The sequence below is a fragment of the Hibiscus syriacus genome, unplaced genomic scaffold, assembly GCF_006381635.1.
Source record: "Hibiscus syriacus cultivar Baekdansim isolate YM2019G1 unplaced genomic scaffold, ASM638163v2 tig00000132_pilon, whole genome shotgun sequence".
Lineage (NCBI taxonomy): Eukaryota > Viridiplantae > Streptophyta > Magnoliopsida > Malvales > Malvaceae > Hibiscus > Hibiscus syriacus.
The window spans coordinates 714,174-786,262 of record NW_024061764.1 but is presented as its reverse complement, the minus strand read 5'-3'; the positions used below and the strand labels follow the sequence as shown (position 1 = coordinate 786,262).

The following is a 72,089-nucleotide window of genomic DNA, read 5'->3' as shown; positions in this document are numbered from 1 at the left end:
ACACATTCCAACATATAAATACAAGTTCAAGACACTTGAAGAAAGGTTAGAACACCTATCCAAGAAATCAAACTGTAATGCCCCAAATATCGAGTTAGGGATTATATTGAAATGATTTAAAAATATGAGGATTTATTCTATTAAATAATGAAAAATGAGAATGATTAGGATTAATGGTTGAGATTAAATTGTGACAATAGATTATTAAGAGGGCATTCTAGTCCTTTAAGTGAAAAATAATTTAAAATGCCTTTTTAGATTGGTATTAAAGAAAGGGGAAAAGGGAATTAGGTTACATAAAAAGTCTTTATTCTCTTCTTCCTCTTTCCCTCGTAGAAAAGCTCCTCCTTAGCTTAAAGGTAAGTTTTCAATTTAATGCTTTATTCCTTCAATTTTTGTTGGTTAAAGGTAAGTTTTCAATTTAATGGTTTATTCTTTCAATTTTTATTGGTTATTGAAGCCTTGTATATGATGGAAGCATAAGGAAGGTTTAGATGAGATTAAAATAATGAGATAAGGGGAATAAAAGAGATTTTAGAAAATGGATGTTATAATGATATGTTAATATATGAGGTTTTATTAATGTTTATTGGTAGAATTGATTTGTCAAATGAAGTAAATAAAAGATTAGAAGCATAGAATGAGTTTAAAAACAAGTTTTAAATCTTGGTATGATTCTTATAATCAAATGAATTTGAGAGTTACTAGATATTTTAAGTATCCAAATGAAAGAGATTTGGTATGGATAAGTAGAGAAGGGTTACATAGTATTGTTAGGGGTAAATGTGAAAAACAATTTGCCAAATTTGGGTATGTCTCGGGTTGAAAACTGGAAAAACTAGGTATGGGTATCGGTACTGATAGAACAATACCGATACTATAGGCAAAAATTGGGTTGAATTAGATGAGAAGTATCGATACTGATTCAATCAGTCTCGGTACCGATAAGGTAGTATCGATACCATGGTAAGGGTATCGATACCAGGTAACATCGAACCTAATTTTGGTATCGATACCGGAGGGGGTATCGGTACCATAGTATAGTAGTATCGATACTATGGTGAGGGCATCGATACCAAGCCACATCAAATCTAATTTTGGTATTGATACCAGAAGGGGGTATCGATACCATAGCAGGGTAGTATCGATACCATGGTAGGGGTATCGATACTGAAGAACCATAAATTTTAAGTTATGCTGATATTGTTGTAGAAATGTTAATAATAAATATTTTTTATTAATGTTTAAGTTATATTTGTTAGGAAATATACTAACAATTGATATTTTGCATGTATTTAATGAATGTGGAATAGATCGAAATCAAGCTCCCTAGTCAAGTAAGGCGAAAGGAAAGGGCCAAGTTCCAGTGTAATCATCTTCCCATTTTGGATATTTAAGAAAATGATCTAGGTGAGTGCATTAAATTATGTATGTATATGATATAATTGTCATAGTGGTATAAATTATTGATGTATGTATGGTGATTACCAAATGGCACTAAGTGTGCTAAAATGATAAGAAATTCATACTAAGTGTATGAATTTCCGTATTGGGTATCTTGTGTGCTAAAATGATAATAAATTCATACTAAGTGTATGAATTTCCGTATGGGAAATATATGTGTATAAACATAAGAAATTTTTAATAAATAAGTGGATTTTTATATAGGGAATGGGTATGCAAACCACATAGATTTTAGTGATGGTTGATAAATGATGATATTAGCACCAGTGATGCAAATTATAGAATACTTATTGAAATGAAAGATCCCTTGAAATGTAAAGTGTAATAAAATAACTTGTGTTAAAATTTTACTTGTGATTAATTATGCCTCACTAAGTAATACTTAACTTGTGTTTATTTCACGCGTAGGTGGAATATTAGCTGAGTAAGGAGATCAGTAGACATCAAGTCAAAGTTGCCTCATCAGTAACAGTATAACATACTTGTCTGGTTTTGATATATTTTAGTTGGCATTTAATAGGTTTAGTGAAAATGTCTTGAAAAGCTTCTGAATTAAACTAATGTATAACGGTGAAATATGAATCATCTATTTTGTTGTATATGTAAGTTTAATGCATGTGTTCATTATGAGTAAGCTATAATGATATACAAAATGAAACAAAATTGTGCGTATTTTTAAATGGAAAATTGTTTTAAAAGTGATGTGACAACTATATCTCGTATACATAAAGGTATACGGGAGATGAGTGTTACATTTATTGGTATCAGAGCTATAGGTTTAGCCAATTCTCGGCCGAATCAAGTGTAATTTTTTATGTAAAAAGAGTTTACATGTGTAACGTCCCAATCTATGGGTTAGTGACTAAATTATAAAATTTCAGAAATTGGTGATTAAAGTAGGATAATTGAATAGTTCAATGATTTATTGCAAAAATATGATGAAGGTTATTTAGTAATTATGGAATGAATTAAAGGGTAAAATGGTCAATAGACAAGTAAGATTTTTATTCTTCCTTTATAAGAAAAGGGAACCACATGGAAAGAGAGAGATTTCTCCAGAGTTATCTTCTTCTCCTTTCTTCTTCTTCTTCACGTAGAAGCCAAGAGCAAAGGCAAGTTTGATTTAGCTATTGATTTCTAGAATATTTAAGTTGGATTTGAGTCTTTGGGGGTTATATAAGCTTAAGGAAAGCTTATATAAGTTTAAAACACTAAGAAGAGAGAATTAGAAAAGAATTTCTATTAAGAGTTTATAAATGAGCTTTTATGATAAAAAGGTTTTTGAAGTTCTAAGGATGAATTTGACTTGTCAAGGGTCTAATTAAGAAGTTAGAAGCAATAGAATTGAATTTGGAACATGTTGAAAATTTAGTGTAATTCTTGAATTACATATGGAGAATAGGATTTTGATGTTAAAGAGGTGATTAATGAATAGAAATGAGTTTGAATATGAGTATGTAAGTTAAGAATAAGAAATGGGATGATATAGGAAGTTATTAAGCTGAAAAGAGTAGATTTTTGGGCATAAAAATGAATTCTGGGCTATGTGCATCGATGCACATTAAATGTGTACTAATGCATCAAGGATATTTCCAGAAATTCTTCAGTGTGTATCGATGCACCCATTAAAAATGGAAACATCGAATGCAGTTAGTGCATCGATGCATAAGGAGTGCATCGTTGCACCTCCTTAAAATGAAAACATCGAAGGTGATTTGTGTATCGATGCATGGGTAGTGCATCGATGCACATGTTAAAGAATGCATCGATGCACTGTAGAATGTATCGATGCACTTCAAGGGGAAATTGAAATAGACATTTCTTTTGGTCTAAGAAATGATAGATTAGAGTATATCAATGGGATACTGATATGTATCAATGTATGATCATGTAGATATCGAACATGAACAAATTCTCGAACGATTATCAAGTTAAGATTCGATTGAAAGAAAGGAAATCATAAAAGCGGTAGTGACTAGTGAGGCCAGGTGAGTGCACATTATGTTATATATGATGTTTAATGGGAAATAAGACTTGCGACAAGTCTATTTTTTATAATGTTGTACATGAAGTATGAACATGAACATGTGTTTGTTATGAGTGTCTAAGTTATATGTTATGGTATGTGTGGACATGTTATTGTATATGTATTTAATGGTTGATGTGAATATATGCTATGTTATGATGATATAAAATATATGATATGATAAGAAATTATATGAATACAAAAGAGAAGTTATGTGATAAGATCTTTGAGATATATAGAAATGGAATATAAGACTACGCGAATACATGATATGGGATACATTAGGTAATAATATGAGAATATGCTAAAAAGCGAGTTTAAAAGAAATGATATGAATGAAGTAATCAAATGTAAAGGTTATATAAACAATAAGAATGTGAGTTGGGCAAGTACATAGTAGTATGATCATTTATGTGAAATAGTAAAATAGAATTATATCATTGAATGAGAATTGAAACAAGATAGATAATATTGACCTATATGATGATATGAAAATAATATATCGAATAGGAGACTTGAACATAAGTGATAATAGGAACATATAAGATGAGCTAAATGGGAATGATACATATACTTAAATAAAATTATAATATATGGGTTGTATGAAAGAAATCTACGGATTCATATTAAAAAGTTATAGGTACTATATGAATTGAATTAGGTAAATAGATTAGATTAGTATATAAATGAAATAATAGAAATGATATATGTTTATAAGTATGCCAGATGTGATATGATCTAGGTGAATATCATAGAAGGAGGTATAAGATATATGATATGATATAAGTTATTTTATACATATATGATATAAGTTATTAACCAGGACATATGAGATTATGAGAAGGAGAATATAAATGATGTGAATACAAGTATAGGAAAGATGATATATATATATATATAGGAAGATGAATTATATGAATACACATTTAGGTGAGGAAATGATGGATTATATGAAAATGTGAATATATATATATATATATATATATATATATATATATATATATATATATAAGACATATAAGATATAAGAAATGTGACAAGAAATGTGAAATAGCATGAAAAGTTGATATGAGCTACGTGATATGTGAAAGTGAACTACGTGTTTATGTGAAAATGTGAAATGGCATAAATAATAACGCCAATGTTATGTGTCATAAGAGCTAGGGTATAGTTGGCATGCCAAGAGTCGAGGGTCTATGCGGTCCTTCGGGACATAAATGTATTCTTTGGAACATGTGTGAGGTCTTTTGAGACACATACTTGATCCTTGGCATATGTATATGATTCTTAAGGAATTTTCTATGTGGTCCTTAGGGACAACCTTATATGGAAATTTGGTGCATTTCTACGTGGCACTACGGTGTAATTCTACGTGGCACTTTGGTGCATTTATATGAGCTGTAGTGACATCATTAGAGCAACACCTCTATAGACTCACATATCTATAGTTCTCACATGTGTACATGGGCTAATAAAGAAATAACAACAAACATATAGTACATGTGACTTGTATGCTTTTGTGCTATGAATGATATTATATGATTTATATGATGATATGTGGATTGTATGATTAAATGAGTCAAACGTTGGTTAAAAGGCTAGGTATAAGAGGATATGTATTAAGTGATATAAACGATAATAATATTGATAACGAAATAAGGCTAATGATGGAAATGATGGGTGATGAGTATATGTGTGTGTATATGTTCTTACATGTAATGATATATTGCATAGATGTTATAGGGATTTGTTACATGAATACGGGTATGAGTGATAGCAGTAATTGTTCATAGATGATTACAAGCTATAGTTTATATTATATGCTTATTTTCCTCACTAAGTCATAGAATTAGCGTGTGATTGTTTCACACGTAGGTTAAAGAAGCGAATGAGAGCAAGACATGTCAACATTTCCCTTACAAAATTTCAGATCAGAAAATAGATGATTTAAATGTGTTTGGTTAATGTGAATATAGTTGGCATGTACTAATTGATTGAGTTGAATATGCTATGATCGATTTTGATTATTTTGGGTCAATTTATGTAAATCAACCGCTTTTATTTTAATGAAAATTTTAAATTTTCTTTGAATATTGTCAAGAGTCAAAGTTTGAAAAGTCAATGTGACACCTCAGACTCATATTCGGGTCGGGTACGGGTTGGGGGTGTTACATTTAATGGTATTAGAGCTAAGGTTTAGCTGATTCTAGGCTTAAACCGAAGTCAAATGAGTTTTAAAAATGTGTACATGTCAACATAAAGTGAACATTTCTGATCTGATAGTGTAAGAAGTGTGTTGTCTTGCTAATAGAATTAGATTGCTAAGTTATAATAGAAGTATGATTATGATGATTCTGAAATAAAGTGAAAGGTGATATTCCTGATTGTTATAGCTATTCACTTGCCCTGGCCAGGCAGGATGAAGAGTGGACACATCAGGAAATACCTCGTAAGCTCAAATGATGATTTCAGGAATTTGAAATCATATCAGAATAGTGATATAAGTTATTCATTGTTTTAAACTGGAAAAGTGATATGGAGTAATTTTGTGGATAAGATATAATATGGTGAACCAATGTCATCATATGAGCGTTAAAAGATCAAGTGATGTGGTTATAATTTGTAGAAGAGTTTAAGAATAAGTGCATCAGTGATATGTTTATAAGATGAATGAAATCAGAGTTATGGATTTGAATAAAGGGTAAGTATTTAGTATAAGCAAGAGTGTGAATATGATAAGGGTTGGTACTTTAGAAGAAAGAGTTAGCGTTGGCTAACAAGATTACATGATGAAAATTGTGTTGATTATATGAATGTGATATAGTGAATGAAATAATGATTCTTATGTTTAAGGGAAAGTAAGGGAGTATGAAAGAAAAGACAAGATCTATGTTATAAGGATATTTTGATTTATGGAAAGTAATGGAATAAGTAAAGAAAAGGATAGAGTTTACAACATTAGATATTATAAGAGTTATACAAGAAGTATCGATTATAAGTTTGATATAAAAATGAGAAAAGTGCGTAAAGTAATATGAAAAGATCATGTGTATTGAAGTACAGACAAGGATTAAGAAATGATGAAAGATCGGATGTATATGATTGGTTAATTAGGGCTTGTGCCCTATATTGAATAGTTGTTATTAATTAGCTATAATATCAAAGGTGATGGAGTTATAAGATTTGGAAAAGATATAAGATTGAGTTAATCAAGTATAATGTGGATTTGGATTTGGTAAGGTATTCTGAGTATGTAAAAGAAGATAAGGATTTTGTATAAGAACAAGAATTTTGGGCAATTCATACAGATTATAAGAGTTACGAAGATACGATGAAGATCGATAATCAGAGATAAGTATAAACGATATGAAAAGAGTATGAGAGTCTGAAGAAAAGATATGATATATGTTACAAGAAGGTTTTGATTTGTGAATGAGTAAAGGGATAAGGAAATTAAATGAAAAAGGAAATTAAAGGGGTAAATATGATAAAGGTTATATAGAGGTGTAGTTGATAAGTTCGATATAGAAATACGACAAGTGTGCAAGGAGATGTGAGAAGATTGTTTGATTATATAAAGTATATGTTTATTCACATTTGAAGAATATTTAAAGTTTGGTATTGTTATAAGGTAATTTGAGGATAATGAAGAAATAGATGGATTAATGATATGGAGTGATGAAAATAGAGGTTATTGATTATATGATAAGTGACAGTGGATGAATATATAAGGGAAAAAGATAGTTGAAGAACTAAAGGAATGAAAGAGCAAATAATGGAGACAACATAAGAACATTAGAAGATATGTTCTTATCAATGTGTGCAATGAAAATTCGAGGACGAATTTTCTTAAAATGAGGGGAGATTTGTAATATCTCAATCTATGGGTTAGTGACTAAATTGTAAAATTTTAGAAATTAGTGATTAAAGTAGGATAATTGAATAGTTTAATGATTTATTGCAAATATATGATGAAGGTTATTTAGTAATTATGGAATGAATTAAAGGGTAAAATGGTCAATTGACAAGTAAGATTTTTATTCTTCCTTTATAAGAAAAGGGAACCACGTGGAAAGGGAGAGATTTCTCTAGAGTTCTCTTCTTCTCCTTTCTTCTTCTTCTTCACGTGGAAGCCAAGAGCAAAGGTAAGTTTGATTTAGCTGTTGATTTCTTAAATTTTAAGTTGGATTTGAGTCTTTGGGGGTTAAATAAGCTTAAGGAAAGCTTATATAAGTTTAAAACACCAAGAAGAGAGAATTAGAAAGGAATTTCTATTAAGAGTTTATAAATAAACTTTTATGATAAAACGGTTTCTGAAGTTCTAAGGATGAATTTGACTTGTCAAGGGTCTAATTAAGAAGTTAGAAGCAATATAATTGAATTTGGAACATGTTGAAAATTTAGTGTAATTCTTGAATTACATATGGATAATAGGATTTTGATGTTAAAGATGTGATTAATGAATAGAAATGAGTTTGAATATGAGTATGTAAGTTAAGAATAAGAATGAGGATGATATATGAAGTTATTAAGCTGAAAAGAGTCGATTTTCGGGCATAAGAATGAATTCTGGGCTATGTGCATCGATGCACATTCAATGTGTACCGATACGTCAAGGGTATTTCTAGAAATTGTTCAGTGTGTATCGATGCACCCATTAAAAATGGAAACATTGAATGTAGTTAGTGCATCGATGTATAAGGAGTGCATCGATGTATAAGGAGTGCATCGATGCACCCCCTTAAAATAAAAACATCGAAGGTGATTTGTGTATCGATGCATGGGTAGTGCATCGATGCACATGTTAAAGAATGCATCGATGCACTGTAGAATGTATCGATGCACTTCAAGGGGAAATTGAAATAGATATTTCTTTTCGTCTAAGAAATGATAGATTAGAGTATTTCAATGGGATACTGATATGTATCAATGTATGATCATGTAGATATCGAACATGAACAAGTTCCCGAACGATTATCAAGTTAAGATTCCATTGAAAGAAAGGAAATCATAAAAGCCGTAGTGACTAGTGAGGCCAGGTGAGTGCACATTATTTTATATATGATGTTTAATGTGAAATAAGACTTGCGATAAGTCTATTTTTATAGTGTTGTGCATGAAATATGAACATGAACATGTGTTTGTTATGAGTGTCTGAGTTATATGTTATGGTATGTGGACATGTTATTGTATATGTATTTCATGGTTGATGTGAATATATGCTATGTTATGATGATATAAACTATATGATATGATAAGAAATTATATGAATATAAAAGAGAAGTTATGTGATAAGATCTTTGAGATATATAGAAATGAAATATAAGACTACGCGAATACATGATATGGGATACATTAGGTAATAATATGAGAATATGGTAAAAAGCGAGTTTAGAAGAAATGATATGAATGAAGTAATCAAATGTAAAGGTTATATAAACAATAAGAATGTGAGTTGGGCAAGTACATAGTAGTATGATCATTTATGTGAAATAGTAAAATAGAATTATATCATTAAATGAGAATTGAAACAAGATAGATAATATTGACATATATGATGATATGAAAATAGTAAATCGAATAGGAGACTTGAACATAAGTGATAATAGGAACATATAAGATGAGCTAAATGGGAATGATACATATACTTAAATAAAATTATGATATATGGGTTGTATGAAAGAAATCTACGGAGTCATATTAAAAAGTTATAGGTATTATATGAATTGAATTAGGTAAATAGATTAGATTAATATATATATGAAATAATAGAGGTTATATATGTTTATAATTATGACAGAGGTGATATGATCTAGGTGAATAATATAGAATGAGGTATAAGTTATATGATATGATATAAGTTATTTTATACATATATGATATAAGTTATTAATCAAGACATATGAGATTATGAGAATGAGAATATAAATGATGTGAATACAAGTATAGGAAAGATGATATATATATATATATATAGGAAGATGAATTATATGAATACACATTTAGGTGAGGAAATGATGGATTATATGAACATGTGAATATATATATATATATATATATATATATAAGACATAAAAATAAGATATAAGCAATGTGACAAGAAATGTGAAATAACATGAAAAGTTGATATGAGCTACGTGATATGTGAAAGTGAACTACGTGTTTATGTGAAAATGTGAAATGACATAAATGATAACGCCCATGTTATATGTCATGAGAGCTAGGGTATAGTTGGCATGCCAAGAGTCGAGGGTCTACGCGGTCTTTTGGGACATATATGTATTCTTTGGAACATGTGTGAGGTCTTTTGAGACACATACTTGATCCTTGGTATATGATTCTTAAGGAATTTTCTACGTGGTCCTTAGGAACAACCTTATATAGCACTTCTTTGCATTTTTACGCGGCACTACGGTGTAATTCTACGTGGCACTTCGGTGCATTTATATGAGTTGTGGTGACAACATTAGTGCACAAACTCTATAGACTCACATATCTATAGTTCTCACATGTGTACATGGGCTAATAAAGAAATAACAACAAACATATAGTACATGTGACTTGTATGCTTTTGTGCTATGAATGATATTATATGGTTTATATGATGATATGTTGATTATATGATTAAATGAGTCAAATGTTGGTTAAAAGGCTATGTATAAGAGGATATGTATTAAGTGATATAAACGATAATAATATTGATAACGAAATAAGACTAATGATGGAAATGATGGGTGATGAGTATATGTGTGTGTATATGTTCTTACATGTAATGATATATTGCATAGATGTTATAGGGATTTGTTACATGAATAAGGGTATAAGTGATAGCAGTAATTGTTCATGCATGATTACAAGTTATAGTTTATATTATATGCTTATTTGCCTCACTAAGTCATAGACTTAGCGTGTTATTGTTTCACACGTAGGTTAAAGAAGCGAAAAGAGAAGCGAATGAGAGCAAGACAGGTCAGCATCTCCCTTATAAAATTTTAGATCAGAAAATAGATGATTTAAATGTGTTTGGTTAATGTGAATATAGTTGGCATGTACTAATTGATTGAGTTGAATATGCTCTGATCGATTTTGATTATTTTGGGTCAATTTATGTAAATAAACCGCTTTTATTTTAATGAAAATTTTAAATCTTCTTTGAATATTGTCAAGAGTCAAAGTTTGAAAAGTCAATGTGACACCTCAGACTCGTATTCGGGTCGGGTATGGGTTGGGGGACTTACAACATGACACTAAGACATCAAGGTTAATGATAGGGTATAGAATGAATATGAAAGATGTCTCTCCTTACTAACGTAATTACTATTTTATGAATGATATGATAGTTGTCGGATTCTACGAACTCAAGAAGAGCGGTTGGTCAAGAGAGTAGAGACGAATCGGGTAGTGAAAGCTATGAAGATAATAGCAAACATCCGATTCCGTCAGACAACGCCAGTCACCGGCCCCTCAGGGTATGCCTGTTCTGGAGTTCAGAGCTTTTATGCAAGCTTTAGATGCTATCTTGACACGATTTCAACCTCCTCCGCCTCCCCCTGCTCGTCTTGTACCACGAATATTAATCCCAAATGAGTTAAGAAGTTTGGGAGCTCCTAAGTTTAAGGGAGAAGAAAGTGAAGGTCTGATGGACACGAACTTATGGTTGAACGATGTAAAGGCAATGATGAAAAATTTGCAATGCTCTGATCACGAAAAACTGGGTGGAGTTATATCATTAGTCAGAGGATCGGCTCAGTTATGGTGGACAAACACGACGATGTATGCGTTGCCCGAGCAAGTGAATTGGCAATTCTTCCAAGAGGAGTTAAAAAACAAGTATATCGGGGAGCAGTTATGAGATCGATGTTGTTGAAGTTTCTGAACTTGAAACAAGGTGATCGAGCAGTGCACGAGTATGAGGCTGAATACAATAAACTTAGTCGATATGCTACTGAGGTAGTTCCTAATGAAAAAGCTCATCGAGATTGGTTTATTGAGGGTTTGAGGCCTAAGTTAAAAGAAATGATGTTGGCCTTAAACTTGTTCAGTCTACAAGAGGTTATAAACAGAGTGAAGGCTATTGAAAGATCTCAATAGGAGATGTTAGCAGCAGAACAGAGTATTTAGACGAGAAAAAGAATTGGAACATCTTCATCTGCATGGTATGCAAAAGGGGGCAAGGGCTCAGGTTCTCAATTCACAAATAGAATTGATCATTCTAAAGCTTCGTGGAAAAATAAGCAGTCTTATTCTTATGATGCTAGCTCGGGTAGAGCTCACGAAGAGAAACTTCTATGTCAGACGTGCGGTAATTCACACGGGGGAGTATGTAGGTTGTTTTCCGGTGGTTGTTTCAATTGTGGGGAATCTGACCACTTTGCTCGAAATTGCTCGAAGAAATATGGGGATAAATCAGTACAATCTGAGAGATCAGTAGCAACACCTAATATAAGCAAAGGGATAGGAAGATCAACGGTCAATCTGAGGCTAACCAAAGATAAGAGACTCAGGGAGTGGCCCGAGTATATAATATAAAGACTAATAATGATCGGGATGATCTGGAGATAATAACAGGTACATTTTACCTTTTTGATGATCTTGTTTTTGTTCTAGTTGATCCTGATTCTATGTACTCATATATTAGTACCAAGTTGATTAGAACTAGAGGAATTCCTTTAGAATCAATTGCTAGTGAGATGATAGCGATAAATCCTATGTGTCAAAGTGCAAGGGTATCTAGGGTGTGTAGAAAATGTCCAATTAAGATTCAATGGGTAGTACTCTTGGCAAATTTGATGGAGCTGCCCTTTTATGAGTTTGAAATCATTTTGGGCATGAATTAGTTGTCTCCACACTATGGATGGGTAGATTGTTGTCAGAAACAATTATTCTTAAATGATGCGAAAGGCTCCGAAATTATAGTGATAAGGGAGAAGGCGAAATCCATGTCAAATGTGATATTAGCTATGATCGCAAGGAAAATGATGATAAAAGGATGTGTTGCTTTTCTTTCTAAAGTGATAGACACTCGATTGTCAGGAGTGCGATTACATGATATCCCCACAATTAGGGATTTTCCAGAAGTTTTTCCTGAAGAGTTACCAGGTTTACCTCCAGATCACGAAGTTGAATTTAGAATAGAGGTTTATCCGGGTACCGAACCTGTTTCTATGGCTCCGTATCGGATGGCTCCAACGGAGTTAAGGGAATTAAAGGCTCAGTTGCAAGAACTACTCGAGAAAATATTTATCCGACCCAGTGTCACTCCATGGGGAGTGCATGTACTATTTGTGAAAAAGAAGGACGAGTCTATGCGGTTATGTATTGACTATCGTCAATTGAATAAGGTAACAATAAAGAACAAGTATTATCTTCCGAGGATTGATGACCTGTTTGATTAATTGAAAGGCGCAACAGTGTTCTCTAAGATAGATCTGAGATCGGGGTACCATCAGTTAAAGATTGAAAGAGATGATATCTCTAAGATAACTTTTCGAACTCGGTACGGACATTATGAATTTGTGGTAATGTCGTTTGGATTGACAAATGCTCCTGCATCATTTATGGATTTAATGAACATATTATTTCAACCGTATTTGGATCAATTCGTGGTAGTGTTTATAGATGATATCTTGGTTTATTCCAAGTCAAATGATGATCATGATGCTCATCTTTGAGTGGTCCTTCAAATACTTCAGGATAAAAAGTTATACGCTAAATTGACCAAATGCGAATTTTGGTTATCTGAGATTTCTTTTCTTGGTCATATAGTGTCGGCAGAAGACATTAGAGTGGACCCCAAGAAGATTCAAGTCATAGTAGATTGGCAGTCCCCAAAGAATATTACGGAAGTTTGGAGTTTCTTGGGACTTGCTGGTTATTATAGACGATTTGTAAAGAACTTTTCAATGTTATCTTTGCCGCTAACTAAGCTGTTGCGAAAGGATATGCCTTTTTTTTGGACAGAAAAGTGCCAAGAAAGTTTTTAGATGCTAAAGAGAATTGTAACTGAGGCTCCAGTGCTCATACAACCTGAGTCGGGTAAAGAATATGTCGTTTATAGTGATGCATCCCATAATGGTTTAGGATATGTGTTGATGCAAGAAGGGAAGGTTGTGGCTTATACCTCCAGATAATTGAAGAATCATGAGAGAAATTACCAGACGCATGATTTAGAATTGGCCGTAGTGATTTTCGCTCTAAAAATCTGGCGACATTATTTGTACGGTGAGTGTTGTCGTGTTTATACAGATCATAAAAGTTTAAAATATTTGCTGACTCAAAAATAGCTGAATTTAAGGCAAAAAAGATAGATTGAGCTCTTGAAAGATTACGATTTGATGATCGACTATCATCCGGGCAAGGCTAATGTGGTAGCGGATGCACTCAGTCAAAAGACTTTTACAACTTTAAGGGCTTTAGACGCACATATGTCTTTGAATAAATATGGTGCTTTGATTACCGAATTAAAGTTAAAACCGATGATGTTGGATAATGTAAAAGAGATGCAAGGGCGAGATAAGAAATGTTTAATGAAATTGTGCATGTTGAAAAAGAAAAGATTAAAGATTTTGAAATAAGGGATGTTGGATGCTTATATTTTCGGGGAAGACTTTGCATTCCCGATTATGATGTTTTGAGGAGAGATATTCTTTACAAAGCCTATTATATCCCTTTAACTTTTCACCCAGGCGGGAATAAGATGTATCAAGACTTGAAGAGTCGTTATTTGTGGCCTGGCATTAAAAGAGTTGTAACAAAATTTGTTGTTAAATGTTTAACATGTCAGCAAGTGAAACCTGAACATCAGGTGCCATCCGGGTTACTGCAGCCTATATCTATTCCTGAGTGGAAGTGGGAGCGAATAACAATGGATTTTGTTTCGGGGTTACCGTTGTCACCAGGTAAAAAGGACTCGATAAGGGTAATAATGGACATATTAACCAAGATAGCTTATTTTATCACAGTTTGAATATACTACTCGATGAATAAGTTTGTGGAGTTGTATATAAAAGAAATATTGAGACTGTATGGAGTACCGATATCGATAGTGTCCGATCGAGACCCAAGGTTTACTTCAAGATTCTGGAGGTCTTTACATGAGTCATTGGGTACTCGATTAAACTTCAGTACAACTTTTCATTCGCAAACAGATGGGCAATCAGAGCGAACTATTCAGATATTGGAAGATATGTTGAGGGCATGTGTGATTGAATTTAAAGGATCATGGGATAAGTATTTATCGTTAGCAAAATTTACGTATAATAATAGTTATCAATCGAGTATTAAGATGGCCTCGTATGAAGCTTTGTATGGGAGAAAATACAGAACACCATTAAATTGGTTTGAACTGAAAGATTGAGATCTGGTCAGGCCGGATTTGATGAAAGATATGGAGGATAAAGTGAAAATTATCCAGAGTAATTTAAAGATAGCCTCGGATCGCCAGAAGTTATATGCAGATTTAAAAATGAAAGAAATAGAATATCAAGTGTGAGACAAAGTATTTTTAAAAGTATCACCTTGGAATAAGGTATTACGTTTTGGGCGAAAATGAAAACTGAGTCCAAGATTTATTGGAACGTACGAGATATTGAAGAAGGTTGGACCTGTGGCTTATCAACTAGCGTTGCCTCCGGACATGGACAAGATCCACAATGTTTTCCATGTATCGATGCTTAGGAGGTACAGATCAGATCCCTCGCATGTTATCACTCCGAAAGAGATATAAATCCGACTAGATTTGACTTATAAGGAATAACCGGTACGGATTTTGGCTAAGGAAACCAAGGAATTGCTAGCAAAAGGATTCCATTGGTTAAAGTGCTTTGGCAGAATTATAAGGTGTAAGAGGCTGCCTGGGAAAGAGATGAGGATATGAAAAAATAGTTCCCACGTCTCTTTGCTTCAGGTATTTCTTTAAAATTCGAGGATGAATTTTATTAAGGGGGAGAATTGTAATGCCCCAAATACTGAGTTAGGGACTATATTGAAATTATTCAAAAATATGAGGGAACTATTTTGGTTAGAATTGTGACAATGTATTATTAAGAGAGCATTTTGGTCCTTTAAGTGAAAAAAAATTTAAAATGTCTTTTTAGATTGGTATTAAAGAAAGGGGAAAAGTGAATTAGGTTACATCAAAAAGTCTTCATTCTCTTCTTCCTCTTTCCCCCGTAGAAAAGCTCCTCCTTAGCTTAAATGTAAGTTTTCAATTTTAATGGTTTATTCCTTCAATTTTGGTTGGTTATTGAAGCCTTGTATATGATGGAAGAATAATGAAGGTTTAGATGAGATTAAAACGATGAGATAAGGGAAATAAAAGAGATTTTAGAAAATAGGTGTTATAATGATATATTAATATATGAGGTTTTATTAATGTTTATTGGAAGAATTGATTTGTCAATGAGGTAAATGAAAGATTAGAAGCATAAAATGAGTTTAAAAACAAATTGTAAATTTTGATATGATTATTAGAATCAAATGCATTTGAGAGATACTAGATATTTTAAGTATCCAAATGAAAGAGAATTGGTATGGATAAGTGGAGAAGGGTTACATATTATTTTTAGGGGTAAATGTGAAGGAAATTTACCAAATTTGGGTATGTCTCGAGTTTAAAACTGGAAAAACTGAGCATGGGTATCGGTACTGATAGAACAATACCGATACTATAGGCAAAAATTGGGTTGAATTAGATGAGACGTATCGATACTAATTGAATCAATATCGGTACCGACGAGGTAGTATCGATACCATGGTAAGGGTATCGATACCATGTAACATCGAACCTAATTTTGGTATCGATACCGGAGGGGGTATCAGTACCATAGTATAGTAGTATCGATACCATTGTGAGGGTATCGATACCAAGCCACATCGAATCTAATTTTGGTATTAATACCGGAAGGGGGTATCGATACCACAGTAGGGTAGTATCAATACCATGGTAGAGGTATCGATACTGAAGAACCATAAAATTTAAGTTATACTGATATTATTGCAGGAAGGTTAATAATAAGTATGTTTGATTAATGTTTAAGTTATAATTGTTAGGAAATACACTAACAATTGATATTATGCATGTATTTAATTAATGTTGGATAAATCAAAATCAAGCTCCTGAGTCGAGTAAGGCGAAAGGCAAGGGCCAAGTTCTGGAGTAATCATCTTCCCATTTTGGATATTTAAGCAAGGCGAACCAGGTGAGTGCATTTAATTATGTACATATATGCTATAATAGTCATAGTGGAATGAATTATTGATGTATGTATGGTGATTACCAAATGGCACTAAGTGTGCTAAAATGATAAGAAATTCATACTGAGTGTATGAATTTTTGTATAGGGTACTTTGTGTGCTAAAATGATAAGAAATTCATACTAAATGTATGAATTTTCATATAGGGCACTTTGGGTGCTAAAATGATAAGAAATTCATACTAAGTGTATGAATTTCCGTATAGAGTGCTTTGTGTGCTAAAATGATAAGAAATTCATATTAAGTATATGAATTTCCTTATAGGACACTTCGTGTGATAAAATGATAAGAAATTACTACTAAGTGTATGAATTTCCGTATAGGGCGCTTCGTGGGCTAAAATGATAAGAAATTCATACTAAGTGTATGAATTTTCGTATAGGGCACTTCGTGTGCTAAAATGATAATAAATTCATACTAAGTGTATGAATTTCCGTATTGGGCACCTTGTGTGCTAAAATGATAATAAAATCATACTAAGTGTATGAATTTTCGTATGGGAAATATGTGTATAAACATAAGAAATTCTTAATAAAGAAGTGGATTTTTATATTGGGAATGGGTATGCAAACCACATAGATTTTTAGTGATGGTTGATAAATGATGATATTAGCACTAGTGATGCAAATTATAGAATACTTATTGAAATGAAAGATCCCTTGAAATGTAAAGTGTAATAAAATAACTTGTGTTAATATTTTACTTTTGATTAATTATGTGTCACTAAGTAATACTTAACTTGTGTTTATTTCACGCGTAGGTGGAATATCAACTGAGTAAAGAGATCATCAGACATCAAGTCAGAGTCGCCTCATCAGTAACAGTATGACATACTTGTCTGCTTTTGATATATTTTAGTTGGCATGTAATAGGTTTAGTAAAAATATCTTGAAAAGCTTCTGAATTAAACTAAAGTATAACGGTGAAATGTGAAACATCTATTTTTGTTGTATATGTATTCATTATAAGTAAGTTACAATGATATACAAAATGAAACAAAATTGTACGTATTTTTAAATGGGAAACTGTTTTAAAAGTGATGTGACATCTGTATCTCGTATATATAAAGGTATACGGGAGATGGGTGTTACACAAACATAAGAGAAACGTTGTTCACTCTTTATTTTCTTTCTCTTGTAAATATTATGTTTTTGTGAGCTTTAATTTGTAAACACCTACCTTTTAGAGGTTTCTTTGTTTATTATCTTTTATCCTTTGTAAAGGGGTTTTGGTTCTAGCTAAGCCTTTGAAAAGCTAGGGAGTTTGTAAAGGTTATCTCTTTGTCCTTGAAAAAGAAAGAACAAATTAGTGGATTTATTGGAAAATCCTAAGTGAGGAGCTTACGTAGTGGATGTAAAATTCATTGAGGGAGTTGAACCACTATAAATCATTGTGCTTTATTTTTCTATCCCTTTAATTCTCCTTGCTCCCTAAAATTCTCAAAAAGCTAATTTTTCCCTTCTTGACAATTTATTTCAGTTGTCTTTTTTTAGCTTCATAAATCCTAATAATTTATCTGCTTTTGCATGCGATGAAATGGGGAGGGGAAAGGAGCCATATTTCCCCATTCATTTTGTTTATGTGGGTCATTGAATGGCTGATATGGTTCCCTCTCAAAACGGTTCTAACATTTGTACGATGAGGGTATTTTCCTCTACTGTGACAGTGGCAGAGGAGGCCCTGATAGAGGTGCACGGATGAAGGGGTCGTGAGGACCAGTTGGTGAATGCTTGGAAAATGGGAGGCTCGCTCATGCCTCCGACATGAGCAGATCAATGGTTGCTCTCCTCTAGTGGCGACGACGGCTAGCTAGGGTTTCTTTAAACCCTTTTTGCATCTTCTAATCTAGACCATTGGATGGGTCTAGGTCATGCGACAATGGACAGTGCGGCGCATGGAAGGGTTTGGAACCCTAGTGGTTGATGCGTATAGACCGTTGGATCTCCCACAAATCCAACGACTGATGGTGAGCGATGCCAAATGCTAAGGATGGAACCCTAGCTGCTATGAGCTCGTATGCAAGCTTACTTCTTAGGCTGGTTGGTTGGACGGGTGGGCTGCACACCATTAGGCTGTCGGGTTTGTTCTTTGTAATTGTTAGATTGTTCTTATAATGGACATGTAAAACAAAGATAAATATATAAATATTATACTTACTTTTTATTATTTATAACCATTATATCATATTATATATTATGAATAATAATAATAATAATATTATTATTATTATTATCATTATTATTATTATTAATATGTAAATATAACTAACTCCTAATCACATGTAGCTAATGAAATTTAATTAGAATAATATCAATAAAATATCACAAATGATTTTAACTAAGGACCACAAATATTTGGTACGTGGTAAAAAGGACAAATTAAAATAAAAGTTTAATTCAAATGAAAATAAAAATGAAATTAAATTAAATAAAAATATCGGAAAAAAATTTAGTACCTACACATAAATTATCAATATCATTTTATTTTAAATCACTATAGTTAATGAAAATATCAAAATAGAATTATCAATGTGAATAAGTTTATTACGTTGGTTATCGGTGGTTCACATTTTTTTATTCAGAAGGAAAGATGTAGTTGTTGGTTAGTGTCCAAGTGTTCTGACTATATAAAAAGGTAGATAAAAATGAATGAGCGAGATATGATTTCATCCTTTCTCTCGTTTTGGTTAAAAGGTTTTATAGGAATTCTCAGTGCTAAACTCAAGTATAAAGTCATAATAGCTATTTGTAAGTTAATAAGCTACATGCATATGATCAGACTACATACATATGATCAGCTTATGAAAACTTAACTTTGATTGATCACATAATATGAATTTGACATAAATTATATCAAGATATCATGATTTTCTAGAAAATGTTTAGTGTTTGATATTCTCTTTTCAAGGTTGCTTTTTCGTAGTGACGAAACTAAATAGTGTTGAGGGTGAGCATTGCCCACTTTGAATTCTGAATAGTATTCACTTAGTTACTTATTTTTCTAATGATGTTCACTCTAAAATTTTATTTGCGTCTATTACGTTAAAAAAATTTGTTGTTACCTAAAAAAATTTTTAGAAATTTTGAGACGCAAAGATGATATACATACGACTTTAGAAGAGACACAAAAATGATATATAAAGGACTTTTGTTGGATATATAATAAAATACTACTTATAATTTAAATATTAATATAAAATATTTTAAAATTTAAGAATTAATTTTAAAAGATATATAATTTAAAGATTAATATAAAATATTTTAAAATAAATTTAAAACAAGAGTTATAATTTCATGATATCTTAAAATTATGCATAAACTACATGTTTAGTATCTTAACTACACGTTTAGTATCTTAACTATAAGTTTTGTTTCGTTTTAGTAATTTAACTTTCATTTGTTTCAAAATCATATATAGCATTTACATTTTGTTTCATTTTAATACCTACCATTAAAAATGATTTGTTACAAGTGGCATTTTTATGGGTAAATTACATCATTCATAACTATGTTATTTTCTCACTCCTATTTTGATCACTAAAGTTTAAAAATGTTCAATTTAACTACTCAACTTTCAAATTGCTCATATTTTAATCACTCTAATTTATTTTATTAATAATTTTTGTGACATGACATTTTTTATTGTTATTTTATCAATATATAGCTAAAATAAAAAACTTAAAGTTGAAAGTTAGAGTGATTAAATTAGGAGTAATTTGAAAGTTAAGTAATTAAATTAAAACAATTAAACTTTAGTGACCAAAATATGAGTAAGAAGATACTTGAGTGATGAATGATGTAATTTACTTATTAAAAAGTGTTATGTTGTAACAGCTCCACTAATTTTTTAACATGTGATTTTGAAATAAATGAAAATTTAGATAATAAAATGAAATAAAATTAATAGTTTAAGTACTAAACATGTAGTTTATTCTAAAATTATTTATAAAAATATTAAAAAAATGAAAATACCCCCAAAAGCGGGAGATGGTAGTGCCGCTTATAAAATAGAACAAGAGGGCGGTGGAACGGAGACAATCCAGGAGGCGAACCAAGAAAGCCACACATTTCTCTCACACACTCTCTCCCGGCTAATCCAATATAATTCGTCATGGAAACTCAAAAGAAAAGCAAGAGAATCTTTGCTGAAAGGTACAAATTGTTGCCTTTTATATTATCGTCCCGGCAGCCTCAACGTTTTACTCGTTCTGCCGGGCAATGGCTGCTCTGTTTCTTCTCTTCTCCTCTTCCCTCTACCTCTTGGCTTGTTTCCCAAGTTTCCCTTCTGTTTACGCTGACGCCGGTCGCCCCCAACCTTTTCAAACTCCCATCAACCGAGATCTTTACCATTCCGGGTATGTGATTTTTTTCTCTTTTGCATTCTTTTGTTTCACATATGTCTCAGAGTTGGTTTATTTCTTTGAATTTTGAGAAGCAATTAGTATTTTCTCTTTTTTTTAATATGAACCACTAAAAAACTCGAATTTGTTAAATTATTTTTGAAAAAAAAAATATAAACTTAAACATTGACTAAATGGTTAAATGAATGTTGGATTCGTATATAAAAATTTCGTACAAATAACTTAACATCCAATAACACATTCAAATATCTGAATTTTTTTAATTAAAATAAGATTCAATTCATTGTCATGCCGGTGCTCATATTTGAATCCATTATTGATTTACATTAGATAATGTGTTCGAATATGTATGCATCGGATTATATATATACTATTTGAATCTATAATACCTGAATGACGAGGATATACATCAGCTTGAAATACAGCTGAAAAGGTGAAACCGAAGTAGAAAGATTAAGGATATTTTATGACAAAATGAGTTCGTGATGGCTGATGCCTTCCTTTATCTGCTGTAATCAAAATCTTCTTCCTTGTAAGAGTTTTTTTTAAATCTATCTTGTTACTTATTTTGATTCACTCTTAATACAATTTTGCAGTACTGATTTGATTGAAAAGGTCGAGTCTTTGGTCCATCGACACCCTGACAAACTCACTGTACGTGGATCACAACTTCTTTATACTTGGAAACAATTTTTTTGTGGGGATTTGATTTAACACTATCAATACATTATACAGGTCGAAACCCTCAAATCTGGAACCGGAGGCTATAATGCCGATGTCACGGTTGTTACTTATGGCCAGAGTGGGAACCAGAGTGATGATAAGTCCAAGAGCCGGATCCTTCTTGTAAGTTTCTTCCATAATAATGTTTGGCGAATAGCATGGGAAGAACAATTGTTTTTGTTCTTTAGTTATTAAAGATTGAAACATATGGAATCTAATGCTTAAACTTGCATACAATGACTGTATTCGTTAACTTTGTTTCTAGTATAGTGGCATTCTTGACAGACAATTCCTTGTCTTCCAGGATTTTGGGCAGCATTCACGAGAGCTTATTACGTCAGAACTGGCTTTACGAATTGTGTCAATCTTAGGTGAAGAACAGTTTCTACCCGGAATGGACCATGATTCCTTAAACCTTGAGAATTTAGTTATTAAGGTATAATTTATTTATTAGCAAGAACATTCTTAGCTTTTGTTTTCCAATTAATGTATCTCTAAATTTGTTTCTGTACAGTGAAGTCAGTGCTTTATGCAAATTTAGTTTATTTTAAACTTAAATTAACTCAACTGCTAACATCCAATGATATGAATAGTTGGTACCATTGGAGAATTTGAATGGCCGGAAGCTTGTCGAAGCAGGAAAACTTTGTGAAAGGAGAAATGGTAAGGCAATTTTATCGCAATAATGTAAAATACAAAGGATATTATGCGAGAAGTTGAAATGTTTTAAATTGGACTTCATTGGCAGGGAGAGGAGTTGATCTCAACCGGAATTGGGGTGTTGATTGGGGAAGGAAGGAGAAGGTTCATTATGCCTTGCATTTTCCTTCATGCAAATTCTATTTCACTTTGTTTTTTATACTGATGTTTTTTAACGTTGTTTACATAGTGTGAGGTTTTCCATTCAAAAGTTTTCTTCAATCATATAGGACTATGATCCAGCCGAAGAGTATCCTGGAACTGCTCCTTTCAGCGAGCCTGAAACTAAAATCATTCGAGAAATTGCCACATCATTTAATCCTCACATTTGGGTTAATGTACACTCTGGGACGGAGGTAAGTGATGCTGAATTGCCTCGACTATTGTTCATTACTTAAGCTGTGCATAAATGTGAACTTTTTGGATATCACCATCAGCAAGGTTTTGAGTTCCAGCCTTTGGAATAAATAAAAAATAACAATGCTGGGAGAGCTTGCTTCTCAAAATAGGGTTCATCGCTGCTTAACTCCAGTTTAGTCGGATGTTTTGTGGCTTCTTGAAATAGTTTCATTCCAAAGAATTAGTTTTTGTGTTTCTTTTACATGGACTATTTTTGTCAAGAAGGATTAATCCTGTTTTATTTGCAATATGCATTAATCCATTTTAGGCACTATTTATGCCATATGACCACAAAAACAGTACCCCTGACGGGCTGCCAGGTCAGCGAATGAGAGCATTGACTGAAGAACTGAATATGGTTCATTGTCACGGGCATTGCAAGATTGGTTCTGGTGGAACCTCAGTCGGGTTGGTATTCTTATACGTGAAGCAATGACGATTTTTGGTAGCATCAAGTTTTACTTACTGTATTTAATACCAAAAACTCTTTTCAGTTGGAGCAGGACTAGTAATGTGTGAAAGTTACTGATTTCAGGTATCTGGCACACGGGACGGCAACAGATTACATGTACGAAGCTGTGAGAGTACCGATGTCATTCACCTTTGAGGTATTTAAAATACAAACTGTACTTTCAGTGAATGATTTAAATCAAGATTACCACATTAACATAAAGAGGTTGCATGTTGGGTAGCAGATTTATGCAGGTGATAAAACGTTAAACGAAGACTGCTTTAAAATGTTCAATCCAGTAGACCAAACCACCTTCGAGGTAAACCCTTGATTTACGCAGATTTATGAACTTTGTTTTACTTTTTTGGTTCTGGACCGGTTGGTTTAGTTTCAGTAACAACTGACAAAGATTTTGTTTATGTATCCAGAGGGTTTTGGATCAATGGTGTGCTACTCTTTTCGCACTTTTTAAGCTGGGACCGCGTGAGATTGATGTGCATTCTACTAAGATGGAAAATAGGTAATCAGTTAAATTTTAAAATGTTAAATAATTATTCGAAATTCATTTGAATTATATTATTCTAATCAAAATACTTTTGTTCGGATTTGAAGTGCACTGACCCACAGTTATTTGAATATCTTAAATGGTTTAAATAATTAATTATAATTTGATCTTTACTTTCTCAGTCTTGATCAAGCTGACAATCGGGTGGACGTCCATTTGTGATCTGATCAATGTGATAGGCTTGTTTAAATTATTTGATTTAGATTTAATTATATTTTTTTTTTGAATTTACAAAAAAATGTATTACTTGTAACTATAGTTTTGTTAATACATTATATTAACCACTTGGGCTAATGCGAACGTTCACTGAAATTGTGTATTATATCCAAGAATAGATGTTCAATTTATACCCGCTTTCTCATTTAGAAGTTTAGTTTTTTTTTTCATTAAAGTGTTTAATACTTTTCATTTCATTATTATTTTAAAATCAAACAATCAACCCACAATCGTCGCCCACCACTAATTCCACGGCCGTTACCGCGCCCCTTCTCCGTCCACCATCTTACTATTCATTCACCCAAAAATTTAACCCCTAAACCGAAAAACCAATTACCCAAAACCATTTTTACAAATCCGCCATTGATATCGGTTTTTAATTTTTAAAAATTTTATTTTTGATAAAAGAACATTATTTTATGATTTTTAAATATTATTTGATAAAAAATCATAAACATTTCTAAAAATAATTGTATATAGAAAAAAAATCAGTTCCAATCGAATACTTCGATTTTTATGAATCAAGTTAGTTTTCTATCTTCAGTTTCTTTGGTCGATCCTACACAAAGGTAGCATTTTCTAGATTTACCTTAAAGCGCCCAAGGGATTGGAAAATGAATAAATTAAACTGAAATAATCCAAAATGTCACCTGACGCTCGTCTGGAGTTCAAACCAATGTGATTAAATGATATGGACCACCTCAAGCAAAAAAGGAAAAGAGAGAAAAACAAATGGGCCAACAGCCTACTCATGGTTTTGAAGCGGGAGGCTTGTCTGATTGGTCATCATCACCTTGACGTGACGATGACCCGAAATCAAGGGGTGGGTAGACACCAGACGGCCTCTCCCGAGGTTGTATCGATAGCAACCGGCTTGAGTCGCCCACCACATCTGCCCATCCATAGTGAGGTTCACTCCTAAAACAAAATGCAAACACTAGTCAGATTTCTGCTACAAACTACTTGTATCTTTAAAGACACGCTATGCTTCTTTCTAATATCTACACACACAAACAGAAAAGCATTTACAACTGTTGAACTAAGCCAAGAGCTGCATGCTCTTACTCATAATACGTCTCCTCATCAACAACAATATCCCAGTTTTCACCAGTCGTGCTCTTCCCGTATTTGTGAACTTTTCTGTTTATGATACAAAGCACATTAGTCCCTGCCGTGGCTGATAATGCATCTTGGTGAAATGCATGATCAATTAGAAAGCCTGAGTCCAGATTTTAATCACAAAATCATTTAAAACGAGAACATGAGCAGTTAAAACATTGCAAATCCTAGCTTATTACATCAAAAGGTTTTAGGGGTTTAAAGTAATGTTTCATACCCGTTTCCAAAATGCTCCTCGCCCCATTTTCTCGACCAACCTATTAGGCCAAACATATCTTAGTAACAAGGGAAAAAGAAGGTTAGAAGCAAATAAAATTGGATGAGCAACAAACACAAACATGAATATCACATCGCTTCAACTTTATAGAGGAATTTTAGGCAAAACATCCCTTAGGTCGCTTCTATATGCATACTCACCAAAAAAAGAAAACTCATACAACTGCCCAGCATTTACATCCAGTGTTGATGAATTCTACCGGCCATTGTCAATGCCATTAAAGGGAACAATATTCAACTACTCGGTGTTTCCTTCCCATTAAGACAAAGGCTTACTTGTACCCACCCTTACATAAATTTCATTTTCCACAGTGGATGAACATAGGCTATATTGGAAAAATAATTCTTCCCAAAAGTTCCTTGTTACAGCTCAGTACAATTAAACAATTCATTTCAGCGTAAACTGATTTGAGATCTTCCACAGGTGTTTGCCTACTGAATATGGTGCTCATGCTAAGTGCAAACCTTGGAGAAATCAATAGGATAGTTTTCTTTTTTCCCAAAACATAATTAAAATGGTTAATATATTATGCACAACCTAAACTAGAACCAAACCACCTTATGAAATTATGCATCACAATTCACATGCAGATAGGATGAAATGACAAAACTTACGTTCACCACCAGGAGATACATGCCATGTTTCCCCTTGACGTGTGCCAATACCAGCAAAGAACTTCTCTTCCCACTTATCTCCCCATTTAGTTCCCAATTCAGTCTCCGCCCATTTATCTGTCCTGCAGATTATAGGAACAGAAATTTTAAATTAATAACCATAAGAAAGTGCTTGAAGTGGAATGGCCTGAACAAATATGAGAATACAAAGAAGGAAATTTTACAATCTCAATTTCGGTTTAAATACATAGAAACAGATTCTAATATAAACCCATAGGAAGGCACTTGAAGTTGGAATGACCTTAACAATACGAGTAAAGAGAGTGACATTTTATAATATCAATATCAGTTTAAGTATTCTTATGAAGACAATAAAAAAACTGCCATCTAAATTTCCAAGAATCTAACATGTCAATATTTCCGGGTAAAACATGCCATAATATAGTTTTTCACATTACCATCCGAAGATAGTAAATTGATGTAAAAAGGATCATGAGTGCAAACTATCAATAATAAAAACTCTAGTAATTAACTAGATCACTGAATGCTTCTGCATAAAGGCAAATTGAAAATTACCATTTGAGAACAGATCCACTTCCATCATAATGCTCTCCCCACTTTTCCCACCATGACTGTTCATTCAGTCTACCATACTTATGTGCCCCTTTTTCTGTCCAGCCTTTCGCATCATACTTTTCCCACCTACCAAAATAAGTTTATCTCCGTATGAAGTACTGATAATAGGAGTACTAATATGAATGAAATTTACTACCATAGACTCCATACCATTTCTCATACCAACCAGAATTTTCAGTGCCTGATTTAGCTTGCTTCTGAGCACTCCTCTCTATCCTTGCTAAATTACTGCAGTTTGAAAGATCTAGTAATTATTGTACTGGTGACAATTGCAAGCATGATAAACTGAAAATATCCCATTTGTCACTATCTGATAATTTATGGATTTAACGTTAAGTGTTTCCTGCTGAAGTGAATGCTGTGAAAATAAAGACCTCCATTCATCTTGATGGAGCACCTCTTGCCAAGTTTCCCACCACGAATCTCCTTCAGCATTTCTTCCTGATTTCTCAACACCTACGAGATATAACAATAAAAGTTAGACATATCCATGCTCAGATGACTTTAGATCATTGAAGCAAGAAACCATGTGAAATTACCACAATTCAATTCATAGAAAAAATCAATGAAAAAGGTAACTAAAAGTACCTAGCTCTTTGTATCCACTCCAGTTGGTTTTCTCCCACCACTGTTAAGGACATCAATAAATCCAATTAGCCACCTGGGATGATACTTAATATGGTTATAAACACAATGTTAAGTAACAGAAGAAGAAATCAACTGTCGTTTGCTAGCACTTTTGAGATTCCATTCTCAATATTTTTAAAGTTCTTTTTTTCCTCAATTTGACTAACATTAGAAGTCATTTAACACCATTTGGGTGCCTAGATCTCTTTAGCTAAAGATCAGTGAATGTTTCTTCAGTTAACACAGCCTCAAAAGAAAGAGGATTCAGTGTCCCAATATGTTGTCACTCACATCCAAATTAAAAAAAAAATGTTGACTCGTGAATCTTTGTTGCAAAGGACAAAAGAATATATACGTCACATAATGCCACTGAATATGCTGATAATTTTGAATACAGATACCCATGATAATAATCAGCAAACAAGGCTGGCCAATTAGCAAATTCCGCCAATCAACATGAAGAACTTTGAGTACATTAGAAATCATAGCAAATGATGGCCTCTTATAAATCTCTTCCATGTTACAGAAAATGCAGAAAGAAATTTCTTCCTAGAATGAATTCTCTTAAAATGATTGATTTGAAGGGTTTTTTTCTGAAAAGATTTGAATGTTTAATTTGGACGTCTCTTGTAATATTGCCTTATATTCGACAGCTACTATAGTGGCAAACACAGCACCTAATTGCTTTAATCTACAGTCATAAATGATAAACCCATGTTTATTCCATATCTGAAAGAACATAGGAAATGCTTCTCAATTGCCACTTTAAGATCAACATACTCGTACTTAAAAATGTTATATAAAATAAGAATGATTTTATACCATTTCTTTCCATTCAGAGGAAGCATCGTGGGATTTACCACCCATCCTTGTCCACCTACATCGGTATCCATTTTCACCAAGGTCTTCCCCACTTTCCTGATACCATGTACTGCCATCATCATTAGTGCCAGTCTCATTAACACTCTCATTTAACAAACTAATGCCCCAGTCCTTCTCATTTGCAATACCAGTGTCTACAATGAAGAAACAAACAAACAACCCTATCTTTATTAGGCATGGTTATCTTATCTAAATGCCACTAGAAATTCTAAAGATATAAACAAGCACAGCGAGAGCTTCATAATAAAACTCTCTGCAGTTTAAACAGCATAGCTTGCTACCTCTTTTTGGCGGAGTATCACGAGACTGAGGACCAGAATTTCTTGGGGTACACTGTGAGTAGAACTTTTCTTGTTTGGAAGCAACTCGAGATCTGTAAACATCATAGCATAAAATCAGCATTAGCTTTGGTAAATTTGTATTGATCACAACATTTCAATTCCTATATTTAACAAATAAAGACACCACTGGCGACGGGCTTTTGAGGGTGTCACAGTAAACGAACTAACAGATTTACTTCATAATCGTATTCTTAAAATGAAACATATTAGCTAAACCAACAAGTCGTCCATCCTGTTATCTCCTCGGTAAGTAAAGTTAAGAATACAATTATTCACTTTAACGATCGATATGAGTATAGATATACACGCGAATTGGAAGAACACACGATACGTGAACACGTTCCAAGCTAGATGTAACACAAAATAGTACGAGAAGAGCGTGACGTACTGAGCTGAAGCGAACGGCATTGCAGAAGGAGCCTGGACTCGGACCCTGAGAGGGATCTTCTTGGAGTCGAATCGCCAGTCCTCCACCTTCTCATTGCTCTTGCCAGAACCAGTGGCTCTACGGACAGGAACCACGGGGTCGGAGCAGTAGCAAGTGATTCGACTCAAGAAAGTGAGCGGATCACGAGGAAAGCACATTCTCTTCTTTTTACTAGGTGACAATCCATAAGAGATAAAGAATGTGGAGGAGAGCTTCAACTCAAGCTGAGTCGTGAATCCTGTGGAACTGGCCACCATAATTAAGAAAATGCCATGGACGAGCCAACAAAAACCCTTGAAGATATATGAAGAGAGCGAGAGAAGGTTAGGTACAGAAGTTGGGAAGGGGGATTTGGAGAATTAGAGGAAGGGGCGGGCAATGAGAATTTGGGGGGGGATCTTTGGGCAGTAGAGGGGAATGGGATATAAACATTTGACGGGGAGATGAACTTGTTTATGCAACACCGGACAACAGGTTCCTTTGGTAAGTGTGACTCACTAGCCTTAGCGAGTGAGAGAGAGAATGAAATCAGATCGGTGGCTCCTCAACCCTGAAACTGATAGCTTAGGTTGTTGTTGGCTTTGGCTTTGGCAACGCATTGCAAATTTGCATTCGAATCCCGGGATCTAATCATATACTTGCGTCCCGCTTTGCGGGTTTTTGTATTCCCCTTTTGCCTCTCTAAATCTGCCACGACATTTTCTTCCCTTGTGCTTTTTGTAAGGTTTTAATTAGGTTAGATTAATGAAAAACATTTTTAAAAAATAAAAAAAGGATTATGAATAATTTATTTAAGATAATAGGATATTTTTATCCTAATTATTAAAATCATGATCAAATATTAACGAATTTTTAAATTTATTTCATCTTAAGATAATTTGTTGAAATTATTAATTTTTTAAGATGATTTTATCAATTATATTAAAAAGTTTCAATCTCTTTTAATAAATTACCCATAATCTCATTTTCCTTTTTTAAATAAATATCTCATTAATATAACCTGTTAATTAATTTTTGACTAGGGAGGAAGAGTAATGGTAAAGAACAATCATATTTTTTTATTGATATAATTACAAGTATAAAATGATCATTGCTCATCTTACGCCTTAATTATATGATTAAAATTTTATACTAATTTATATTCATTAATTGGTTGAGTTAGTAAGGATACTCATATTATCTAATCTTAAGTGGATTTGAATCTTGATATTTATATTAGAAATATAATACTTCTCAATTTAATAAAAAAATTATAACGTCTACTCATGAAAATAAATATAATTACTAATTTATTTTAAAGAATTCATAATAAAAAATAATATTTTCTACAAATTTATTTATCATTTTTTTTCAATTTAGTGACGTTTTACTAAATTGAATTTGCTTAAAACCGATAGGAGAGAGCTCAGATTTGAGTAGGGCACTGAAAATGTAACGAAGCCCAAAACGCTACGTTTCAAGTCTCAACTCCAGACCCCACCTTATCCAAGCAAAAGGAGTTGAAACGGCTACCTAGTGGCGCCTACCTCTTTGACCACCACTTGAGTGTCAGCACGTCACCTTTTGATGACATGGAAAACGACCTATTTACCATGAGATCTAATTGCGGATAAGCTAAAAAAGACGAAAATGCTCACGTGCGCGTCTTAATATACGATTAAAATAAAGTATTATTGGTTTTGTTATTATTTTAAATAAAAAATAGATAAAAATTATCGAAAAAATTATTATTTTTATTGATTATAATTATTTATATAAGTAAACGTAGTAAAAAATCAGTTAAAAAATAATATTTTAGATAATATTTTAATAAAAATAATAATATTTACGATCAATTTTTTATCTATTTTATTATTTAAAATAATAACAAAATCGATAACATTTCATTTTAATCGTATATTAAGACGTCCGCGGAACTGCCTAAAAAACAGGAAGCTTGCGTGTCATATTATAAGTGACAGGACATTCGTGATGACTATAACTGCCACGTGTAAGGAAAAAGGGCATCCTGCGGTCCTGCCTCTGGGCTCTGGACGATGAAACCGAAGTCAAAAGAAAAATCAATTACCTTTTCATTTGTTTGGATAAGCTTCGTGACTCATCAAGAATTTAAGCTGCTGTGAGGGGTTAAAATACGGTTAAAAAATAATGTGATTGGTTAAATAAATGACCAGTTAAAATTGATATCAAAAATATTATATGATTTCACTAGAAATATTATTTGAGTTGGTAATAATAATGGTAATAATCGGTTATGTTATCGGTCTATGTAAAATGTGTCAAAAAAATATTGACGTTAACATAACTGGTTAATTACTAGAAATATTATCAAGCATAATAACATATTACGTAGAGCTTATGTAACGCAATAGGTAGCGTTTTTTAAAGCTAATGGGACCTTAGAAATCCGACAACAACAAAATAGGTTAATTATTTAATTTGTCATTAGTATTATCAACATATTAGGTAACGCCTAAAATGTTACTTAAGTTTAAGCTGATGAAGTCTTAGAAATCCGACGATAACATAACATGTTAATTACTAGAAACATTATTAAGCTTAATAACATATTAGGTAACATTTATGTAATATAATAAGTAGCGCATTATTAAAGCTGATGGGGCCTTAGAAATCCTACGATAACAAAATATGTTAATTTCTTAATTTGTTATTAGTATTATCAACATATTAAGTAACGTCTAAAATGTTACCAAAGTTTAAGCTGATAGAGCCTTAGAAATCCAACGATAACATAACCGGTTAATTACTGGAAACATTATTAAGCATAATAACATATTAAGTAGCACTTATGTAACGTAATAGGTAGCACATTATTAAAGCTGATAGGGTCTTAGAAATTTTACGATAACAAAATATGTTAATTACTTAATTTATTATAAGTATTATCAACATATTAAGTAACACCTAAAATATTATCAAAGTTTAATCTTTATCAACATAACTGGTTAATTACTTGATTTGTTATCAAGCTTTATTAACATATTACCATGTACATTGTTTACGCATATTATCATGATACCAATTAACTTTAACTGTTTTTATTGGAAATTAATATATTACTTTAAAGTAATAGGTTTCGAAATTATAAGTATGGAAAATATATGTGTGTGCGTGTGTGTGCGTGTGTCGATACATTTTACATTCATATTGTTTGAGTTTTTATGTGGAATTAACCAAAGTTAAAGCTGATGGAGCCTTAGAACCGACGATAACATAACTGGTTAATTACTTGATTTGTTATTAAATTTTATCAACATATTATCATGTACATTGTTTACGTATATTATCATAATACCGATTGACTTTAACCGTTTTCATTGGAAATTAACCCTAAACCCTATAAAGGCCAATATAACAAAGTATTTATATATATATAAAAGTTTATGCTATTATCATTATACCAGTATACTTTTACCGTGTGCATTGTAAATTTGCATATTACTTCTACAATTCTCTTTATATATGGATTATCAGAATGTTGGATTTACACATAAAGACATCTACAATGCACTTGAAAGAGATAAAGCAAAGAAAATTGTTAATGGGGTTTAGGGTTTCTTAATCAATACATTAACGCTAAATAATACTCAATGTCAATTTCATTTTACATACCAAACCGATGTTGTGATTACCAGCTTCCTTCATCCTTTGACATTCAGTCATACTGTCAACATTTAATCAATTTAAAGTTATTAAATATTTCAATTCAATTACCATTTCAACAACAATAACAAAAATAAATTGATACTTACTAGAAGTATATATATCTACCAGTGGTTGCTTTCGATTTACTTCACTGTTGATACTCTCGGACTCCATTTCAATGTCATCTTCGCGAACAACAATTGCAAGATCCGTTGACTTCATTTTTCCTTTATATATTAGTTTACGAACATTCAAGCATTAAATTAATGCAAATCAAATCAAATACATGTTACATACAATTTATTCAATATACAAGTATCGATAACTAATCTTATAGTAAAACGGTTTCCTTCAAAGGAATCGGAATACTTTCTACTACAAGTATCGGTACATTTATACAACATACAATATCATTTTCTACCTATAATATTATATACAAGTATCAATATTTTTTTTCTACCTATAATATCACTTTCTAACTCTAATCGGTCTCAAATCCTTCTTTGCTTCGAAATCCCCAAACCCATAAACCCTAATCCCTATTTACAAATAATGTAATACTAAAAAACCTAGGTTTTCCTTCAAACGAATGGAAATACTCTCTACTACAAGTATCGGTACATTTATACAACCTACAATATCATTTTCTACCTATAATATTATATAAAAGTATCGATATTTATTTTCTACCTAGAATATCACTTTCTACCTGTAATCGGTCTCAAATGATTCTTTACTTCGAAAACCCCAAACCCATAAAATCCCTATTTTCGATTATTGTAATAATAAAAAAATTAGGGTTTCGACAACATACTTTTCGATTTGACTGCAGCAACAAACAAACAACTACGCTTTAAAAATGCTTTCCTTATATTTCGCAGCAACTAATACCCTTCAATTTCGAAATCTACGGTCGTGTTCTATCTATTTTTAGAGGAAATGTAGCGATACCTTTGATATTTTAACAGGATATGTTATTTATATTTAATCGGTACAATTACCCAAGTCTCGATACTTTTGTGTAAGGTGTCGTTACTTTCGATACATTTTCATTTTTTTTCATTTAAAAGTATCGATAATATGATATATATACTTATAAAAGTATCGATACCTTCAACGTATCCGGTAGCGTTTTACCGGTTTTGTGATATTTTAACATGTTATATTGTTATGTATCGATACATGTTTTTAAAGTATCGATACTTTATAGGCGCTATTATTGCAATTCTTTTAAATTCCTAAAGTATCGATAATATGATACATATACTTATAAAAGTATTAATATCTTCAACATATCCGGTACTTTTTTACCGGTTTTGTCATATTTTAACATGTTATATTGTCATGTATCGATACATGTTTCTAAAGTATCGATACTTTATAGGCGCTATTATTGCAAATCTTTTAAATTTCTAAAGTATCGATAATTTGATGCATATACTTAGAAAAGTACCGATACAAATTTCAACAATTCAGGTATTTCTACCGATTTTGTCAAATTAAAATCGATTTTGTCAAATTGAAACCGGTTTTTCAAACTTCAACTTGTTATATTGTTATGTATCGATACTTCTTTACAAGGTCTCGATACCTACCGACAAGCTAAGTTTGCCAGTTGCTAAATTTCTTCATGATTTTCACCTACAACATTATTATTACTCAACATTTTCGATAGCACTAAACCAACTTTGTTAAGTATCTTTATATTTATATTAGTCATATAGTCCACTTTTCCCGAGACAATTCAGTACTTTTTCTCCTGCCAGCTGCTTTTGGTTCAACAGTGACCCGCACAAACCTTGCATTTTACTCGTGGCCCTGTGGCCGTGTGGTCAATGGTTTGAATTTGGATGGCCATTTTTTATCAAGTCCGAAACTTGGTTTGGAGACGCTTCAAAGATATTGCTCCAAGTAACACAAGATAGGTGTAAAGAACAACAGATCGTTGAATTTTCATTTCACTGTTAAATATAGGTAAAATAGTGATATTCTTAGTGTGAACACTGATCAAGGCTGCAAATGTCACTAGCCCTTAAAGCACTCCATTTACGTGCTAGTGAACCTGCCCGTATCATTATACTCAAAAACTGGAAGTTACCTGAATAGGTCAATGAAGCAAATATACAAAGTATCACTTAACTCCAAGCAAGTCCTGGGAATAAGGTCAAGACCTGTTAGGTTAGTTTTAACTGTAGGGTTTCAAATAGCGTCCGTCATAGGTGCCCTCCACAACTGTTATTGTATGACCGCGATACCCGTAATTACCGCAATAGCGTCTGTTATGTCTACAATCGCGGTAAAAATGAAACGACCATGACCACAATTTGAACCCCCTCTTATTAGAAAACAGAGGTAGCATAGATTACCCTCGTACTTTTAAAACAAACATAAAGGATAATAAGACTATCTTTAAGAGGTTGATTCATCACCAACAGATGCAGCAGCCAGACATAAGTTAACAGTTGAGTCTGTGCCAGCACTCTGCCGAAGGACTCCTGTTGACAAAAATCTGAAACACAAGAAAAAACAATTTGCAGATTCTTTTTTGTAACAAGCCTAGTCTAACCAGGTCTTAAAACTTACACCAACAAAAAAAAAAAACTCAAATCATTGATTGTATTCATTCTGAAATTTTATTCGTGTCCATCCTATATAGAAATTTTATATTATTAATATATATATATATATATGTTTACTTTAAAAAAATATTTTTAAATCATAAATAAATAAGATAACTGTTTGGATCCAATTAGTTTCAAAGAAAAAGACAACCAGAATTAGCCCATCATACTCAATATTACATGTGACAGCCCATGTCCTGCCAACTTTATTATACAAGGACCAATCAATGAACTAAAAGCACCCGAATATGAAATAGTCCTATTTCATTTTATGACAGATACAGTTCAAGGTATAAACTCAAATTTGGAATTAAGAGGAAAATAAAGAGTAGACTTAATAAACATAAAATGACTTCAAGCAAAAAGAATCACAAAATAGAGAAGTCAATTACCAGTGCATATATCCAGGAAGTTCCTTCACATGAATTTTGGGCTTTTAAGATTTCTTATTCGTGTTTTACAGTGATATTCGTCTTTAAAAATTTGGTTTTTATGTGGAAGGTTTCTACAATCTCTTCTTAAAGGATCTGGAACTTCGAAATCACTTGTTTTTTCAAAGTGAATTTTCTAGAGTTGTTTGAGACTCACTGAAAATCCGTAGTCATGCATTTCCATCCATGAAGAAAGGCTAATCGAACCATGCATTATTTAGTTGACTTTAAAATTATTTCTGTGGGTGTTTATAGTCATTATTATTCAGATATTCTTAAGCTTCATGTAATCCTCTTGTACAGTGTGAAACATTATAGGTTAGCTCTGCATAATCTGCTTCGTTTTCCAGCGATTACTTACAGAACCTCACGCGTTTCAAAAGATTTTTATTTATTTTTATTTAAATGAAGGGCAGATTGTCGATATGTAGTTCTGATTGCAGAGGGGTGGTTCTCTTATACTTAATATGACAGCTAAATCCTCTATATGTTTGTTTTTGTATAATAAGCTAGTTGGAAGCAAGGGAACTGAGACCCACAATAAAAGTAAAAGTAAAATGATTAAAAAAACAATTAAAATTTAAGAATTAAGATTACTAAATTAATAAAATTGAAAGGCCAAAAATATGATTATTCCAATAAGTAATAGTAAAATAAAATATCTTTAATCTTCTCCGTTATAATTCATCATAGTGTCGTCATTATAATCTTCTCCATTATAATCCATTAAAGTTCCAAAAGTATATTTATAATAATATATTCTCTTGCCCTTTGATAAAAAGTATCATGACTATTGATATTTTTAAGTTCTCAATGTAGATTTTTTTCATTGGTCTTCTTATATGTTTGTGGTTCTATAGAATTTTTTGGTTGCTTACTTTTTAGATGCACGGTTTCTTCGTTCGTGTGTATATGATATTCCGTTAATTGTTAGATATCTATGTCGGATAAGACTGTAGTTAAAGGAGGACTGGTTTTCCATTTGTTTGTTTTGGATATTCATCAGGTTTTTCTCCTCTATGTTTAGTGATTGGGGACGTCGGAGTACTTTGTCTTTGTATGTCATTGCCTCAACCATTCACATTTTTACTCTTCAGAATATGAATGATCGCTCGTTGTTATATTTTATTTATGATAGTCATAAATATATTTATCTAATATTTACACATAACAAACGTTATTAATATTGTTTTATTTTACTAATGAATATATCATAATTCTACATTAAAAAAAATCAGTAAAGTTCATTACCGTTATTATTTCCAATATATATCACAATCAATCGCATCGCACTCTCATACTGTTATTAGTTAACCGACACAACTATCAACAAAACAAGCACTGGATTTTAAGCCTTTATGTATTGAGTATAGGGAGCCAGAGTGTCGCAACCACGTGGTGTATCCTCATCCTTTCCACAGTAAAAGAAACCTAAAAGCCGCCTTGATTCGCAACCCAAAACCCACATGGCACGAGCCTTACGATTTATTTTAGCGGCTCTATTTTTAACAACAACTAGAAGTATTTATTCGCAGATCCAGTTCCCCAGCCCCGATCCTCACCCTGCCCCTCGTGCGTGCGCCTTAGTTGTCCTCCGCCCTTTATAATTCCCCGCCATTTCTCAATTTCCCTGTCAAAGCACACACAAATTACAAACCAAATCAAACAGCTCCACAAAAATGGTTGGCGTTTTCAGGCGCTCGCTTTCTTTTCCAAACAAACCCCCTAATCGTCCACCAAATCCACCAATCTCTCAACACTTCAGGTCCATCTCTCTTCCATGCAGATCACACCCCTTAATTTCCCTGCTGGAAGTTGAAAATTGAAATCACTGAGCTCAAAGCCTGGTCGTCCGATCCCGATAACCGAACCTCAGCTTGGCTTTGTGATGGTTTGAGTCGCCTAAAGGACGTTCAAGATTCCCTCCACAATATCCTTCTGCTCCCACAAACACAGGAGTTGTTGAACCATAAGCGTGAATGGGTGGAGATGCTCTTCGAAGATTTCCTACATTTTGTCAACGTCTACAGGATCTTCCAAACATCGTTTCTCTCGGTCAAAGAACAACTATCGACGTGGGTTATAAAAATAAATATGTGATCTATTTATAATTAAAATAAGATTATAAAAACTAATATTTTATAAATATTGTATTTTATAAATATTTTAGTGAAAGATCATGATATTAAGAGGGTTTGAGGTAGTTATTTCTTTGGATTATTTAATGGCGGTGCCTCTCCCTGTACAGATAGTACCGTTGATGGGCCAGCCGATCATCTTACTGCGGCCAATGACTACCCTACAAGTAGGATTGGGTTTGAGGAAGTCAAAATGGCTCTTAGAAAGATGGGGAGGGACAAAACTGTTGGTCCAGATCAAATTCCTATCATTGTGTGGTTGGCCCTAGGAGAAGAGGGAGTTAAGTGGTTAACCAATATCTTTAATATTATTTTAGAGACTGCCAAGATGCCAGAGGAATGAAGAGAGTCTACGGTGATACCAATCTATAAGAATAAAGGAGATCCCCAACGTTGTGGCAACTACAGAGGTATTAAACTACTCAGCCATACCATGAAGCTATGGGAAAGGGTGATGGAGGCTAGGTTGAGACATGTTACTAGGGTTTCGGAAAACCAATTTGGCTTTATACTAGGCAGGTCTACTACGGAGGCGATTCATCTACTGCAACGGCTTATGGAGAAATATAGAGGGAAAATAGAGATCTTCACATGGCGTTCATTGACCTTGAAAAGGCGTATGACAGCGTTCCCCGAGATACGATCTGGAAGACATTGGAAACGAGACGGATCCCAACTGCTTATATCCGGGCGATTCGTGATATGTACTGTAGATCTACTACATACGTCAGGACTACAATTGGCGACACCGAGGCATTCCCGGTGGAAATCGGACTCCACCAGGGGTCGACTCTTAGCCCTTACATCTTCTTCTTGATTATGGACGACATCTATTGTGCAACACCAGACGGTGTTCCATGGTGTATGCTTTTCGCTGACGACATTGTCCTAGTTGCTGAAACAAAAACAGAGCTGAATAGTAGACTGGCTACCTGTAAGACTGCTTTGGAAGAAAAAGGTCTAAAGGTCAATATTGAAAAGACAGAGTATTTATGTTCAAACTTCAGTGGGAACCAAAACGATGAAGATGTAGAAGTATGCATAGAAGGACACGTTCTCCCCTCAAAGACCTGTTTCAAGTACCTAGGGTCTATGATACATAAAGATAGGGGTGTAAATGATGACGTTACACACCGTATAAAGGCGGGATGGCTAAAGTGGAGGGCTGCTACTGGAGTTTTGTGTGACAAGAAGGTGCCTCTAAAACTTAATGGAAAATTTTATAGAATGGCAATAAGACCAGCGTTGCTGTATGGATCAGAATGTTGGGCAATCAAGAAGGATCACGTAAGGAGGATGGAGGGAGCAGAAATTAGAATGCTCCGATGGGCATGTGGTAGGAATCTATGGGACATGACACCAAACTCTGCTATTAGGATGTCCTTGGGGGTGGTGCTTGTATCCGAAAAATTGAGGGAGGGAAGACTACGGTGGTTTGGGCATGTCCTTAGAAGACAACATTCGGAAGCGGTCAGGAGGGTAGAGTCGATTATAGTCGACGGTCCCAGAAGGAGAGGACGACCAAGGCGGAAGTGGGAAGACTGTTTGAGATCTGATTTGAAGGATTTAGCCCTTACCGAGGACATGACCTCTGATAGGAAAGTATGGAGACTTAAGACCAGGGTAGCCGAGTAATGCGGGTCACATCCATAGGGTGTATCATCTCCGTCTTCTTTTAATGCCTTTGTAGTAATTTCCATGACTTCTACTTCTTATACGTTTATGTCATTGGAATTTATGAAGGCTTAGAACTAGGATAGCAGAGTACTATGCCTTAGTCTAGGTTTTAACCCATTTTGACTTTATTCCTTCTCGTAGCTGGCTATCGTTGACTTCTGTGTATCATTCTCTTCTTGTTTCCCCTTTTTAAATTTAGTCGGGTCTTACGTTTCTGTCTATATGCAGAGATTTTTACGTAGAGATTTATTTGCAGGAATTACTTCCCATTACACACGCGCATATGAAGACTGCTCAACTATGTATTTATTCATTCATTTATTTATTTATACACGCATAGCATTTTATCCTTATTTTTAATTTTCTGATTGTCGGAGGTCTTCCACGGAAGCTTCTCTCAACCTGGCGTTGGGGGCGTACCTACTACTCTACCTCCCCCTTACCCCATTACATATGGGAATATGGTTTTATTGTTATTGTTGTTATTGTAATGTGTCTGATGTAAGGAATGAGTATCGCACGATGCATTAGATAGCAGACACGAGCTTAGCTATCTCATTAGCCATCTTCTTATGACTTTTCAAATTTGTTGCGATCCTCGAGTTCTTCATTTCTCCTTAGAGCCACCCACGTCCATAGTTGTTCTTCTTTGAGCGAGAGAAACAATGTTTGGAAGATCCTATAGACGTCGACAAAACGTAGGAAATCTTCGAAGAGTATCTCGACCCATTCACGCTTATGGTTCAACAACTCCTAGGTGTGAGAGCTGAAGGATATCGTGGAGGGAATCTTGAAAGTCCTTTAGGCGGCTCAAACCATCAAAAAGCCAAGCTGAGGTTCGGTTATCGGGATCGGACGACCAGGCTTTGAGCTTAGTGATTTCAACTTTCAGTAGGGAAATTAAGGGGTGTGATATGCATGGAAGAAAGATGGACCTGAAGTGTTAAGAGATTGGTGGATTTGGTGGACGATTAGGGGGTTTGTTTGGAAAAGAAAGCAAGCGCCTGAAAACGCCAACCACTTTTCTTAACAAAAATTAAATAATATTGTCATACCTCATCATTAAATCCTTAGTTATTAACTTATTAGTTTAAAATTTGATATATATATATATATATATATATAGACTTATAAACATTGTACATAAAATTATTTTTAATTTCCTTTATTTAAAAAAATCATATGTTTTTAATTTTCTAATAAAAACTCATAAATCCATCATTTATATAAAAAAAAACCCTAAAATTTTTAATCTTAAATTTATAAATTACTCACTAGTTCATTGCCGTCAACAAATTTGTACCATCAAATCTATCACCATCATCCATCTATTTTATCATCAGAGCTCCATTAACGGATCACCCCCTTATAATTATACAAAATGCTTAAATGTTGAAAGTCATCAATAATGGCTGAAATTGGTGGCTTTCGGTGCACACCAAAAATTATGGAAAATTTAGCTTGATTTTGTTGACATTTGATAAAGGGATAATTGCAATTTAGTCCCTACACTTTAGGGTATTTCTAAGATTAATCCTTAAGCTTCAACTATAAATACCCTAGCTCATTTAGCTTCAAAACCATCCTAAATCATTCTAGTTTTCTCTCAATACTAAAGAATTTAGAGAGTTTTCTTGAGAGTTGTTTTCTCCTTTTTTATCAAGAGAGAATTGTTATTGTTTTCTCCTTGTTAGATCGAGAGAAGTTGTAATTCTTATTTTCTCATAGTGAAATTCTTCTACCGTTGCCCGTGGTTTTTACCCTGTATTATTTAGGGGTTTTCCACGTAAAATTTGTGTCTTCTTTATCTTCATTTTTATTTTCTCAAATTATCAGTTGCGATTTTGCTCTATCCGATAGCCGTATTTCGCAACAATTGGTATCAAGAGCCAGATTAGAGTGTGTAATATCTACTTATTATCTTTGTGGTTTCCACCAAAAGGTGAATCCTCCAACATAAGAAAGTAAGAAGTTATTACCCATTCTTTGAAGGATCTAGAGAACTATTCACGATAGTGAAATAGTGGGAGCTATCCGTAATAGAAGCTATGACAATGAAATTTGATATTGAAAATTTCAATGGGAGAAATTTCTCATTGTGGAAATTGAAAATGAATGTCATCCTGAGGAAAGACGGGTGTCTAGCGGCTATCAGTGAAAGGCCGATAGATTTCACATATGACAACAAATGGATCGAAATGGACGGGAATGCTATAGCAAACTTTCATATAACATTAGCAGATAAAGTATTTTCAAGCATCGAGGATAAAAAGACAACTAAGGAGATATGGGATTATCTCACCAAATTGTATGAGGCTACATCGTTGCACAATAAAATTTTCCTTAAGAAGAAATTGTACACTCTCCGGATGCCAAAATCTACTTCAGTGACAGGGCACTTAAACACACTGAACACTTTATTTTCTCAGCTTACATCCTTAAGATGTACAATAGGAGAACAAGAACGTGCTGAACTTCTACTTCAAAGTCTACCTGATTCGTATGATCAACTCATCATCAACTTGACAAACAGTAATGTCACCAGTCTAGTCTTCGCTGACGTTGTAGCTGCTGTTCTACAAGAAGAAAATCGACGCAAGAACAAGGAAGACAGACAAGTAAATCTGCAACAAGCAGAAGCGTTGACAACGATGAGAGGGATATCAACAGAACGTGGCCAAAGCAGGAGTCACAAATATGGTAGATCAAAGTCGAGAAGAAAAAAGAATTTAAAGTGCTACAGCTGTGGAAAGAAGGGCCACTTGAAGAAGGATTATTGGAGTCTAAGTAAAAACTCCAATCCACAAGGCAATACCACAAACACTTCAGATGATGGAGATACTCTATGTTGTGAAGTGTCAACCACAGTGGAAGACATAAATAGATTTGCATATATATGGCTCATTGATTTATGAGCAACATATCACATGACCTCAAGAAGAGAATGGTTCTATCATTATGAACTTGTCTTAGGAGGATTTGTGTATAGTTACAATGATCATGCCTTAGAGATCATTTGCGTGGGAACCATCAAATTGAAGATGTATGATGGAACAATTAAAGTTGTTCGAGATGTGCGGCACGTTAAAAGCCTGGAGAAAAATTTATTATCCTACGGATTGTTGGATAATAATGCAAGCAAGATTGAAACACGGAAAGGAATCATGAATGTGTTCCGTGGAGCGCTTGTGGTGATGAAAGGTGAAAAGATAACAGCAAACTTGTACATACTGAAGGGAGAGACTTTGCTAGAAGCAGAAGCCTCTGTTGCCTCATGTAGTTCAGATTCTGCAATGCTATGGCATCAGAAACTTGGACACATGTCAGAACAAGGAATTAAAGTCCTTGTGGATCAAAAGCTACTTCCAGGCTTAACAAATGTATCATTTACTTTGTGTGAGCATTGCATAACAAGTAAACAACACCGGTTGAAATTTAACACGTCAAATTATAGAGGCAAAAGTATTCTAGAATTGGTTCATTCTGACGTATGTCAAGCACCAGTTACATCCCTAGGCGGAGCAAAATACTTTGTCTCATTTATTGATGAATACTCCAGGAGATGCTATGTATACCCTATTAAGAAGAAGTAAGATGTGTTTTCAACTTTCAAAAATTTCAAAGAGTGGGTGGAACTTGATTCTAGAAATAAGATCAAGTGTTTCAGAATAGATAATGGAGGAGAATAAATAAGTGAAGAATTTGATGACTTTTGCAGGAAAGAAGGCATCAAAAGACAGTTCACAGTGGCGAACACTCCTCAACAAAATGGAGTGGCAGAGCTGATGAACAGAACCTTGTTAGAAAGAACAAGAGCAATGTTGGGGGCTACAGGTCTAGAAAAATCATTTTGAGCAGAAGCAGTTAATACCGCCTGTTATTTGGTGAATTGAGCTCCATCAATTTCAATAGAGCTGAAGACACCAATGGAGATGTGAACTGGTAAACCAGCTGATTATTCAAATCTCCATGTATTTGAAAGTATCGTGTACGTGATGTACAACTCCCAATAAATTTCAAAGATGGATCCAAAATCAAGGAAATGTAAACTCTTAGGGTATGCTGATGGTGTAAAGGGGTATTGCTTGTGGGATCCCACTGCCCGCAAAGTGATCATCAGCAGGGATGTTATCTTTTTAGAAGATAAGCTACAAAGAAAAGAAGACAATGATAGCGCTGAAAAGTCAGAGACTACACAGATACATGTGGAAAAAGAGTCTGAACAAGGAGATTCTTCTTAAGCAGAACTAACACGTGATGAACAAGAACCAGAGAGTTCTGAAGCTCCAACAACTCGTCAATCAGATCGTGTGAGAAGACGTCCCAATTGGCACTCGGATTATGTTATAGAAGGAAATATTGCATATTGCCTTTTAACAGAGGACTGTGAGCCATCAACATACCAGGAGGCAATAAACAACTTAGATGTTTCACTATGGATGATGACGATGTAAGAAGAAATTGAAACCCTTCATAAAAATAATGCATGGAACCTTGTACCACTACCACAAGGAAGGAAGCCAATTGGTAACAAATGGGTCTTCAAAATCAAGCGAAATGGTGGCGATCAAGTTGAGAGGTATCGTGCAAGATTGATAGTCAAAGGATATACTCAAAAAGAAGATATTGATTTCAATGAAATCTTTTCTCTTGCGGTTCGACTAACAACAGTTCGAGTAGTCTTGGCAATGTGTGCTATATTGAACTTACATCTAGAGCAGCTAGATGTTAAAACAACTTTTCTTTATGGAAATCTTGAAGAAGAGATTTATATGCTCCAGCCTGAAGGTTTTGAAGAATATGAAAAGAAGAACTTGGTTTGTAGGTTGAACAAATCTTTGTACGGTCTAAATCAGGCGCCGAGGTGTTGGTATAAGAGATTTGTTTCCTTCATTATGTGCCTTGGATACAACAGACTTAATGCAGACATTTGTTCTTATTTCAAGAGGTTTGGTGATAACGATTTTGTTATATTGTTGTTGTATGTGGATGACATGTTGGTTGCAGGACCCAACAAAGATCATATTGAAGAATTGAAGGCACAATTGGCTAGGGAATTTGAAATGAAGGACTTGGGATCAGCAAACAAGATTCTAAGGATGCAAATTCACCGAGACAGAAGTAATAGGAAGATTTGACTTTCAAAAAAGAATTACTTGAAGAAGATATTGTCACGATTCAACATGAAAAATTGTAAGCCAATTTCTACCTCTCTTCCTATTAAGTTCAAATTATCCTCCAGTATGAGTCCTAGCAGTAAACAAGAGAGGATGGAAATGTCTCGAGTGTCATACACATCGGCAGTGGGAAGTTTAATGTTCGCTATGATATGCACAAGACCAGACATTGCACAATCAGTGGGAGTGATTAGTCAGTACATGGCGAATCCAAGCAAAGAACATTAGAATACAATAAAGAGGATTTTGAGATACATCAAAGGGACTTCAAATGTTGCATTATATTACAGAGGATCAAACTTACTTATTAATGGGTATGTCGATTCTGACTATGCAAGAGATTTGGATAAAAGCAAATCTACTACATGATATGTGTTTAAAGTTGCTGGCGAAGCTGTAAGCTGGGTTTCAAAATTGTAATCAGTTGTGGCTACATCCACAATAGAGGTAGAATATGTAGCAGCTACACAAGCCAGTAAAGAAACAATCTAGTTGAAGATGCTATTGGAGGAGCTTGGGCACAATCAAGAGTATGTCTCTCTGTTTTGTGACAGTCAAAGCGCCTTGCATCTAGCAAGGAATCCATCATTTCATTCAAGGACAAAGCACATACGAGTTCAGTACCATTTCATTCGTGAAAATGTGGAAGAAGGGACGGTTTAAATCGGTTGGTTTAAATCGAAAACCTAGAGAAATATCGGTCATGTATTGTTTGATCGAAAGCCATAATGTTTTACGTGGTCAATAGGGAAAATGATTTGGTCTCCTCAAGTATTAAAATTAAAGAAACCTAATAACAAAGCCAAGGCTTCATTAATATATATATATATATACACACTGGTGGGTAATTACCTTAATTTACATTTCAAACATTTTATTCCATTAGTATTTTTTTTTATAAATTAATTAAATTAAATTTTGAAAATTTAAATTATTATTTGTTGATGATAAAAGTAGGTTTGTGATTAGGGTATTTAAATTATTATTTGTTGACTCGCCGATTCAGATAAAAATTAATTTATTTAGGATAAATTATACATTTAGTGCTCCATCCATCACTTTTATTTTATCTTGGTCACTCAATTATTTTTTTCAAGTCATACCTAACATTATGTTTTGATATCATGTTGGTCATCCTCGTTAACAAATTAACATAATTATTAACTTAACGTTTTAAAAAAATCAATGATGACGTGACATTATCTTACGGTGATACGTCAGCATTATCGTTGACTTTTTAGCAGTACGTGACCAAAATGAAATCACAACATAACATTAGGTATGCTTTTAAATAAAAAAACTTTGGTGTCCAAGACGAAACAAAAGTCATAGTTGAGATATTAAATTTGTAATTTATCATTTTCTTTAAAAAAACCCGAATTCTCGAGCCGAGTATCCGATCCACTATTTTCATGGGTCACGAGTCGGTAATGGGCCAAAATTTTCAACCCCTCGGAGGGCACCAGGTTCTCAATTTGTTTTATTTTAGATTAGTTTTTTCCTTCATAATTTTCAGATTAATTCACTCTAACACTCTAAATTCCTAATTTCTTAAATTATTTCACCCAACATTACAACTGATTTCACAAATTATTTATTTTAACCTCAAATCATTCTAAATTTAATTGTATTGTTTTGAATTTTTAAGTTTTATCTTCGAATTGTGTAATTTGAATTTCTAAATTCTGTGTGAATTATATATTATAGACTTTTAAATTTTATGTTTTATGATTTTTCTATGTGATTTTTTAAATGATATAAATTAAAAAATAAAAAAAATTAATCAATATTTGTGTGCTAAAAATATAAGTATTCGGATTTTATAAGTATTCGACTTGTGGGAACCTAAATATAATGTATTGGGACATGAACTGACTTTTTGATACTTAGAAATTTCGGGTATCTGACATTTCTGATTGTAACAAAGTTCTTACACCAACCTACTAAACAATTTCTTAACGCTTGAAGTTTTACTTCATCATTCACACCTTTTACCGAAGTAAGATCATTCCTTATGGCATCTTCATAACTTCTTTGCTGGTTTCGATAAATATCAGGTGTAACCTTTCTCCAATATAATTGTCGAGAGTTGTATTTAGTCATAGAAACACCAACTACGCTGTCATAAATGTAAACACCATTCAACCTTGATAGTACACTTCTAGCTTCTTTAAGCGTTGCAAATCAAATGAACCCAAAATAATCCCCCATGCTTCTTTTTGTTGGAATGAAGGAATCAATCACGTTTCCATGAGAGCGGAATACGGCCCGAAGCCTGTTCCAATGAAGTTTCTCCGGTAAGTTGTCAATGAACATCGTATAACAACCCTTTCTAATTTACACATAGTTTATCTTCAAATTAGCATTTGTTTAGCTTTAGTAATCGTGAGATTAGAAACCACAAGTTGCTTCTGTGATCTTAATCTTAATTCCATTTTAGCTTGCAATTGTTACTCAAATGAAGATAGAATTGTTTGACTTTCCAAAGGAGAAACATATGATTGCATACATTAATTGGAGTATAAACTTTGTATTCGATATGGAAATAATGTGACTTTCTTAACTCGTAAAATAAGAAAAAATATTCGTAAAATAGAAATACTAACGTGATATCCAATCAAAATGTATTTTATTAGTTAATATAAATATAAAAATTAGAGGATCAATTTCTAAATTCTTTGGAAGGGACAGGATAAGCTTGCTTTTGTGCTAGAATTAATTGGGGACAGAGTTATTATTTAAAATCTAAAGGTAGCCTCAGATTAAAAAACTTGAAATTTAGAATAAAGCATTTGGTTTGATAATTATAAGGAGAATTGTTGCAGGTGATGGCTCTGTCTGGATTTACTGATACAAGGTTTAATTCCATCTCTAAAATCTAAATCGGATGCCTACTAATTAAAAAGAGAGAACATGTTAATGAACAATGGGTTTTGTATCCAACCATGAATAAGTCTTGACAACCTTTGGACCAAACCAGAGCATCTCCAATATGGTTGCATGGTTTACACAGACGTCCCACTGACGCTGCAATAATCCTTGGGAGGCTCGAACAATGGTATTAGTGTGGGGATCGTCATAAGTTCAAGCTTAACCCAATTTGCAGTTCAGTTAGTAAGGTTTCTCCATTTTAACATGTATGAGTTCTCTGAAATATTTTCCAAGTCAACAAATTTTTAATCAAGGCGATGTGGTCTGATAAGAGAAAGATCTTCGAAGTGTTTCACCCTTTACGTTCATAACCTAACGGAAAATTTTCATTGAAAGGGCTTGTGGGTGTCGTTTGGGGCTTATGGCGATATAATAGATGCATTTATCCCGTTGAAAAGGAATCGTCAAGGTATGCGTTTTGGCTTCCTTAGAGTTTCAATGGCTAGGTACAATTGCAGCGAGATGTTCCGGAGGAGAAAAAGAGTTGCGATCAATAATGTGTTGGGAAAGAGAACTTCCACGGAAATGCCAATTAAAGGTCATGATCGAATAGTTAAAATTCAAAATATATGTTACCACTTATAATTACCTTATATAAATAAGTGCTCAAACTATATCACTTTTCATGAATAGATGTCTATAGTATTTTTTGAATGATCTCGATGCCTAACGTTACAAACATTACCACTTTAGGTGTCTGAGCCATAAACACCGTTAACTTCCTCTGTTAAGTGACATATGTCATATTCTAGTAATTTTAAAATTTTTAATTAAAATTAAAAAATTAAAATTATATGTTTAAAAAACCTTACACAAAAATTTTGAAATAGCCCCAAAAGTTTGAAAACCTTCATTTCAACCTCTAACCCATGCTGATTGACTCATTTGTTGTCGGCGAAGCTCCACCGGACCTCACCTACCTCCGACGATTAATATCCCTATGAAATCACAATCTATCGACGGCCAATCGACATTTTGTATCACGCAAACCCTAGGATGAAAATCACGATCCCACACGATTATGACGACCAATCGGCGATAACATATGACTATGAGGATGGCAAAGACTAAGTCGGCGGCGGAGGGTTAAGGTTAAAATTTATGATTTTTATGAATTTGAGTTTTTTTATAATTTAAGAGAAATTAGAATTTTTTATAAATATAATAATATTTTTAATTTAAAAATTCAAAATTATCAAAATATAACACGTGTCCCTTAACGAGAAAATTAACGACAGTTACCGTTTGGGTACCGAAAGTGGTAACATTTGTAATGTTGGGCACATGGATCATTCAAAAAATATAATAGGCACCTATTCGTGAAAATAATATAGTTTGAATACTTATTTTATAATTAACCCTTTTATATTTGATTTACAGTTTCACACCCAAAATTCGAAAATGGAGCCTCCCCGAGACACCTCCAAGAACCTTAACGATGTTGTTTCCGACGACGATTCTTCACCAGAAAACACCAATCATGACGACCTAGAAATTCCCATTAGGACACTAGACCCCCTATTTCGGATACCCAGGATGAATCCTCCGATTCTATCCCCGACGAGCAACCTCATAACACTAATTCAAACCCCACTGAGCCTGGTCCACCTATTCGTAACTGTCGCCGTAGGAAACATTTATTTACTGAACTCATTTCCAATCCATCATTCTCAAAGAATTGTCGTCCTAAAACATCGGCCCTTGCTAAAAAAATAGACACCGTAGCTTTAATCGCATCCTTCATCGGTTTCTTGTTGATTCTCTTACTGAAGAGGAAATTAAAGCCAACGTGGTGTCAAGGGTCGGAGGCCAAGAGCAAGTTAACTACATCGTAGTAAGAAATCACATTTTGGCTCATTGGAGATCCAAATATATCTAGCTGGTTGACGCATCAGCACGCTCTTGAAGTAATTCGAGCTGAGCACAAAAACCTAGTGGATGCATCATACAATTTTATTCTCAAACATGGTTACATTAATTTTAGTTTAGCATGAGCTGTTAAAGAAGCGAAGTTGAAGTCTTTTGATGGTGTGGAAAGAACCAACGTGGTGATTATGGGTGTGGGTCTTTCTGGTTTGGTCGCGGTGAAACATTTAGTTTCGATGGGGTTTAAAGTTGTCATCTTGGGAGGTAGGATGCGCCCTCCAGACAAGGAAGATGAAATGAGATGGAGTGGTATTGGAGGAATATCAGTTGCAACCATTTGTTATAAGTGGAGTGCGGAGTGTTGCGTACGTTTAGTTGTTAGTCGGTTGATTAAGTAGACAACAGACACAATAGCATAGGACCAATACTTAATGGGCATGGATGTTTGAACTAATAACACAAGAGCTAATTCCATAATATGACGCTGCTTTCATTCAACAACACCGTTCTGTTCCGATGTATGTGGACAACTCAACCAGTGAATAATACCTAGCTTTTCTAAAATAGGAGATAAACTACAAAATTGTCCTCCCCAATCACTCTGAACAACTTTAATAGATTGGCCAAATTGATTAACTATAAGCCTTCAAAACAAATCAAATGCTATAACAGCTTCATCCTTACTTTTTATAAGATAAAGCCATGTATGTCTTGTAAATGCATCTACAAATAACACATAATACCGAAAGTCATTGGAAGCCACATATGGAGGTCCTCATAAATCAATGTAAATAAGTTCAAACGGAGAAGAAAAATATGTATTTGATTCAACAAAAGGAAGTTTGTGGATCTTGCCCATGTAACAAGAAGTACATTCTTCATTTACATTAAACTGAAACTTAACACCAAGTGCACTAGACAAATTAGCTAAAGTATGAGCAGCAGGATGACCAAGACGTTTGTGTCATAGGTCATCTAAAGAACCCTCCATAGATGCAACATGAACTTCAGCATATATATTATTATTCATCGCAAACGAATAGAGACCTATACTCTCTTCACCATGAAGTAAAATACTCTTAGTCTTCTCATCTCGAACACAACAACGATTGATATGAAATTCAAGGAACACATCATTGTCCCTAGCAAGCTTAGAAACCGAAAGAAAGTTTTTGGTTATTTGTGGTATATGCAACAAATCATTCAATAAAAGCACATGAGAAGAAAAAGAAACACATGATCGACCAATCATATTAACATCAAGAGACATACTATTGCTAACAACCAATTTACCTGAACCATGAAACTCTGACTTATCTAGAACATTTGATGCTTCATAAGTAACATTATGAGTGGCACTAGAGTCTACCACCTAATGATCAGCACTGTCAGAAGTAGTTGCAGCTTTTGCCCGAGATTGTCCAGATGAGCCTGAACATCGTTTACCACAAGACTCACAGCCATATCTAGAAGATTTATTTCTGTACTGAGATCGATTTCCAGAAGTAACACAAGAAAAATCCTCATCATATATGTACCAGCATTGATCAACAAGGTGTCCTAGTTTGCCACATAGCTGACACTGAACAAGCGACCTTCCATGACCTCTATCACCATTGTGAGATCTAAGAGTGGGAGAAAATGTAGATCACGGAGTGGAGAGATTATTGAAAGAAGAGGTACCACGAACCTCACCTTGAACCATATGAGCACTCATCGGCATCACCTCACTTTACTCATCAAAACCAGCAAGCTGAGTCTCAACATCAAACAACATTGTATATATGTCATCAAGCAACACAATCTCCTTCATAGTAGCGATAACAACAATGAATGACTGATATTCACGAGGAAGACCTTTTAAAATACTGGCAATACGCTCAACATAAGGAACATGACTGCGACATGATGCTAAGGCATCATACACTTCTTTAACACGAGTGAGGTAAACCCTCATGCTGTCACCACCTTTCTTCAATGATTGTAATTTGTAGTGAAGGCTCATCACAGCAGTCGTGGATCAAGTAGAAAAGAATTATAAGACAATACTCCATAAAGCAGATGTAGTCTCAACATTAACGAACTGAGGAAGAAGATGAACACTAATCGTTGAAAGAAGCCGTGAAACAAGGGCACTATCTTACGCAACAAACTCCTCGTAGGTTTCATTAATCCGAACAACACCATCATCATCGACAATAATTATAGGCGGCATCGCAACCGTACCAGTGATAAGGCGTTCTAACCGATGACCGTGGATAGTAAGTAACATCTGATTCTTCCAAAGAAGGAAGTTCATCTCATCAAGCATGACATTGATTTTCTTATGAGAGAAGGTTTTGGCACTACTAATTGGAAACTCCATGAACGAAGAGCTTTAAGCAACGAAAGCTTAAGAAGAGACCCTAAGATCACCAGCGATAGATACCATAATGGAATAATAAAAAGGGAGATAAAATTTTTATTATGTAATTGATCATCTCAACAATACAATGTGAGTATCCTTTTTATAGTGCTTGCATACAAGTAGTTAACCCTAGCAACTTGTCAACAACTCTACAATAACCTGTTAACAGACTAACAACTAAAAGTACACAACACTCTACACTCCACTTGTAACAAATGGTTACAATCGATATTCCTCCAATAGGTGGTAGTTGCCACGGATCTTGATGGTAGTGTTCTCACTGGAATAAATGAAAATTCACTCGGGGTTCTTGCAAGAGAAATAGGATTACCTCTTCATAAGGTGCGAGATATTTTCCCTTTGTATTTGCCTGATGGAAAGGCAGTAGATGCTGATGTTGATTCTAGGATAGAAGTTTCTTTTAATAAGTTGTTGGACAGGGTTATAAGCTTAGGCATTCTATGATTGAGGAAGTTATATCAGTTAATGTTCCATTAGGGAAACCACTAGAAGCCTTTAGGAATGTTTTAAGGTCGTCGAGGATTCACATGAGAGTATATGTTGTTGAATTAACATCTTGCTAATCTAGAATATGCTAATGCTTCCTTGATGGCTAATCTATCAATGGCCTATTGGGATCAAGATGAACCATATGAGATGGGTGGTGATCATTGTTTTATACCTTGTGGCAATAAGAGGCTCGTTCGAGCTCTTGTAGATGACCTTCCCATTTTTTATGGGAGGACTGTGCAGAGTATCAAGTATGGGATTGATTGTGTTAGGGTTTATGCCAGTAGCCAGGAATTTTGTGGGGACATGGCTCTTTGCACTATTCCATTGGGAGTTTAAAGAAATAAGGATATCATTCAGAGGCTAGGATTTGGTTTGCTGAATAAGGTAGCTATGTTGTTTCCGTACATTTTTTGGGGTGGAGAGATTGATACTTTTGGTCACTTGACAGAAGACTCCAATGTAAGAGACGAGTTCTTTTTGTTTTATAGATATTCTTTCATGTCAGGTGGACCACTCCTTGTTGCTCTTGTTGCTGGAGAGGCATCAATCAAGTTTGAACAGATGTCTCCTGTTGAGTTTGTGAAAAGGGTTTTAAACATACTGCACATCATTTTTCATCCGAAAGGTATTGTGATTCTTAATTCTGATCAGGTTGTTTGTACCCGGTGGGAGAAGGATTTCTTCACGTATGGATCTTACTCCCATGTTGCGATTGGTTCATCAGGGGATGATTATGATAATCTTGCTGAGAGTGTTGGAGATGACCAAGTCTTCTTTGCAAGCGAGGCCACTAATATGCAGTATCCTGCCACACTGCATGGAGCATTTTTAAGTGGCATGAGAGAGGCTACTAACATGCTTAGAGTGGCAAGGAGGAGGTCGTTGCATCTGACTGATAAAGTTAATAATGATTTCGAGATGTGATAGTTTGAATAAATTGTTTAAAAACCCTGACCTGACATTCGGGAGTTTTTTAGCATTATATGATCCCCATTCAGATGATATTAGATCTCTTTCATTAATAAGGGTCATGTTTTAGGGGGGATAAATTTAGGGGTGTCCGAGGTCGGTTAGGATCGATTTTTGGCTAAAAATTTATTCGATCCGAAAGTACAAATGTTTGAGGTTTGGATGTTTCTAAAAAAATCGGATTCGATCCGATCCAATTAAGTTCAGTTTGGATTTGTGCGGTTTTTGGATTCTAATTTTTCAAAATAATTCAAAGCAACAACACTGCCTAAGGGGGTCAAACAGTTTCACCATTTCACATCCTAAGCTGACATCGATCGAATAAACATTGTTGATGAACACAATACTTTAAAATCCTTGCATTTAGAATTTGTAAATCGGCATAACAGTAGGTAAAAGAATCTCTTGCATTTTCAATAATCTGATTACAGCTTTAGGGACCTATATTATATATATTCAAGATTCTTAATAGGAAAGTCAACTATACAAGAAATATGGAAACACTTATAAGTTAGCCTATAAACTTGGCATAAATCTGTAAACAATATGTTTATATCAAACAAGGTAAATACTAGAAATGGCAAGTCAACTAACAGAATTAATTGCAATTGTTCATGGAAAACTATTTTCTAGGCTCTTGCAACAACATTTTAGAACATAGGAACTTGAAACGGTGTCGCACTTCATTGTAATAGATATCGGTTCGGTTCGGTTTGGATCGGTTCCAGATTTCGAAACCGAAACCGAACCGATCGGTTAAAAAAACAAAAATTGGTTTCGATTTTTTTCGGTTATCGATTTTTTGGATCGGTTTTTGGTTTTTTTTTATCGGATTGGATCTAAACACCTTTAGATAAATTAGAGTCCGGTCACTTGTGTCTTTATGGTTTGATGACGAAGAAGCAGATCATTCAGTTAAGTGAAGTGAATGGAGATGGGAACAGGATGAATTTGTTACATCGCAACTTTGGTGTAAAGTTGATCGGTAGGAAAGGGTTATCAAATATCGGGGAGTCTCTTATCTCACGCATCAAAGTAGCTAAATTCAGCCAAAATGCTAGCGACAGAAGCTAATCCTGGGTCATTTTCACCAGCATTTCAAGCAATAGGAAGATGTTTTTTGGTGGACATGCCTACCATTTGACTTTCTTTCCTTTTTAACACCTAGATTGATTGAAACAGTGTCTATTGGTAATAAAATTCATAGGGACTCATATGAGGTAATTTTGATCTTGAAAAGGAGTCGTTCTATTGATTGATACTCTGATTTGTAGTTTAATTCCTTGGAGGGAATGCTGTCAATCCTTCTCAAGCCAATGTGCAGTTATTGTTGTTGTTGTTGCATTATTATTTATTGAAATTCGTTTTAGATTCTTGTTTGTTTCCAGTATCGTTTGAGGAAACTGTGACTCTAATTCCATTTACGTGTCTGGGATATTGAAAGTTTGGCGCTTTTGGTCTTCTCATGTTTGGAATATACCTTGTGTCACTCGGATGCAGGCATAAATAGTTCATGCTTAAAACTAATGAATAATATTGAGATTCCATTTCCATAATTACAGATCCAGAGAGTTTATAAATGTTTATCCACTTGGTTGCATATTTATTTTATATTTATACTTTGTACGGATCTAGATTGGTGGCATTTCAGTTGACCTTGAGGTAAGAATGCATCTTCAGACGACTGTTGAAGCCTCTCAATTTCTTACAGAAGCAGCACTGTAGCTTTTATTGTTTGAATCCCAAAGGAAGTAGAAGAAATGAGCTTCTCTATGATGGAAATGTACCTTGTTATCCATTCCTGAACCAAAGGCAAGATAGAGGCCCTTGGTCTTTGATTTCAAAGATGGATTCAAGCAACGCCCATAGCATTAACATGAGCAATATCGATGAAATGGATTATAAAAATGATCTATTTCCCGATTGCTGAAACAGCTGGTGGGCTAGCAATCAGACTTTATTGAAACAGTTGGTATCATGTCATTGAACATGAATTAGAGAGTATCTTCTACACCGACAATGTTCAAGTTAAGCCAAATAAACAACTGGAGTTTAATTAAGTTTAAAGTTTTCCCCTCAGCCGATTTTAGTTTTCAATTACATCTTTGCTATTGTTGCAATGGATTACCTGTAATGTAACTCCAAAGTCTAACCTCATAATTGCAGTCGTCGTATTGCCATATAGTATGTGGTTGCTGGCCGTCCAGAAAAAGCTTGTTCAAAGTCGGTAACGGGATTATTATGAGTATAGACCAACCGTCCCAAATCTCCTGGAAAAAGAAACAAGGGACCATCGTGGCCAATAATTGACAATTTTATCATTGCCAACAACGATTCATCACTTAACAAAGGGAAATCCAGTGATTAACTGTGGGCACTAGGGACTAGCCTTGGCTTTCTTTTGTACTGCATGTTATGGTATACAACTTACGAAGGGATGTAGAAAAATTGACAAAACGCCTTTAATTATGTAGGGGCTCAAACAAGGGCTACTTGCAGCTCGACTGGGTCCAGAAGGTGTTGAAAAAGACAAGTAAAAATTCTGTGCATTAATGCACCGATTGTTTCTTTTCTTTTTCAATAATATCACACTTGAAGATTTGATTGGAACAATCATATCTTCACACCATTCTTTCTACCTTGTACCTTCATGTTGCTTACGTCTCTAACAAGCCACAGGAGGATCGACACCAGGTAAATTTATCAGCGTTGATCGCTTTCGTCATGAAATCTGCTATGTTGTCTTTGGTATAGATCTTCTGCATATCTACCATCCCTTCTTCCACCTTTTCACGAATGAAATGGTATTGAACTTGTATGTTCTTTGTCCTTGAATGAAATGATGAATTCCTTGCTAAATGCAAGGCGCTTTGACCGTCACAAAACAAAGAGACATATTGATTGTGCCCAAGCTCCTCCAATAACATCTTCAACCAGATTGCTTCTTTACTGGCTTGTGTAGATACTACATATTCTGCCTCTGTTGTAGATGTAGCCACAACTGACTGTAATTTTGAAACCTAGCTTACAGCTCTACCAGCAACTTTGAACACATATCCTATAGTAGATTTGCTTTTATCCAAATCCCCTGCATAGTTAGAATCGACATACCCATTTATAAGTAAGTTTGATCCTCTGTAACATAATGCAACATTTGAGGTCCCTTTGATGTATCTTAGGATCCTCTTTACAGTTTCCAATGCTCTTTTCCTGGATTCGCCATGTACCGACTAACCACTCCCACTGCTTGTGCAATGTATGGTCTTGTGCATATCATAACGAACATTAAACTTCCCACTGCCGATACATACGGTACTCGAGACATCTCCATCCTCTTTTCTTCACTGCTAGGACTCATACTGGAGGATAATTTGAAGTTAATAGGAAGAGGGGTAGAAATTGGCTTACAATCTTGCATGTTGAATCTTGACAATATCTTCTTCAAGTAATTCTTTTGTGAAAGCCAAATATTCCTATTACTTCTGTCTTGGTGAATTTGCATCCCTAGAATCTTGTTTTTTGATCCCAAGTCCTTCATTTCAAATTCCCTAGCCAGTTGTGCCTTCAATTCTTCAATATGATCTTTGTTGGGTCCTGCAACCAACATGTCATCCACATACAACAGCAATATAACAAAATCGTTATCACCAGACCTCTTGAAATAAGCACAAGGGTCTGCATTAAGTCTGTTGTATCCAAGGCACATAATGAATTAATCAAATCTCTTATACCAACACCTCGGCGCCTGCTTTAGACCGTACAGAGATTTGTTCAACCTTCAAACCAAGTTCTTCTTTTCTTTTTCTTCAAAACCTTCAGGCTGGAGCATATAAATCTCTTCTTCAAGATTTCCATGAAGAAAAACTGTTTTAATATCTAGCTGCTCTAGATGTAAATTCAATGTAGCACACATTGCCAAGACTACTCGAACTGTTGTTAGTCGAATCACAAGACAAAAAATTTCATTGAAATCAATACCTTCTTTTTGAGCATATCCTTTTACCACCAGTCTTACATGATATCTCTCAACTTGATCGTCACCATTTCACTTGATTTTGAAGACCCATTTGTTACCAATTGGCTTCCTTCCTTGTGGTAGTGGCACAAGGTCCCATGTATTATTTTTATGAAGGGCTTCAATTTCTTCTTGCATTGCCATCATCCACAGTGAAGAATCTGAGCTGTTTATAGCCTCCTGATATGTTGATGGCTCACCGTCCTTTGTTAAAAGACAATATGCAATATTACCTTCTATAACATAATTTGAGTGCCAATTGGGACGTCTTCTCACACGATCTGATTGACGAGTTGTTGGAGCTTCATAATTCTCTGGTTCTTGTTCATCTTGTGCTGGTTCTGCTTCAGAAGAATCTCCTTGTTCAAACACCTTTTCCACATGTATCTGTGTAGTCTCTGACTTTTGAATGCTATCATCTTATTTTTTTCTTTGTAGTTTATCTTCTACAAAGATAACATCCCTGCTGATGATCACTTTGCGGGCAGTGGGATCCCACAAGCGATACCCCTTGACTCCATCAACATGCCCCAAGAATTTGCATTTCCTGGATTTTGGATCCAGCTTTGAAATTTCTTGGGAGTTGTACATCATGTACACTATACTTCCAAGTACATGGAGGTTTAAATAATCAGCTGGTTTTCCAGTCCACATCTCCATTGGTGTCTTCAGCTCTATTACAGTTGATGGAGCTCGATTCACCAAATAACAGGCGGTATTGACTGCTTCTACCCAGAATGATTTTTCTGGGACTGCATCCCTCAACATTGCTCTTGTTCTTTCTAACAATATTCTGTTCATCCGCTCTGCCACTCTATTTTGTTGAGGATTGTTCACCACTATGAACTGTCTTTTGATGCCTTCTTTCCTGCAAAAGTCATCAAATTCTTCACTTGTGTATTCTCCTCCATTATTTGTTCTGAAACACTTGATCTTATTTCTAGAATCAAGTTCCACCCGCGCTTTGAAGTTTTTGAAAGTTGAAAACACATCTGACTTCTTCTTAATAGGGTACACCTAACATCTCCTGGAGTAGTCATCAATAAATGAGACAAAGTATTTTGATCTGCCTAGGGATATAACTGGTGCTTGCCATACGTCAGAGTGAACCAATTCTAGAACACTTTTTCCTCTAGAATTTGATATGTTGAATTTCAACCGGTGCTGCTTACTTGTTATGCAATGCTCACACAAAGGAAGTGATACTTTTGTTAAGCCTGGAAGTAGCTTTTGCTCCACAAGGACTTTCATTCCTTGTTCTGACATGTGTCCAAGTTTCTGATGCCATATCATTGCAGAATCTGAACTACACAAGGCAACAGAGGCTTCTGCTTCTAGCAAAGTCTCTCCCTTCAGCATGTACAAGTTTGCAGCTATCTTTTCGCTTTTCAGCACCACAAGCACTCCACAAAACACCTTCATGATTCCTTTCCGTGTTTCAATCTTGCTTGCATTATTATCCAACAATCCGTAGGATAATAAATTTTTCTTCAGGCCTTTCACGTGTCACATATCTCGAATAACTTTAATTGTTCCATCATACATCTTCAATTTGATGGTTCACACGTCAATGATCTTTAAGGCATGATCATTGCAACTATACACAGATCCTCCTGAGACAGGTTCATAATGATGGAACCATTCTCTTCTTGAGGTCATGTGATATGTTGCTCCTGAATCAGTTAGCCTTATATCTATAAATCTTTTTCTGCCTTCCACGGTGGTTGACGCTTCACAGCATAGAGCATCTCCATCATCTGAAGTGTTTGCGGTATTGCCTTGTGGATTGGAGTTTTTATTTAGACTCCAGCAATCCTTCTTCAAGTGACCCTTCTTTCCACAGTTGTAACACTTTAAATTCTTCTTGCTCCTCGACTTCGATATATCATGTTTTTGATTGCTGCTTTGGCCACGATCTGTTGATCTCCCTCTCATTGTTGTCAACGCTTCTGCTTGTTGCAGATTTACTTGTCTGTCTTCCTTGTTCTTGTGCCGATTTTCTTCTTGTAGAACAGCAGCTGTAACGTCATCGAAGACTAGACTGGTGACATTACTATTTGTCAAGTTGATAATGAGTTGATCATACGAATCAGGTAGACTTTGAAGTAGAAGTTCAACACGTTTTTGTTCTCCTATTGTACATCTTAAGGAAGTAAGCTGAGAAAATAACATGTTCAATGTGTTTAAGTGCTCCATCACTGAAGTAGATTCTGGCATACGGAGAGTGTACAATTTTCTCTTAAGGAAAATTTTATTATGCAACGATGTGGCCTCGTACAATTTGGTGAGATGATCCCATATCTCCTTAGCTGTCTTCTTCTCCTTGATGCTTGACAATACTTCATCTGCTAATGCTAGATGAAAGTTTGTCATAGCATTCCCGTCCATTTCAATCCATTTGTTGTCATCTGTGAAATCCACCGGCCTTTCATTAATAGCTGCTAGACAACTGTCGTTCCTCAAGATGACCTTCATCTTCAATTTCCACAATGAGAAATTTTTCTCATTGAATTTTTCAATATCAAAATTTGTTGCCATAGCTTCTATTACGGATAACTCCAACTATTTCACTATCGTGAATAATTCTTTGAAACCTTCAAAGAATGGGTAATACCTTCTTACTTTTTTATGTTGGATGATCCACCTTTTGGTGGTAACCACAAAGACAATAAACAGATATTACACACTCAAATCTGGCTCTGATACCAATTGTTGCAGAAGACGGCTATCGGATAGAGTAAAATCGTAACTGATAATTTGAGAAAATAAAAAATAGAGATAAAGAGGACACAAATTTACGTGAAAAACCCCTAAATAATATAGGGTAAAAATCACGGGCAACGGTAGAAGAATTTTACTATGAGAAAATATGAATTACAACTTCTCTCGATCTACCAAGGAGAAAACAATGACAATTTTCTCTTGATAAAAAAGAGAAAACAACTCTCAAGAAAACTCTCTAAATTCTCTAGTATTGGGAGAAAGCTAGAATGATTTGGGATGGTTTTGAAGCTAAATGAGCTGGAGTATTTATAGTCATTTAGTCATTGTAATTTAGGGTATTTACAAATTAGTCCTTAAGCTTCAACTATAAATACCCTAGCTCATTTAGTTTTAAAATCATCCCAAATCATTCTAGCTTTCTCCCGATATTAGAGAATTTAGAAAGTTTTCTTGAGAGTTGTTTTCTCCTTTTTATCAAGAGAGAATTGTCATTGTTTTCTCATTGGTAGATCGAGAGAAGTTGTAATTCCTATTTTCTCATAGTGAAATTCTTCTACCATTGCCCGTGGTTTTTACCCTATATTATTTAGGGGTTTTCCACGTAAAATTTGTGTCTTCTTTATCTTTATTTTTTATTTTCTCAAATTTTCAATTACGAATTTACTCTATCTAATAGTCGTATTCCGCAACAGAAGGACCACTGGGTCAGGTTTATTAAGGAATCCCAAAAACTTTGCTCAACTCTCCCCAGTCCCACAGAGCCCAACCATGCAATGTCAAAGATCATTTTCATTTTAAAAGGGAAGAAAAATTGGATTTGGTTGGGTTGTTTTCAGTGGGATTGGGGGTGATGTGGAGGAGAAGTCATGCATTGGTGTTGGATGGGGACTGATTTTCTAGCAACATTCTCTCTGTCTCGACTCCTTTGGCATTTATCACATTAATTCGTTTACTGGGTGTAAACCCATAATATATCTGGAGTTCCCGAGTGCAGTGGTGGGGGGGCCTGTATTAAATGTCGATGAGTCTACCTTATCATGTGAGCTGGGTATCCTCCAACGACACCTTGAACAACCAATCTCTGTCGTACGCTATTGAATCTAGTGTTTTTGTGCTAAAAATGCCATACTATATACCCTTTGTTAATCAACATATGAAAGAAACAGTCGTTTGGATCCAAAATGAATTATGTGGAAAAAAACTGCAAAGCTGCAATGAGTCGTGTAAATTGTAATGCAATTTGAGAGGGGAATGGATAAAGTGAAGATGGGAGAAGGAAGCACCGAGGTTGATGAAGACGGATCTAAATAAATTTCTGACATGCAAAAAAGTTCACGCGTAAAACAAGGCGGTGAGTGGTGAGATCGATTGCTCGTTGTTGGATAGGGCAGAATTCGGATAAGGTATGCGTGTGAAGTGGTTACTCACTGCCCAACGTCAAATATCAATGAACTCCATTTTACCAACCATATGATTGTGTCCACAGTTAGAATTCAACCTAGCAAAGCGTACAACTTTTGACACTGAAGTTTGAGTCATATACCTAAATCAGTTTGTAAAATGAAAGGGGAGAACTAAAACCATCCCAAATGCTTTGAATGAGCATAAAGATCAAGACCAACGGAAGCAAAACAATAAGAGAAGGCAACAAGTTAAAGAGGGCAAAAGAGTTTTGAGGAAATGCATGTGTTGTATTCTTAAATGAACGAATCGAATATAATTGAAGTAGAAGAGATTTTATTTATAATCGAGTTCATTTATATTATTATATACACGTTAAAGTTTTAAGAAATCGCAAACATTAACTCTTATCTTTAGAATATGAGTTGATCTTTATTTATTTGTTAAACCAAATCTCTTGTAGACGAGTCTCCCGGAAGGAAGAAAGCAAGCTATGAGAACAACTCTAATGGACCTATTAAACCCAACCGAGTGTTTTGAGTGTTATATATGACATTTTTCTCATTGTATCGAGAGACACTGTTATCAAAATTTTAAAATAAAATTGATTTATTTTATCTTTAAATTATCTTAATATCTCGATTGGTTTCCAATTATCCTCATTGTCTTTCACTTAACAAAATACTTGTTCTTTAACAAGTAAATTTATCATCCAATAACATGTTCACAAAATTCATTATTATCGTATTTTCCATCTTCAATACTCTCCCGATGTTATGGTGAAATCTTCGTTGTGACTAGGAATTTCATTTTTACTTGAATCATTTGTTTCTCGAGCTCAACTTTAGTAGGTAGTTTATTGTCACCATTAAGCAGTGTTGTTGAATGATTTTGAAATATTTCATATATTCAATTATATTATTGTTGACTACCTTTGTTTTATACGTTTTTCGGAAGAAAATTGAAATTATTTTGAAAATTTATTATTGAGTGAGGTCATTTTATTCAATAAATTTTCAAAATTAACAGTGATTCAATAAGTATAAACATTAATTTATTAATAATATTCAATGCCTTTTTCTCATCCATAACTCTCTTTTCTTTCTATTCTTCTCTGCTTTTGGTGGTTGATTGTACTGCTCTCTCTGTTTTGATTGATTTGACCTAATAGCAAAAGGCTATGTATCCACAGATTCTCGCGGTAAAGAGGAACATGGGAATACGGGAACTTTTGTTGTGTGCTGTTTAAAAAACGGTTAAAATTGGTGTAATTGATTAAATAAATGATCAATTAAAATTTAGATCGGTTAAAATTTAGATCGGTTATATTATATCATTTAACTAGAAACATTATTAATTATAATAACATATTAGGTATCGCTTATATAATAATAGGTAGCGTTTATATAATAAAATAGGCATTTAACCAAAAATATTATTAAATACAATAACATATTAAGTAGCGGTTATATAATGTAATAGATAGCGTTTATATTGACATATTTTATAAGTAAACTGGTATATTTATACCGGTAACATTATAAATTTACCTACTACATTATAATTATCGGTTTCGATGTTTTTTTGGATCGATTCAATTTTAAATATATTGACACTTTATGCGTGCACCTCGTTGGACATTCATTCTGAAAAAAAGTATCGACACAAACTTAAAGAGTGTCGATACATTATTTAGACCTATTTTTTCTTCTTCATAAAACTGGTATATTTCTATCGGGTATATTGTAAATTTACTAATCACATTGTAATTATCAGTTTCGATGTTTTTGGGATCGATACTTTTAATAAATGTATCGAGACTTTATGCGTGCACCCGTTTAGTATTCATTATGGACAAAATGTATCGATACAAATTTAATAAGTGTCGATACTTTATGATGACCTATTTTCTCATAAAACCGGTATATTTATACCAGTTACATTATAAATTTACATATTACATTATAATTATCGGTTTCAATTTTATTGGGATCGATACTTTTAATAATTGTATCGACACTTTATGTGTGCACCTCGTTTGGGCATTCATTCTGGACAATAAGTATCGACACAAATTACACAAGTGTCGATACATTATGTTGACCTATTTTCTAATTAACTGGTATATTTATACCGGTTACATTGTTAATTTACCTATTACATTATAATTATTGGTTTCGATATTTTTTGGGTCGGTACTTTTAGAAAATGTATCGACACATATTTAGGTAGTTATTGTACATACCTAAATATGTCATGCGAATTTAATGTTGTACGCACCCTTCAACTACCACTACCAATACCACATCATATTGAAAGCACGGCTGAAACATGTTGAATGAACCTTTACCTACATCTCCATCAACTCCAGGACCACTAAACTTGCACAACAAAATTTTTGCTATGGATCATACTGATGCAGACAATGTTAAGCCAACCGAGGAATGCCAGGAAGTACATAATGTTGATAAATTTGACAGATTGGTTGGTCAGCTATTCTCTTCACGTGATTAAGCTTGGTACTTTTACAAGGGATTCGCACGGGAACATGGGTTTAGTGCACGTAAGGGAACAACACGACTTGACGTAGAAGGGAATGTGAAGACACAATAATTTTGTTGTTCCAAAGAAGGGTTTCGAGTATCAAAAGTCAATATTGTTAATCGTAAACGTGCTCATACGCTAGTCACAAGAACATGATGCAAGGCTAGAGTCGTAGTTACAACAACAAATACAAACGATCACTGGGTTATAAGTAAGTCTTATCAGAAACATAATCATGCATTGTGTACACCTGCTATGACACCATTTACGCGTTCTAATAGAGCTGTAAGTCAGGCTGATATTGACGAGGCAACAACATTGAAAGAGGTCGGTGTTGGCACGTCACAAGTAATGAACTATTTAACGCAGTAGGCAGGGGGATATCATAATGTTGGATTTACACATAAAGACCTCTACAATGCACTTCAAAGAGGTAAAGCAAAGGAAATCGTCGATGGGGATGTAAATGTGCTTATTGCTTACTTTGATTATAAGAAACATGATGATCCCGGGTTTTTTATGACATAATCGGTAGACGAATCAGGGGTATTGCATAATCTTATTTGGTCGAATTCTACATCGAGATCAGATTACACATGCTTCGATGATGTAATTGCGTTCGACACAACGTACAAAGATAATTTGTATGGTCGAACAATTATGCATATTGTCGGTGTCAATCATCACCATAACACAATTGTGTTTTCCACTGCCATAATCGCTGACGAGATGTCCCAATCTTTTGAGTGGGTGCTACATAATATTTTAGAATCCATGATGAATAAATCGCCTATTTCAGTTGTCACCAATGGGGATAGGACAATGCAGAGGGCTATCAAATTTGTTATCCCTTATGCTAAGCACAAATTATGTTCTTGTCATCTTTCTCGCAATGCACAAGCTAACATTGGTGACCCAAAATTTACAGCATCATTCTCAAAATGCATGGCTTCCTGGTGGACAACCGAGGAATTCGATATTCAATAGTGTTCGTTGTTTCAGAATTCAACATCGAAAAACATCCATGGGTGATTGAGAAGGGAAATACTCGGCACTTATGGGCACAAGCATATATAACCGGCCATTTCTTTGCCATTATTCGTTCAACACAAAGGTGTGAGTCTATGAATGCTTCACTAAAGATTGTACTGAAACACAAGAAGGCATATTTAGATGTTGTCCGTGCAGTTGAAGATGGAATTAGTAGAATGCGTATGAACTTAAGTTCCTATACGAAGCCCTTCCAGATCACAAAACTGGTCGAACTTGAAAGCCATGCAGCTGAAATTGTTACCCGCGAATCTTTTCGTGCGTTCCAAGATGAACTTCAAAGGGATACATTGTACCGGATTGAGGAAGAGATTCAGTCCTTATCAGATGAATGTCAACATTATATTTTGACAAAGTAAAAAGAAAAAAATAGGACATTTGAAATTAGTTTTGATTATCGTACGAAAACCCTAATTTGCTCATATAAAAAATTCGAGACCGTTGGACTTCTGTGTCGCCATCAACTTCACATTTTGAAGCACTTGGATTACATATATTTGCCTGAGACTTTGATTCAAAGCAGGTGGACTAAGGATACGAAGACTTCTGCACCCAATTATGTTGACTTGAATGTGCCTCCAGAAGTGATACAAATGGCAAGGTTTGCTGCTCTACGTTCAACGTCAAGTAGGTTATGCTACAGTGCATCAAAGACAGACGCGTCTTTCAAAATCGCAAGAGATGAGATGAAAAGACTAATAGAAGAATTTGAAAACTCATTTGGTTTGAATGATTCAGTCAACCAGAGCAGTGTAGTAAACAACGTTCGCGACCCTCAACGGAAACAACGCAATCGAAAAGAAGTACCAAAGAACAAGGTCGAGAAGAAAATTAGGCGATGTAGGTACTGCAACGGTGAGTGACATAACAAACTAACATGTCCTCAAGTCAAGCTCAATTTGAATATAAGCACACAGCCTACATCAACTGATTTTTTCGAATACGGAATGGAATGGCCATTCAGTCCCGCACGTGATGACAACGATCTCCATATATTGTAAGTATCAACATGACTCCTATTGTGTATAAGAAACATGTACAACCTATTGCTAACTTTTCTCATCTCATACATAATTACATTCACATACAAAATTATAAATCGTATGTAACTTATACAAAATTAACCGTACATTAACAAAATTTCCTCTCTTAGTCTATTTTGATTGTGGCTTACGAGTCCGTTTAATATTTCATCCGCATCATCACATAAATGCCAAACAATCTGTAGAATATAATCTCCCACAATCATGGCCAGAATCAGTTCTGTAACTGGGATTATCCAGGTTAATCATGTTGACTGCATAGCCAATAAAACCTGGGGGTTCCAAATGGTAAAGGAATTGGTAAGGCAAACATCTTTTGAGGGTTTGGCGTTTAGAGCCCTCCAACATAAGGAGTGCATGATTGAACATTACGTATAATAGTTGTATTTAGTTGTTGAAGAATTGTTCTTAATTTTATATAAGGATAGTTGTTATGATATACGTTCACGTTTCGGGACCAATTAGTTAGATGCGTGCAGTAGCCTATATCCCCGAGGCAGAGCACAAGAAATCTGGCACTTAAAGATTTACCAAGAGCGGTAGCTTTTTCTCTGAATAAAGACCGAACCTATAATCAACTTTGCAATTATGCCTTTCATGCTCAAGAGAACCTGCTGAAAAATAGGATTTGCACACAACTGCAAGCATTTTAAACGCTAAACCCAACTCCTCACATGGAAAATTATACAACAAAGATGCCAGGATTTCCCATAAAATGATTGACAACTCTGTTGCATAATTTTTTATGTGAGTAGTTGGGTTTAGTGTTTAAAATACTTGTAGTTGTGTGCAAATCCTATTATTCATCAGGTTCTCTTTAGCATGATAAGCATAATTCCAAAGTTGATTCTAGGTTCGGTCTTTATTCAGAGCAAAAGCTACCGCTCTTGGTAAATATTTAAGTGTCAGATTTCTTGTGCTCTGCCTCGAGGATATAGGCCATTGCACGTATCTAACTAATTGGTCCCGAAACGTAAACATATATCATAACAACTATCCTTATATAAAATTAAGAACAATTCTTCAATAACTGAATACAACTATTATACGTAATGTTCAATCATGCATTCCTTACGTTGGAGGGCTCTAAACCCTAATCCCTCAAAGAAAACTTACCTTACCAATTCCTAGCTTACCATTTGGACCCTGCAAGGGGTTTTATTGGCTATGTTGTAAACATGATTATGAGATTCCTTTATCCTTTCACATTCAATCAGACTGTAGGGATTTGAATAAATTAAATTGGATTAAATACTTTAATCCAATTACCATTGCAAGAACAATTACATGAATACATTGATACTTACTGGTCGCTTTCGATTTTCTTCAATATTGATACGCTAGGGCTCCATTTGAAGGTCATCATCTTCACGAACAAAGATTGAACTTGCAACCTATAACCATTCACAAACAGCAAACTTTAAAACATAACCCCCTCTTTCTGAATACTTTCTAAAAATTAGGGTTTCGACAACATACTTATCGAACACGAGAAGGGAAAAAAGTGTTCAATCTGGAAATCAATACCATAATATCGATAAATTTACATGAATAACTGATCGTAACTGTTATGAATACTGATATTCATCAGAGAGGAAGAGAAAAGAATTATCTTTAGGGTTTGTCGATTTAGGGTTTTTAGCGTTACATATAAATAATGAAGGAAGAAAAAACGCGTCATTTAAAAGCATCGACACAAAATCCAAAAGTGTCGACACATTATGAACACCTATTCTATCATAAAACTGGTATATTTAAACTGGTTACATTGTAAATTTACCTATTACATTATAATTATCGGTTTCGATGTTTTTGGGATCGATTCTTTTTAAAAATATATCGACACTTTATGATTGCAACCCTTTTGGCATTCATTTTGGACAAAAAATATCGACACAAATCTAAAACTTGTTGATACGTTATGTTCACATATTTTCTCATAAAACCGGTACATTTATACCGGTTACATTGTAAATTTACCTATTACATTATAATTATCGGTTTCGATGATTTTAGGATCGATACTTTTTATAAATGTATCGACACTTTATGCATTCACCATTTTGGACATTCATTTTGGACAAAAAGTATCAACACAAATTTAAAAAGTGTCAACACATTATGTTCCCCTATTTTCTCATAAAACCGATATATTTATATTGGTTACATTGTAAATTTACCTATTACAATATAATTATTGGTTTCGATGTTTTTGAGATCGATACTTTTTATAAATGTATCGACACTTTATGCGTTCACCATTTTGGGCATTCATTCTGGACAAAAAGTATCGACACAAATTTAAAAAGCGTCGACACATTATGTTCCCCTATTTTATCATAAAATCGGTATATTTATACTGGTTACATTGTAAATTTACCTATTACATTATAATTATTGGTTTCGATGTTTTTGGGATCAATACTTTTTTATAAATGTATCAACACTTTATGCGTTCACCATTTTTGGCATTCATTATGGATAAAAAATATCGATACAAAATTCAAAAGTATCGACACATTATGTACACCTATTCTCACATAAAACTAGTATATTTATACTGGTTACATTGTAAATTTACCTATTACATTATAATTATTTGTTTTGATGTTTTTGGGATCGATACTTTTTAAAAATGTATTGACATTTTATAGGTGCACCCTTTTTGGGCATTCCTTGTGGACCAAAAGTATCGACACAAATTCCACAAGTTTTGATACATTATGTATATCTATTTTCTCAAAAAACCGGTATATTTATACTGGTTACATTGTAAATTTACCTATTATATTATAATTATCGGTTTCGATGTTTTTGGGATCGATACTTTTTAAAAATGTATCGACACTTTATGGGAAACTTTAAGTTTAGAAACTTTATGTGTCGATAAATGTTTGTAAGTTACTGATATTTCTAAATATGAAAATTTTGTTGTGGAGATTATAGAAAACGATTCTTTAATAATGTGTTTTGATACATTTGCACGCAGATGTAAAATACATTAATAACTAGTATTGATATTTCAACAATCCTCAAATGTATTTGTATACTGAGAAGAAAATATGGAATAATCAATTATACATGCATATTAGCTAAGTTAATAAGTTTTGGAAAAGGTAAATTGTTACCTTATAAATGAAATTTGAAACACTCCCGATGTTTCCATTGAGTAAATTGTTGTTTGGATGGAACAAAGGCTCGGGCTAAAATTTATATTGGAGCTGAAATTTATATTGAAACTCAAATTGAAATTTAAATTCAAACTCCAATTACATATGCAATGAATTTGAAATGCAATGTTAAATTGAACATGTAAATTGCATAATTAATTCATACTGTTCAAGTAACATACGTTATGAACCATCAAGCGGGTAAAAGATAATATTGATTGAGTTCAAAGCTGAGTTGTGAGTTGATAAGGTTGTCACACTTGTCACATGGTGGGAATAAAGTACTCACATGGAAGAGATAGATAGATTGTTTTGTTATGCACAGCCCGTCCCATCCGAATGAAGATATACACACAATATAATCAAACCAAAACATACATACACAAGAAATTTATACATAACAATGTTCAAATAATGTACCTACAACGAAATTAATCCGATGAAAAAGGGTTATTTCTAACGAAGTCCGGAAAATTAGGCGTCTTCAACAAATTTTCCAAATACTCTCGTATGTTACTGCCTTTTTCTGAGGACATATATAAATAATTTCAATTATCAAACTAATGAGGTGCAATTTTACTAACAATAAACTAAATTCGCATAAGCAGGAATAAATTTGTGTTATACCTAGAGTATTGTCGCTCGAATGGGAAGCAGCGTAAAAGGAATGTGGACATATATAATTGTATTTCTATATAAACAGATAAATTGTTAATCAATCAATGTATGAACACCTATTTAACTGGAAAAACATATTCGATAAATGTAACTTACCGGATTATAAATCATTTTTTCCGATGAATCATCGACCAACAGTGTATTTAGGTCGTTGAAATAAGGAAACGTGTTCCAAACATCATTGAGATCTTTACAGTAGGTAACTTTATCATATGTTTTGCAATTTGCTTGATCCTGTTCACAAACAGTCAAACATAAATATGTAGGAATCATAAACAAATAAAAGTCAGCAAACTGTAATGAGATTCATCTTACCTAAGTGAATAGAAAATGGTCAGACAGCGAAGGTAGTTTTTCAAGTACAGGGTCGATGTTATGCCTGAGATTGTAATCAAGTTTGAATGTTAACATTTAATTGTATATTAACAATTTTGGCTACAGTAATGCAATTGGTCAACAGTTCTAACCTCATATTGGAAGACCAAATGGCAACAACAAAATTGTCTACACAAAAATGCATAAATTCATATAATCTTGTTCTGAGGACAACATCTACAACATGAAGAAAATGAGATTAAAGTTCTACGCTTATATGTTAAAATAATGGATACAAAAGAACATAATTAAAACCTTTTGGTTGTCTTGGGAAGTAGGCAAAGACACCATTGACATCAAAAATTACAATTTTTCTTGCAGGCGGCGTTGCAGACACGATATACTTGTTTGGATCATCATAATCATAATCATCATCATCTTCATCGTCATCTTCATCTTCATCGTCATCTTCATCTTCATTTACCTCTTGGTTGTCCACATATGTTAAAAGAAAATAAAATATATTTCAGAACGTGTAAATGTTTAGAAACATAAATAATTAATTACCTAACTCATTTGATGCCGTTGACGTAATTCGTCACGCAACATGGAGACTTCATCACGCAATGATAAAATATCGACTCACATTCCACTCACAAGGGAATCAATATGCTCCTGAAAATTGACCATGTATTCCATCAACATCTTAATTGTGACATCCTCTCCAACTGGAGCTTCTAGAGCTTCTTCAATCATTGCGTCTCCAATTGGTTGGTCGTATTCATGGCCAGTGGGGTCCATTTCCTCTCCCTCTTGATCTAATCTGACCTCCTTGACACGCTTCCAACCGAGTTTTTCAACAAAATCATATCCTACTTTTTTAATCGAACAAGGTCGTCATGCGAAAAATCAACTTCTTTCTTATTCAACAGATGGGTGATGACACATCCATATGGTAGTGAAGTTGAAATTGTTGCTCCATTTGTGACCATATATACAATTGTATTAAATATCAGTTTAGCAATGTTTGGAGCCGTTTTGGATTTATACTTTGCTATCCACCAATAATCGCTGTCTCGAAGCGTTGAATGTTTTCCCCCACTAGGCTGGATATACCAAGTGAGCATTTTGTGAAACACTCTCGACTCTACATCTAGGTGAATTGGGCTATTTCTAACAACCCGTTGTATTATACTATCTATATTATTTTCATTTGAATCCCCTTTATTCTCGACACCTAGACCCTCCGCAATAGTTTTCGGAGATATATATATCCTTCCCCATGACATGGGTATTAATTCCTATTATATTACTCTTATTAGGCTTGTGCTGTAAGGAAGCATTGTTGTAGAAGACTCTAATTAGGTTGGGGTAATATTTTGGTTCTACACCAAGGAATTCAAGTCAACCCCAAGATGTAAATGTGGATTTAAAACTAAATGCATATTTATCATAAAACAAGAAACCTAGGTCAATGACACGTTGTATTATACTATCTATATTATTTTCATCTGAATCCCCTTTATTCTCGACACCTAGACCCTCCGCAATAGTTTTCGGAGATATATATATCCTTCCCCATGACATGGGTATTAATTCATATTATATTACTCTTATTAGGCTCGTGCTGTAAGGAAGCATTGTTGTAGAAAACTCTAATTAGGTTGGGGTAA

At 34.1% G+C, this 72,089-nt stretch overlaps 2 protein-coding genes and 1 pseudogene across 4 annotated transcripts; 2 read left to right on the top strand and 1 right to left on the bottom strand.

Annotated features, from left to right (window-relative positions):
- The first annotated feature begins 20,809 nt into the window (after positions 1-20,809).
- On the top strand, positions 20,810-24,103 carry LOC120122367 (zinc carboxypeptidase-like). The gene is made up of 12 exons (XM_039141514.1): positions 20,810-21,098; positions 21,701-21,758; positions 21,840-21,950; positions 22,132-22,263; positions 22,421-22,490; positions 22,576-22,631; positions 22,757-22,882; positions 23,194-23,333; positions 23,461-23,533; positions 23,621-23,695; positions 23,805-23,896; positions 24,064-24,103. Exons 1-12 carry the CDS (start codon positions 20,962-20,964, stop codon positions 24,101-24,103), a joined length of 1,110 nt encoding a protein of 369 aa, XP_038997445.1. The 5' UTR covers positions 20,810-20,961.
- Positions 24,104-24,752: 649 nt separating this feature from the next.
- On the bottom strand, positions 24,753-29,685 carry LOC120127992. Of its 3 annotated transcripts, none has more exons than XM_039145802.1 (11): positions 29,042-29,685; positions 28,594-28,685; positions 28,253-28,473; positions 27,392-27,431; positions 27,178-27,259; positions 26,954-27,031; positions 26,744-26,869; positions 26,168-26,289; positions 25,494-25,533; positions 25,223-25,297; positions 24,753-25,075 (listed from the first exon to the last, which is right to left on the bottom strand). In XM_039145802.1, exons 1-11 carry the CDS (start codon positions 29,335-29,337, stop codon positions 24,907-24,909), a joined length of 1,341 nt encoding a protein of 446 aa, XP_039001733.1. In that variant the 5' UTR covers positions 29,338-29,685; the 3' UTR covers positions 24,753-24,906. The 3 variants fall into 3 exon arrangements, with proteins under 3 accessions (XP_039001733.1, XP_039001795.1, XP_039001832.1); XM_039145864.1 differs by having other exon boundaries at positions 24,756-25,075; positions 25,494-25,551; positions 28,253-28,446; XM_039145901.1 differs by having other exon boundaries at positions 24,757-25,075; positions 28,253-28,446.
- Positions 29,686-49,122: 19,437 nt separating this feature from the next.
- LOC120124634 lies at positions 49,123-54,645 on the top strand (annotated as a pseudogene).
- Positions 54,646-72,089: the final 17,444 nt, after the last annotated feature.

Bases quoted from the DNA above. Each gene is read 5' to 3' on its own strand.
- LOC120122367 (XM_039141514.1), top strand. From the start codon at position 20,962: ATGGCTGCTCTGTTTCTTCTCTTCTCCTCTTCCCTCTACCTCTTGGCT. The intron at 22,883-23,193 runs GTAAGTGATGCT...AATCCATTTTAG, and splicing joins ATGTACACTCTGGGACGGAG to GCACTATTTATGCCATATGA. The intron at 23,696-23,804 runs GTAAACCCTTGA...TTATGTATCCAG, and splicing joins TAGACCAAACCACCTTCGAG to AGGGTTTTGGATCAATGGTG.
- LOC120127992 (XM_039145802.1), bottom strand. From the start codon at position 29,337: ATGGTGGCCAGTTCCACAGGATTCACGACTCAGCTTGAGTTGAAGCTC. The intron at 28,686-29,041 runs GTACGTCACGCT...TGATGTTTACAG, and splicing joins ATGCCGTTCGCTTCAGCTCA to ATCTCGAGTTGCTTCCAAAC. The intron at 27,260-27,391 runs GTACTTTTAGTT...TATATCTCGTAG, and splicing joins GAGTGGATACAAAGAGCTAG to GTGTTGAGAAATCAGGAAGA.